The following is a 72089-nucleotide window of genomic DNA, read 5'->3' as shown; positions in this document are numbered from 1 at the left end:
TAGATGCTTTTGACCTAGAATAAAAAATAAATGAAGCATGAAACCCACACTTATAAATAATTTCTTTTTTCAATACATTTTATTTTCTTTCCTTTTGAAAAATACAATACGTCATGACTAAAATACAATTCCGAATACTGATACTAGTTACATTTCTCAAGACCCCCCATTCAAATCTGCTCCTGAAGTGTGCTTTGAGCGGGATAAAATTGGAAGCGACCCAGTAGCGCATTCCCGAAATTCACTCCTGCGAAAAAAATTCGCTCCTTGGCTTTTTCACAAAAAAAATTCACAAATATTTTCCGAATGATATGCAATTCATAGTAATATTAATTTATTAAAGTAAAAATGACATTCTCCTTTACATCCTTTTACTTAAATTTTTAACATTACCATGAAATGACTCAGGATATTAGAGAGTGGTTCTGACCTCATTGGATTTCATATGGAGAAAGTAGAATTATAGATCTCACTCAAAATCCAGCAGACTTATCAACGTTATAACACACTTCCCATGCAAATTAATTTATAGAGAATAAGTGGAATTGACAAGTTATGGTCATTATTATTATTATGGTTGGTGTTTTTATATAAATAGATAATGGACAACAAAATTATGTAAGATGCTTATTTAGAGTGAACGCCATTTTTATGCATAAAGAAAGTGTAATTCATAATCCTTTAAGAGAACATGAAGGTAGATCACGAATGGTGTAATGTTACATAAGAAAAAGGACATTGGAAGGACTAGATGATAGAGGAAATATCTCAAGTGAAGAGGGCATGTGCCTCATGCATCAAATGGGTAAACCATCATATGTATACAATTTGAGTATGCTTAAAAGAGATAGAGAATATGAACCAACAACTTATGTGTAAATAATGTGAAATGAATAATGAAATTAAATCCATGTGGAGTTGTTATCAAGGGAATGAAGCACTTTATTGTGCAAAATTGTGACATTCCTTTCACTACCCCGAATTTTGTAATGTAATTAAGAACATATAATGTTGGGGTACCAGAATTGATGTTATGATATCAAGATCTATTATATGATGTTATTTTTTTATTTATTAATAAAAATGCTAGAAATGGAGAAAGGGGACAACTAATAGATTATAATGACTTGGGGAGGGCGAAAACTTGACTTAAGAGGAAAATACATACCTTGAATTAATAGTTCCCTTAATGTGATGGTTGGGAAGATGAAGGTTCAAGGTGTATTTATAAAGATGAAAGAGAAAACCCATTTAGGGTGTTTTTTATTTTTTCCTTTTTGTTTTGAGCATTACTCCATTATTATTTTCATACAATGATTTTTTTCTCTCTCACTTAGAAAATTTGAATTGGAAAAAGGAATGGTGATAGAACCCAAAGATGTTTAGAACTTATGATTGGTTAAGAGTTGTGAGTGATGTAACCTATGTGATAAGAAATACATATGTTCAAGTGATTTTTCTTTGGAATAGATGACTCTGAAGACTCAATATGGCCTTGGTTATGTGTGGCATGTCGTAAAGAACTAAAGAGGGGAGGGTCAAGAGATTACATAGATTAGAGAAGGGCTCCTTTTTGTTGTGCAGATATGCATGGTATGTTTGTTAATGTGAGCCTAGTCAATGATGGAATGTTTGATAACTTATTTTTACTATGTGTGCGTGAAGGAGAATTGCCTTCACTTCTAGTGTTAAAATCTGGTTTGAATATGAGTGTCTGAAATTCCCCTAAGTTAGTTTCTCCTCAAGGCACCAATATCTGGCATAAGGGTGGCCAGCTGTGACAAAAATCGCAGCATTGTTGAGCCTATGGTGGGGTGGAACATGGCTCACCCTACTTTAATTTCCAGTATTTTTCTGGCTGCAATAGATAAATATTTTTTTTTGTGTTAATGACATTTCTAGCATAGGTGTTTTGGTGATATGCATGATTATTTAAATGATCTTTTCAACAAGTTTATATGTACATTCATTTACCCTCTAATAAATTTATCATGGTGATAGATATTATACTATTTGGCTATAGCTTTTTATATGTATTAAATTTTGTAACAACACTAGTTGAGGAAGATAATGTCTCCCTAAATTATTCTTTAAACATATCATGTTGGAATTTATACTATAAATTTTATTTTAGAAGGTTCTAGAAGCTAAAACTTAGGACTCTTGATCCTTTGATTGAATTTTTAGATCTTGGGTTGCAATATTTTAGGAAATATTAGCAAAGGAAATTGGGTTTCCTAAATGAATATTTCAATAGGTCATTTAGAATATATGCTTTAAATTTTCTGTTGGCAGGTTCCAAAAGTTTGAAATTGGACCATAGTGAGAGAAAATCCCACTAATCATTTAGTCTCACTTTTATATCTTGGGTCACAACATTTTAAGAGATATGATCATAGGAAGTTAAAATTCCTAGATTCTCCTAAATTCATGCATCAAGCAAGTAATTTTGGCATTTATCCTATAACTTTTCTTGTATGCAGTTCTAGAGGCTCAAACTTGAACCATGATGGGGGAAATTCGACTAATAATCTGGTTCAGTTTTAAGAACTTAGATTGTTATAATATAGGAGATTTTCCCTGAGAAAATTGCTATATTAGTTTGCATGCAAATTTTTTGAATAAATTCCTAAATTTTTTAATGATTCATTGCATACAAACTATTTGAAGAAATTCCCCATTGAAAATGTTATTTTGTGGATGGGTATAGTATTTTTGTATGTTAACATTGTTTATGACAGTACTGCTATAGATTATCTATGCCTATTTGCGTGCAAATATTTTCTATAACTGTGTTAAAGGAGTTTTATTACAATTTTTATACAAACTATTTGATAGAATACCTCAAAGACAGAAATCAAAAGTTGCATGATTGAGTGGTATGTTATAGTTAATATGTTAAAAGTGGATTCAGAGCAATGTTTCTTATTTGATTTCATACAAAATGTTTGAAAAATATGTTTACAAGAAAAACACTACTTAATTGGTTGTATACAAATTATTTGAAGAAAGGTTACATGTAAAGTGTTTGATAAAATGCGTGAGAGATTAAAATCAAGTTTTTACAAGTGCGGTTAGGATAAATTTAGTGGGGTATATGACAAAGTCGTATCAGATCTTATTTTCAAGCATGTATAAGGAAAAGGAAAATTTAGGGTACCCCGTAACCTCTATAAGTCATTGAGGGAACTCAGTATGTTACAAGAATTGTCTTGTGGGATATAGAATGAGACAAAGTGAAGCTTCACTAGGATTTTTCCAAGGAATGTAGAAAAAATTCTATAGATAAATAAGGCTTAAAGGCTTCTCTATTTGAGGAAATTTCATGTTAGTCTTATCCAGGACTAGTAAAGGATAATTGAGTAGTGGAAAGAATACATATATAGCCCAAAACATCGAAATAAGTTGCAAATATATCATGAATTAATTGTAATAGTGAGTGATGAATGTGGAAAACAAGGAAAATATGGAGATGATAAAGGCCATGGATTAGATCAATAATGTTCTGGGAATCCATGCTATGCAAGAGGAAATTAGAGGGGAGAATTCCATTATTCTCTCTTGTGACATTATTTATACTTCTCTACATTGAGAAAGTTTTTGTATGCAAATAATTACAAAATTAGAATTTCGAAAATTGCAAGAGAATAAAATCATTCAATTTGATTTGCACTAGCAAACATACTGAGGGATAGTATTTGGCAAAGTACATATAGATATGTTTGACCATATACAACGTTCCATATTAATAAGACTAGTACATTTTTTAATATGTAGTGAACATGACACGATGATTAAATGTGGTTGTTAAATTGCTATATATCTAGGACATGGTCAAAGGTGTTGATGATATTGTTGCTTGTGACAACTTAATCCCACAAGGAAAGAAATAAAATTTTTATTGATAGGTTTGTAGAGGAAGGAAATAGCTAATTATGTAACATCAAATTTTTTTAGGGAATCCATATAGGTATGAATTGGTCATGTACATGGTGTGTGAGTATTAAATAGAATTTTGGTAAGAATTTCTTTTGTTGGTTTTTGATATCTTAACCAATATGTTTATGATGACATTTAAATGAATTTATGATGCAGGAGCATCCAACTAAAAGGTGACAGCTGAAATTGACTTCTTCTGCTGGATAGAAGAAGAAGTTTCTGAATTTTATTTTATTTTGTTTTAAGTTAAATTTGGGCTAACATAGCCATTGTAACTTGCAACTAAAAGAACAATTATATTAGAATTAGTTAAAGTGTTAGGGATTAGTTTCAATAAACTATTCTGAAACTAAAAGATAGTTTTTCAACCATATGGGAATGCTAGAAAGGTACAAAACAAAACCAGATCCACCTAGGTGAGGGTATGCCATCTTACAGAAGAGAGAATAATCAGAAATAACTGATTTGAAAAACTGTGTGTGTGAAGCATTTTATTATCATAAATTCTCTGTAATTATGTCTGACATTCTCAAAATCTTAAGTCTAAATAGAATGTTAACCACATATTGAGTTATGATTGATAAACAAACTAACACCATAGGAACCAGGACCATGAACCAAGATGCATTCAAATTAAACAAGGAGGAACAGTAAATTATTTACAATCGAATTGAACTGGGAAGGAACAACATATTTCAAATCAAGATTACAGTCGAAAAAAACTAAGCAAGTGCAACATTGCAAAGAAGATACGACAAGTAAATTTTACAAAATATTTTGGTAAATAGAGTCTAAATTATTTTAATTTCAAGGAGTTTAACATATACATTGAATTGGCCATAACATTGGACGAGATCCAGACAGTATTGAACAACAAACTCAGCAATAGTTTATAACAATATATGTATTATCAAACAACTAGGTTCTACCCTCATCACAAAACTGATAACGTATTCAAAAATACCCGAGACAAGCATAGTACTACTCAAGAATATGCTATGACAAAAACCCTATTGGGGTTTTAAGCTTTTTAGTGCAACTAAACTACCGGTCGCAAAGGAAAGGCCTACCCTTTTCACACAGGGGAGCTTTGACCTCGAAGTTAGCAAGGAGATATCCAAGTTTGATACCTGCAACCACAACAAAATACCTAAATCAAAAAGATAGAGAAATATGATTGATAGATAACACTGCAAAGAGAGGAAGTGAAGAATTTCATTGATAACTTACCTGGAGAGACAAGTCATTGAACCAGAAGACAAGAAGACTAGAATAAGCATGAGCAGGACTCCGTCATAGTGTGGTTACAAAGGGTTTTTACTTTCTCAGAAAGGAGCCCAAAGATCATTAAAATGAAGACAAATGTTGATGGAAAGAGTCATAAAAAAAGACTTACTTGTGCATGACGAAGCCGAGGTTCTCAAGAGAGAAGTCAAAACCTGTTGAACACATAGAATACAGTTATAGAAGTCACATACAAAACTATGGAAATCTGAGAAAAAGTTGAAGGGTAATAGTAAGAAGTCTAGTGAAGACAGAGACCCCGCAATGAAGAAGCCGAAGTCATTTCACAGGGTCAAAACCCTTTCCCTCTCATTTCTCTGAAGCCTTGCGACGAATAAGAAAAAGTGACAAACAAACCTTAAGGACAAAAAACAAGGGTCTTTTAACTAGATAAATAAGCCCACAGATTCAGCCTAAGATTGCATGAGGGTGATCGCTTAAGGGTAGGGTGTAGGTAGGTAGAATTAATTTTTAAATTAATTATAAGGTCCTTGAAGTACCAACACTGGTAGTATTAAATTTATTGAAATTAAAGTTTGCATCCTCGAGTTCCCCACCTATTGTGGTATTAGAGCCAGGTTTCTCTTCTTTCAGTGAAGATGGAGGTAGGAAGAAGAGGTCGAGGCAGAGCCATCAGAGGATTAGTAGATGAAGGGCTACGAGAAGAGATCAGAACTTTGTCTACATGTTTGGCAGTAGTGGAAGTGGGAAGGTGCAGAGATCTTGAAGGTGGAGATGATAGTGAGGATGAAAACGTGGCAACAGCAGATGGGTCGAAAGAGGAGGGACTAGAGATCAAACTGTTGAAATCAGTTTTGATGGCTAGCAGCAAGCCAAGACTAGAACTTTCTAACTATGATGGCAGCTTGTCCACATAGGCATTATTGGACTAGATAAGTGAGTTAGATAAATATTTTGAATATGAAGAAATCAGTGAAGATAGGAAGATTAGGTTTGTTGCTACCAAGTTGAAGGACACGCAACACTATGGTGGGAAAATGTGCAGGTAGAAAGGAGGAGATTGAACAAGCCACTGATAAAAAAATTGGATAGAATAATTGCGAAGATGAAAAGTAAATTTCTGGCTAAATATTACCAAATTAACCTTTACTGATAGGTGAAAAACATGAGACAAAGAATGATGACTGTAAAGGAATATACTTAAGAGTTTTATAAAGTAAACTTGAGAGTTGGGTATGTTGAATATACCCATGAGAAGACAACGAGATTTGTAAATGGTCTACCAATGGAGATCCTATAAGAGACTAGTATCAAAGTGGTTTGAAGGTAGAAGAGAAGATTGCTAGAAAGCATAATGTAAAAAGAGGACGTGGCTCTAGCAGAGGAAGAGGATAGTCCTTTAGCAGAGGTAGAACTGCCAATAGCAATGAAGAGGGCAGCAATTCGAAGACATCGAGATAGTTCGAGAGGGAAGGTAACACTAGAGGAGGAAGGCCATACCAATGTGGAATAGGTAATGGCAGAGGCAGAGGAAATGTTTATCAGCGTTACAAGTGTCACAAATGGGGACACAGGTCATTTGAATGTCCTGAAAATGAACAAGATGGACAGAGGGGAGCGTATGCTTCTCAACCTAATGTAGTAGAGGCACTACCATAGGAGGTGGAAAATGTGCCTGAAACAGGAGAAGCCTTGGTGTTGAGCAAGGTTCTACTAAAACTAGCTAAGGAGGTAGCTGACCTGACATAGAGGAAGGCATTGTTCCGGACTATGTGCAAGTCGCATGGAAAATGCTGCAAATTAATTATAGATAGGGGAAGCACTGATAACCTGGTAGCTACTGAAATGGTGGAAAAATTGGGTTTGAATAAGTTGAAGCACTTGACTCCATATAAGGTGTCTTGGTTGCAAAAAGGACACCAATTGCTAATTCATGAGTAGTGTGAAGTGGAGTTCCACATTAGAAAGTACAAGGATAAGGTAACTTGCGATATTATGGCTATGGACGTGTGCCATATTTTGTTGAGCAGACCATGGAAATATGACAGAAAGGTTGTCCATGATGGGGAGAAGAATTGTTATAGATTTGTGAAATATGGGATAAATCATACACTAGTTATCATGAAATAAGAAAGTGTTGCAGAAACTAGTGGGACAAAAGCATTGATGATAGGCAGAAAGGAGTTTCTTCGACGGATTGAAGACAATGAGGTAAACTATGAAGTTATGTTGAGACCAAAAGAAGTATTTATACATACCGAAATTACTGATTTTCTTGTGGAGATACAGGACATGCTGTAAGAGTTTAGTGATATTGTGGTAGATGATATACCAAATAAATTACCATCAAAGAGGAGCGTTAGTCACCATGTTGATTTTATTCAATGAGCCAGTCTGCCAAACTAGGTTGCTTACTGAATGAGTTTAAAAGACAATGAGGAGATTAGGAAGAAAGTACAGGAGTTGTTGGATAAAGGGTTGATTCGGGAGAGTTTGAGTCCTTGTGTTGTTCCGACCATTTTAGCTCCCAAGAAAGGAGGTGAATGGCAGATGTGCACTGATTCCTGGCCAATAAACAATATTACTATTAGGTGTAGGTTTCCTTGACTATAGATGGATGATATGATGGATTGTCTGAGTGGAGCATCGTGCTTTTCAAAGATAGATCTAAAAAGTAGTTATCACCATAGCAGGATTCAAGAAGGTGACGAATGGAAGACAACTTTCAATACTGATGAAGGCTTGTATGAATGATTGGTCATGCCATACTAAGCAATGCTCCCAATACATTCATGCATTTGAAGAATGAGATACTAAAAGAATTTATTGACAAGTTTGTGATTGTATATATGGACGATATACTTATATTCAGCAAGATGAAGGAATAACATTTTCGACATGTCAGGTACGCGTTGGAAAAATTGCAGCAAAATAAATTGCTCATAAATTTTAAAAAATGTTCTATTTTCAAGAAAGAGTTGATTTATTTGGGATTTGTGATTTCTGAGAATGAGTTGAAGATGGATCCAAAGAAGGTTGCAGCCATAGTTAGCTGGCCATCTCCTAAGAGTTTGTTTGAAGTAAAAAGTTTTCATGGACTGGCGAGTTTCTATAAGAAGTTTTTTTAAAAAATTCAGTGGAATTTGTGCACCTATGATAGATACTATTAAAAAGGAAAAGCAGCCTTTTCGTTGGACAGGGTTGGCTGAGAGGAGTTTTTAGCTGCTGAAAAAGAAAATCACTGAAAAGCTAGTTCTAAGATTATCAGACTTTAACAAATTTTTTCAAGTTCATTGTGATGCCAGTGGGACAACCATTGGTGTAGTACTCAGCCAAGAAGATAAGCCAGTAGCCTATTCCAACGAGAAGTTAGATGAAAGTAGGCAGAAGTACATGTCTTCTGACAAAGAATTTTATGCATTCGTCCAAGCACTAAAGCATTAGAGACACTATTTACTATTTAATGAAATTATCTTTTTTTTAGACAATTTTGCATTACAGTACATCATGCAGCAGCACAAGCTGAATCATAAAAATTCAAAGTGGGTGGAGTACTTGCAGGGTTTTACATTCATTTTGAAACACATCAGCGGTCAAGCCAACAAAGTGGCAGATGCATTAAGCAGGAGAAGTTTGATATTTCAAGAAAGCGCAGTACAAGTATTAGGATTCAAACATCTTAAGGACTTGTATGAAATGGATGCAGATTTTAAGGAAGCTTATGAAGCTTGCCAAAATCCACTATTGAGAGACAATAGTCCATGGTTGGACTATAACATGCAGGAGGGATTATTGTTCAAAGGAGGACAATTGTGTATTCCATAATGTTCTATGAGGGAGAACTTGATCCAGGAAAAGCATAGTGGGGGTTTGGCAGGACATTTTGGCATAGACAAGACTTTGGATCAGTTGAGCCACTTTTACTATTGGCCAAGGATGTGAAGAGATGTGCAGAGATTCGTGATCAGATGCAAAGTGTGTCAGCATGCAAAGGGACGTAGCCAAAATGCAGGGCTGTATACACCCTTACCCATTCCAAACATACCTTGGGACTCAGTCATTTTAGACTTTGTCTTAGGTCTGCTGAAGACACAACGAGGATTCGACTCCATCATGGTGGTGGTGGATCGTTTCACCAACATGGCACATTTCATTCCATGCAGAAAGACAAGTGATGCCACACATGTAACGCACTTGTTCTTTTCAGAGATAGTCAAATTAGATGGCTTACCGAAATCCATCATCTTGGATAGGGATGTAAAGTTCACAGGCCATTTTTGGCAAACCTTGTGGAAGAAGTTAGACACCAAACTAAACTTCAGCTCAACTTATCACCCACAGACAGATGGGAAAACTAAAGTTGTGAACAGGAGTCTGGGAAATCTTCTAAGGAGTCTGGTTGGTGAAAATTCCAGATAGTGGGATTGTGTGCTTGCACAAGCACAATTTTCTTATAATGACTCACCTAATAGAAGCATGGGCAGAAGTCCATTCCAAATCCTATATGGAATGCACCCACATGGAATATATGAGTTGTGGGATTTGGGTCAGTTGGAGCGCAAGAGTGCTTATGGAGAAGATTTTGCGAAGGCAATCAACGATCTACATGAACAGGTAAAATTGAAGCTACAGGAGAGTAGCCAAAAATACAAATAGAGAGAAAATTTGAAAAGGAGGGAGGTATAGTTCAAAGTAGGAGACCTGGTATTGGCACACTTACACAAGAAGAGGTTTCCTAAAGATGAATACAACAAATTAAAAATGAAAAATACTATGCCTTGCAGAATCCTTCAGAAGTTTTCTGCAAATGCTTATGAGTTGTTTTGACCGCTGGGTATAGGAATCTCACCCATTTTTAATGTGGCAGATCTATACCCTTACATTGTTTTTGATGAGGAAGAAAGTGCAGAGAGAAAAACATGGGACACCCATAATGAGGAAGAATCATGGATTAGACAAATTCCTCTAGCAAAGCCTTTGGAAATTGAACAAATATTAAACACACAAGTGGCTAGGAAGACATGAAGGAAGGAATATTTACATTATCTGGTTAAATGGAAGGACTGTCCTATTGAGGGTTGTTCTTGGTTGGATGCTGCTCAAATTCAAAGCGTCAAGTACTCTATTGAAGAACTCATGGATATGAGCCATGAGATTAATTTACTCCAGGAGCCTGATGTAGCAGCATCCAACTAAAAGGCAACAACTGGAATTGACTTATTCTACCGGACATAAGAAGAATTTTTTGAATTTTATTTTATTTTGTTTTAAGTTAAATTTGGGTTAACATAGACATTGTAATTTGCAATTAAAATAATAGTTAGATTATGATTAGTTGAAGTGTTAGGGATTAGTTTCAATAAATTATTCTGAAACTAAAAGACAGTTTCTCAACCATATGGGAATGTTGGAAAGGTACAAAACAAAACCAGATTCACCTAAGTGAGGGTCTGCCATCTTATGGAAGAATAATAATAAGAAATAATTGATTTGACAAACTGTGTGTGTGAACCATTTTATTATCATAAATTCTCTGTAATTATATGTGACATTATCGACGTCTTAAGGCTAAATAGATTGTTAACCACTTACTGAGTTCTATGTGATAAACAAACTATCAGCACAGGAACCGAGACCATGAACCAAGATGCATTCAAATTAAAAAAGGAGGAGCAATAAATTATCTATAATCAAATTGAACCAGGAAGGAACAACGTATCTCAAATCAAGATTACAGTTGAAACAAACTAAGCAAGTACAACATCACAAAGAAGATACCATAGGTACATTTTAAAAAATATTTTGATAGACATAATCTAAATTATTTTCATTTCAAAGAGTCTAAAATATACATCAAACTGGCCGTAACATTGGACGAGCTCCAAAAGGTATTGAACAACAAACCCAGCAAGGGTTTACAAAAATATATATATTATCAAATGGCTGGGTTCTACCATGCTCACAAAACTAATAACGTATTCAAACAAACCCGAGACAAGCACAGTACTGCTCAAGAATATGATATGACAAAAATCCTATTAGGGTTTTAAGCTTTTTAACGCAACTAAACTACTAGTCACAAAGGAAAGGCCCTATCCTTTTCGCATAGGAGAGCTTTGTCCTCGAAGCTAGCAACGAGATGTCCAAGTTCGATACCTGCAGCCACAAAAAAATACACAAATCAAAAAGACAGAGAAATACAATTGACAGACAAGACTGTAAAGACAGAAAGCGAAGAATTCCATTGATAACTTACCTGGAGAGACAATTCATCGAACCAGAAGACAAAAAATACCAAAATAAGCACGAGCAAGACTCTATCACAGTGAGGTTACAAAGGGTTTTTACCTGCTCACAAAGGATCCCAAATATCAATAAAACGAAGACAAACGTTGATGGAAAGAATCAGGAAAAAAGACTTACCTGTCTATGACGAAGTTGAGGTGCTCAGGAGCGAAGTCGAAACCTATTGAACATGCAAAAGACGGTCATAGAAGTCACATACAAAACTATGGAAATCCAGATAGAAGTTGAAGGATAGTAGTAACAAAACAAATAGTGTTACCAAGCATGTGTGTCTCGTGAAGATAGAGACCCCACAAAGAAGAAGCCAAAGCCATTTCACACAGACAGAGAACCTTCAAAAACCATCGACAGTCATAGGGTTGAAATATTTATCCTCTCATTTCTCTCAAGCCTTGCGATGAACAAGCAGAAGTGAAAAAAAAAACCATAAGGATGAAAAACAAGGGTCTTTTAACTGGAGAAATAAGCCCTTCAGCCTGAGATCACATGAGGGTGATCGCTTAAGGGAAGGTTGTAGGTAGGTAGAATTAATTTCTAAATTAATTACAAGATCCTTGAAGTACCAATTCCGGTAGTATTAAATTTATTGAAATTAAAGTTTGCATCCTCGAGTTCCCCACCAATTTTGGTACTAGAGCTAGGTTTCTCTTCTTTCAATGAAGATGGAGCTAGGAAGAAGAGGTCGAGGAAAAGCCATCAAAGGAGCCGAAGATGAAGGGCTATGAGAAGAGATCAGAACTTTGTCTGCACATTTGGAAGTAGTGGAAGAGGGAAGGCTTAGAGATCCTGAAGGTGGAGATGACAGTCAGGATGAAAACACGACAAAAATAGATGGTTTGGAAGAGGAGGGACCAGAGATCAAACTGTTGAAATTAGTTTTGATGGTTAGCATCAAGCTAAGACCAGAACCTTATAACTACGATGACAACTTGTCCACAGAGGCATTTTTGGACTGAATAAGTGAGTTAGATAAATATTTTGAATATGAAGAAATCATCGAGGATAGGAAGATCAGGTTTGTTGTTACCAAGTTGAAAGGACATGCAACACTGTGGTGGGACAGTGTGTAGGTAGAAAGGAGGAGATTGAACAAACCACTAATCAAAAAATGGGACATAATGATTGCGAAGATGAAAAGTAAATTTCTGCCTAAATATTACCAAATTACCCTTTATAGACAGGTGCAGAACCTGAGACAAAGAATTATGACTGTAAAGGAATATACTGAAGAGTTTTATAAAGTAAACCTGAGAGTTGGGTATGTTGAAGATACCCCCAAGAAGACAATGAGATTTTTAAATGGTCTATGAATGGAGATCCTAGAGAAGATTAGTATTATTTCCCCTAAGACTATAGAGGAGGCATATCAAAGTGCTTTGAAGGCAGAAGAGAAGATTACTAGAAAGTAGAATGCAAAAAGAGGACGTGGTTCTAGTAGAGGAAGAGGAGAGTCCTTTAGCAGAGGTAGAACTGCCAATAGCAATGAAGAGGACAACAATTCGAAGACTTCAAGACAGACTGAGAGGGAATGTAACAATGCCTTCCTCTATGTCAGGTCAGCTACCTCCTTAGCTGGTTTTAGTAGAACCTTGTTCAACAGAAAAATGGGTTTAAATAAGTTTAAACACAGTCTGGAACAATGCCTTCCTCTATGTCAGGTCAGCTACCTCCTTAGCTGGTTTTAGTAGAACCTTGTTCAACACCAAGGCTTCTCTTGTTTCAGGCACATTTTCCACCTCCTGTGGCGGTGCCTCTGCTACATCAGGTTGAGCAACATATGCTCCCCTCTGTCCAGCTTGCTCATTTTCAGGACATTCAAAAGACCTGTGCCCCCATTTGTGACACTTGTAACACTGATAGGAATTTCATCATCAGAAAAATGGGTTTAAATAAGTTGAAGCACCTGACTCCATATAAGGTGTCCTGGTTGCAGAAAGGACATCAATTGTTGAATGATGAGCAGCGAAGTGGAGTTTCACATTGGCAAGTAGAAGGATAAGGTAACTTGCGATATTATGCCTATGGATGTGTGCCATACTCTGCTGGTAAGACCATGTAAATATGAAAAAAAAAAATTCCATGATGGGGAGAAGAATTTCTACAGATTTGTGAAAGAGGGGATAAAGCATACACTAGTTCCCATGAAAGAAGAAAGTGTTGCAGAAACTAGTGGGACAAAAGCATTGTTGATAGGCAGAAAGGAGCTTTTGCGACAGATTGAAGATAAGGAGGTAAACTATGAGGTTGTGCAGAGACCAAGAGCAGTATTGATACATACTAAAATTACTGATTTTCCTATGGAGATATACGACATGCTGCAAGAGTTTAGTGATATTGTGGTAGATGATCTACCAGATAAATTACCACTAAAGAGGAGCATTAGTCACCATATTGATTTTTTTCTAGGAGCCAGTTTGCCAAACAAAGCTGCTTACCAGATGATTCTAAAAGACAATGAGGAGATCAAGAAGCAAGTATAGGAGTCGTTGGATAAAGGGTTGATTCAGGGGAGTTTGAGTCCCTTTATTGTTCCGACTGGTTTAGCTCCCAAGAAAGGAGGTGAATGGCGGATGTGCACTGATTCCCAAGTGATAAACAAGATTACTATTAGGTATAGGTTTCCTTTACCACAGATGGATGATATGATGGATTGTCTTAGTGGAGCATTGTAGTTTTCAAACATAGATCTGAAAAGTGGCTATCACTAGATCAAGATTTGAGAAGGTGAGGAATGGAAGACAACTTTCAAGACCAATGAAGGCTTTTATGAATGGTTGGTCATGCCATTTGGATTGAGCAATGATTCAGGTACATTCATGTGTTTTTTGAAGGAGATGATGAAAGAATTTATTGGCAAGTTTGTGATTGTATATCTAGACGATATAATTATATTCAGCAAGATGAAGGAAAAACATTTTTGTTATGTCATGTATGTATTAGAAAAATCGCACCAAAATAAATTGCTAATAAATTTTAAAAAATGTTATTTTTTCAAGAAAGAGTTGATTTATTTGGGATTTGTGATTTACGAGAATGAGTTGAAGATGGATTTAGAGAAGGTTGCAGCCATAGTTAGCTAGCTATCTCCTAAGAGTTTGTTTGAAGTAAGAAGTTTTCATGGACTGGTGAGTTTCTATCGGAAGTTTATTAAAAATTTCAGTGGAATTTGTGCACCTATGATAGATATTGTTAAAAAGGAAAATCAGCCTTTTCATTGGACAGAGTCAGAAGAGAGGATTTTTTAGCTGCTGAAAAAGAAAATCACTAAAAAACTACTTCTAAGATTATCAGACTTTAAAAAACAAAAATGAAGTTCGTTGTGATGCTAGTGGGATAGCCATTGGTGCAGTATTCAGCCAAGAAGATAAGAAAGTAGCCTATTTTAGCAAGAAGTTAAATGAGATTAGGAAGAAGTATACGACTTATGACGAATAATTTTATGCAGTCGTCCAAGAATTGAAGCATTGGAGACATTATTTACTAGCTAATGAATTTATCGTGTTTTCAGGCAATTCTGCATTACAGTACATCATGCAATAGCACAAGCTGAATCATAAACATGCGAAGTGGGTGGAGTATTTATAGAATTTTATAGTCATTTTGAAACACATCAGTGGTCAAGAAAACAAAGTGGCAGATTCATTAAGCAGGAGAAGTTTGATATTTCAAGAAAGCACAATACAGATATTAGGATTCGAACATCTTATGGACTTGTGTGAAATGGATGCAAATTTTAAGGAAGCTTATGAAGCTTGATAAAATCTACTGTTGAGAGACAATAGTCCATGGTTGGACTATAACATGCAGTAGAGATTGTTGTTCAAAGGAGGAGAGTTGTGTATTCTAGAATTTTCTATGAGGGAGAACTTGATCCAGGAAAATCACAGTGGGGGTTTGGTAGGACATTTTGGGGTAGACAAGACTTTGCATCATTTGAGCCACTTTTACTATTGGATAAGGATGGAAAGAGATGTGCAAAGATTAGTGATCAGATGCAAAGTGTGTCAGCATGCAAAGGGACACAGCCAGAATGGAGGGTTGTATACACCCTTACCCATTCCAAACAGACCATGGGACTCAGTTAGTTTAGAATTTGTCTTAGGTCTGCCAAAGACACAATGGGGATTCGACTCCATCATGGTGGTGGTGGATCGTTTCACCAAGATGGTACATTTCATTCCATGCAGAAATATAAGTGATGCCACACATGTAGCACACTTGTTCTTTTGGGAGATAGTCAAATTACATGGCTTGCCAAAATCCATCATCTTAAACAGAGATGTAAAGTTCACGGGCCATTTCTAGTGAACCTTGTGGAAGAAGTTAGACACCAAACTGAACTTCAACTCAGCTTATCACCCATAGATAGATGGGACAACTGAAGTTGTGAATAGGAGTCTAGGAAATCTACTAAGGAGTCTAGTTGGTGAAAATTCTAGACAGTGGGATCATGTGCTTGCACAAGTGTAGTTTGCTTATAATGACTCGCCCAATAGAAGCATGGGTAGAATTCCATTCCAAATCCTATATGGAATGTACCCACGTGGAATATATGAGTTTTGGGATTTGGGTTTGTTGGAGCGTAGGAATGTTGATGGTGAATATTTCACAAAGGCAATCAACGATCTACATGAATAGGTAAAATTGAAGCTACAGGACAACATCCAAAAATACAAATAGAGAGCATAATTGAAAAGGCAAAGGTACAGTTTGAAGTAGGAGACCTGGTACTGGCACGTTATGCAAGGAATGGTTTCCTAAAGGAAAATACAACACATTGAAAATGAAAAAGACTCAACGTTGCATAATCCTTCAGAAGTTTTCTACAAATGCTTATGAGCTGCAGTTACCTCCAGGTATAGGAATCTTGCCCATTTTAATGTGGCAGATCCATACCCTTACATTGTTGTTGATGAGGAAGACAGTTCAGAGAGACAAACATGGGAAACCTAGAATGAGGAAGAATCATGGATTAGACAAATGGCTCCAGCAAAGCCTTTGGAAATTGAACGGATATTAGACACACAAGTGGCTAGGAAGACACGAAGGAATGAATATTTACAATATCTGGTTAAATGGAAGGACCATCCTATTGAGGATTGTTCTTAGTTGGACACTACCCAAATTCAAAGCGTCGGGTACTCTATTGAAGAGCTCATGGATAGGAGTGTTATAGACATTTTTGTGCCTAACAGCATGAAGCATGAAATGTCAATAATCTAAGGGATCCAAAGTCCCTAAACATGTTGTTCCTACCCCTAGAGGAACAAGGTCAGCAAACCACAGCACTGAAAATCAGTTCTCCACCTGAAAACACTCAAAAACAAGCTATTTCTGGATCATGTCAGCTGCTCCACTGAGCATCTACGCTGAATGTCAACTGCTCCACTTTGTACCTATGCTGAATGTCAAAAGCAATGAAGGCTACCTGCGCTGGGCGAGATTGGCCAAGTGGCACAGTCATTCTGCAAAGGTGTCAAATGCCCAGGAAGCTTCCAAAATGACACTTGGATCAAGGAATTCGCCTTGTGATGAGTAAGAGGATCTAGATCTCCAAGTGGAAGCAAGAAACTCCAAGTGGACTCAAGAACTGAAGTATAACTGAAGTGGGAGAGGACACTAGTCAGCTTCATGCCAAGCTCAAGCTGACTCATCCTTTCTCCAAATCTCCTATATATAGAGCTCTCTCATGAGGTCTATGGAGGCTGGAATTTTGTGAATGTAAGGAAGTGTTGTTGGTTTGTGCATAGAACTATTGGGTGATTGCTTTGAAGGAGGTGAAGAGGAGATTTCTTTCTGCTGGGAGGTGTTGCTGGATTGGGCCTCTTATGGTTGTAACACTCTCAGAACTTTACTTCTTCCATTAATAAAGCATTTGAGGTTCTTCTATATGCATGTGTCTTTGTGGCGTATTGATGCTTGTATATTTGATTTATTCTAATCCTTGAATCAACTATGGATGTATGCTTCTTGTAGTTTCCTTTTCTTGTGCTTTTGCAGGATCTTGGTGTAGCTGGGCCAGTGAAAGAGCAAGGAGCCGGGAGCAAGCAGCAAAGAGGGAAGATTGGATCAACCATTAGCGGAAGAAAACGGTTAGTGGATCCCTTTCTCCTCTCTCTTACATCTCATAAAGAAGTAATCTTGAATAGATTTGTATTCAGTTGTTGCTGAGGTACTATCACCCTTAGAGTGGGATAGGGTCATTCCGTATTGGATACTTTTCCCAACAACAAGGAGCCATGAGTTTAATTTACCCCGGGACCCTGATGCAGGAGCATCCAACTAAAAGGCGACAACCAAAATTGACTTATTCTGCTGGACAGAAGAAGAAGTTTTTGAATTTTATTTTATTTTGTTTGAAGTTAAATTTGGGCCAACATAGCCATTGTAATTTGCAATTAGAAGAACAATTAGATTATGATTAGTTAAAGTGTTAGGTATTAGTTTTAATAAATTATCCTAAAACTAAAAGACAATTTCTCAACCATATGGGAATGTTGGAAAGGTACAAAACAAAACCAGATCCACCTAGTCTGCCATCTTACGGAAGAAGAATAATAAGAAATAATTGATTTGATGATGCAGGAGCATTCAACTCAAAAATATCATTGTATTTTAGTAGACATAGGGGGTCTTGTGTTTTCGAGGAAGTTGGTTTCATGAGTATTAAATTAATGTAATTATTAAGGCTATGAGTGATTCTAATGAGAGAAAGTAGAATAGGGATTAATTAAGTATTGTGAGGCATATTTGTAAATGTTCTCGAATGTATGAGAACAAAGTATTGTGAGGCATATTTGTAAATGTTCTCAAATGTACGAGAACATGAGTGATGATGAGTGATTTTTGAGGATTGAGAGATTTTGAAATATTATAAATCTTAGATTAGGAATTGGTTTCATGATTTTGGGGATTAAATAGAATCCTTAGGATTTAGTCAAGTTTTTGAGATCCTCAAGGGATCATTGAGATATTTTAGGACTTGATGAACAGATTAAGGATCTAAAATAGGAAATGAGTTATAGAGCCTTTTGTATAAATGTAAGCCTAAAAGGCATAGAAGAGGGTTAGATGGCTACGAGTTAGTTCGAGAGTTAGTAGTTAGAGAGTTAGATAGGGTTTGATTGTAAGCCTACAGGCAAGAAAGGAAAAGGCCATTGATTAGAATATCATGCCAAAGAAAGACTCATTATATAATCATTTGTTTTTATATATACAGAAAATTTAATTTTGAATTGTGCAAGTGTGGATTGAGTAATTGAATGGTAAATTGTGTGTGAATCAGAGTATTTTCATAACATAAGTGTGCAGGGAATTCAAAAAGAATCCAAGAGAGAAGAAGTGTAGAGAGGAGTGTCACGGGGTTGCACACAAACGGTATTGGAGAAAAACCTTAATGGTTACAGGAAAGGTAGAGCTGTAAGGTTTCCTAAAACCTAAGAATTATGAAGGAAGTGTAAAGGCATGAAGAAGTGAAGTAACGAAGCTGAAGATCAGGATCATAACAAGTGAATACCGTAAGGTGATAATAATTACACAGATAGAGAATTGAGAAGATTATTACATGGTGAGACATAGAAAGAATTAAACAACAAAGAACGAGAATCGTTGGATCAATCAGATCAACGAACGAGAGTGAGGAAGATAGACGGCTAGGATTAAGTTACAAAAAATAAAGTTAAGAAATGTATAGATTAGGTGAAGCCATGTGTTAATGGACATAGGGTGGTATTCACAAGGGTTAAGCAGTTTCTCACGTGCCCTAAAGGTGGTAAGTGGTCTTTCTATATTCTACACGATTACCTTTAGTGGCTGACACATAGCACACGGTGGAAAGAGAAAACCAGTTTTCGCGCTCGCTCTCGACTCGTTATCGTTCATGCAAGTATTTGCATGATATTGTGCGATAGTCGTTGGATCTGATGGGGCAGATCAATGGTGGACATTAGCCAAGCTAGTTGGCGATCAAGTGACGTGATAACCGTCAGATTAAGGAGTGAGATCGACGGCGGAGATCTAATGCGCTAAAGAGAGCATCGATATATGTGAAAAGGTTTGTGGAATGGCAGAAAGGTAAGGTTAAGTGTGGTTTATGAAATATTTCTATTATATGAGAATTATAATAGAAATAAGTGGATTAATGATTATGGGTTAAGTTGAGTTTTAACCAAAGTCTAAAGACCATGGTATGGTTGATAAGCGCGGGTGATTAAAATCAGAGTCGAAGCTTATATGATATTTTGTTACCGCGGGTAATAAAATCAACTGAAGGGTTGAGTTATAAGGACTAAGAGAGAACCAAATATATTTCCGCTTAAAGAATTAACCTTTGATAAAGTAAGTTTCCATCAGATGTTATGTTTCCGCTTAAGCATTTATTTAAGGAGCCTTAAACCTTGATTTGTGAAGGTTTTACTAAGTATGGAATTTTGGAATTCCTGGGACACATAGTGTGACATGAAATTTTATTTGCATACTGTGGTTATATGCATCTTAGGCTGCATTATTATGGTATTTGCAACTTAGGCTGGCATCATTTGACAAACTGTGTGTGTGAAGCATTTTATTATCATAAATTCTATGTAATTATATGTGACATTCTCGACATCCTAAGGCTAAAAAAATTTTAACGACATATTGAGTTCTATTTGATAAAAAAACTAACACCACAGGAACCAGGACCATGAGCCAAGATGCATTCAAATTAAACAAGGATGAACAACAAATTATCTACAATCGAATTGAACCAGGAAGGAACAATGTATTTCAAAAGAAGTTTACAGTCAAAACAAAATGAGCGAGTATAGCTTTGCAAAGAAGATACCATAGGTACATTTTACAAAATATTTTGATAAATAGAATCTAAATTATTTTCATTTCAAAGAGTCCAAAATATACATTGAAATGGTAGTAAAATTGGATGAGCTCCAAATGGTATTGAACAACAAACCTAGCAAGGGTTTATAAAAATATATGTATTATCAAATGGATAGGTTCTACCCTACTCAAAAAACTGATAATGTATTTAAACAAACCCAAGACAAGCATAATACTGCTCAAGAATATGATATGATAAAAACCCTCTTGGGGTTTTAAGTTTTTTAATGCAACTAAACTACTAGTCACAAAGGAAAGGACCTACCCTTTTTTCACAGGGGAGCTTTAACCTCGAAGTTAGCAAGGAGCTATAAAAAATATAGAGAAATACGATTGACAGACAAGACTGCAAAGAGAGGAAGCGAACAATTTCGTTGATAACTTACCTAGAGAGAAAATTCATCAAACTAGAATATGAGAATACCAGAATAAGCATGAGAAATACTCAGTCACAATGAGGTTACAAATGGTTTTTATTTGCTCACAAAGGAGCCCAAAGATCATTAAAACAAAGACAAATGTTGATGGAGAGAATCAGAAAAGAAGACTTACCTATGCGTGACAAAGTTGAGGTGCTCAGGAGCGAAGCCAAAACTTGTTGAACACGCAGAAGACGGTTGTAGAAGTCACATACAGAACTGTGGAAAGCTGATCAGAAGTTGAAGGATAATAGTAAAAAAAATAATAGTGTTACTAAGCATGTGTGTCTCATGAAGAGAGAGACCCCACAAAGAAGAATCCGAAGCCATTTCGCATAGACAGAGAACCTTCACAAACCACCGGCGGTCACAGGGTTGAAACCCTTGTCCTCTAATTTCTCTCAGGTCTTGCAACAAAGAAGCAGAAGTGACAAACAAACCCTAAGGAAGAAAATCAAGGGTATTTTAATTGGAGAAATAAGCTCACAGATTCAGCTTGAGATCGCATGAGGGTGATCACTTAAGGGAAGGGTGTAGGTAGGTAGAATTAATTTCTAAATTAATTATAAGGTCCTTGAAATACCAACGCCAACAGCATTAAATTTATTGAAATTAAAGTTTGCATCCTTGAGTTCCCCACCAATTTATAGGATTTATACCTAGATGAGGTAAATGAAAAAAGCCTTGGATATGCAAAAATTACTGAAATATTTTTATTTGTTCATATGACTTAATAAGTCATGATTGAGCTAGGTAAGAGTTAATAACTAGAGTGAATGAGTATGTGTAATCATATGAAAATAATTCCATGAGAGATAACCATGTGTGAGGCCATGCATTATTGATTCTGGTAAGGTTATAACACTAAATAAGTATATGAAAATATTTGTATTTATGTTAGCAAATGTTATGAAACCAGCTCACAAAAAGATATAGAAAAGATAGATGAACGCCTTATAAATAAGCCTCTTCGAGGGGGAAACCTCCTTTACATTACATAAATGAACAATTCTTTAATGATACAAATGAAAGGACCTCCTTTCTATATATACGAGTCTAAGGGGTCATAATATAATCAAAGCCGACATAACAATAATAATGTAAGGGCACAATAATAACAACAGTGGGCTTCTATGAGGCACAATAATAACAATAGTGGGCTTCTATGAGGCACAATAGTAACAATATGGGGACTACATGGGTACAACAATATAATAAGGGGGTTGTACTAATAACAATAAGGGGTTACACTAGTAGTATAGGGGCCTAACATGCCCCTCTCCTTCAAAAAGTGTTGTCCTCAACGCTTGAGTAGTTCTTGATGCTTATGTATAAAATTCTTGCCATCCCACGTGGAATCTTCCACGGGTAAATTCCTCCACTTGATGAGATACTCTGAAATTGATCGATTTCGTAGTTGTTGGTGTTTCTGTGACTTCTCTAGGTTGCAATATGATTTTTCCTTCCTCTTCAAGTTCTAGCAATATTGTTTGAATTTGGATCTTCTACAACTTTTGAATGAGTGGCCATACATCTTCCTCCTTCTTCCATTCATCCCTTTCTTCATTTAACCAATCTGGTTGGATAATAGAAATAGCACAAAACAATGCTTCCACATCCTGATCCTTTCTTGAGAGTGCATCTGCAACAAAATTTTGCTTCCCTTTTCTATAGATAATGTCAAAGTCATAACCCAACATATTTGTGACCCATTTTTTCTATTCTTCTAAAGACAATAGTTGTTCTAAAAAGCATTTAAGACGATCATGATCCATTTTTACCTTGAAGTGTCTTCCCATTCGGTGAGGTTTCCATTTCTTAAGTGCATGTAGTATTGCCAACGTTTCATTCTCATAAATAGCTTGCTTGAGATGTAGTAGTAAAAATACCCAATCACCTACATCAAAACATTTTTCACTACGATGTTGATATACCTGTTCTTTCATTTGATTTTGCACCAAAGTGGCATTATCCCTTAAAAATTGGAGAACTTGTTGTTGATTCTCGATGTGATATTTCACTACTTGAACCTTTTTCTTCTTGATATGTCCTTCTATCTTGAGAGTTTGAGGAGTGGTAATTTCTTCCAATTCTTTACAAGATATGGTCGGATTCATTTCTTGATGCTCGATGTGATCTTTCACTTCCTGAACATTTTTTCTTGATATGTCCTTCTATCTGGATAGTTTGAGGAGTGGTAATTCTGGCCAATGCATTACAAGATATCGTTGGATTCATTTCTTCTTTCTTGATGTGATATTTCACTTCTTGAACCTTTTTCTTCTTGATATGTCCTTCTATCTTGAGATTTTGAGTAGTGGTAATTCTTGCCAATGATTTACAAGATATGGTCGGATTCATTTCTTCTTTCTCTGGGGCTGGGTCTTGGCATATATCCTCTTATTTTGATGTTTCTTGATCTTTTTCTTTCTCCTCTTCATACTCTATGTAAAATAATTTCTTCTTAGCACACTTATGACCTTTAATGCATTTGCTATCACAATTGTAAAAAAGCCCTTTTTCTCTTTCTTCTTCCAATTGTTGTGGTGTAACCCTTGTAGGTTGTGGAAGGCTAGGAGAAAAAACACTTCCATATTTATAGTTGTGAGGGGTATAATTCCTTGTTGCCATAATTTTTCTTTCCATTTTGTAACAAATCCCCTTTTCTCCTTTTTGTTCTAATTGTTGTGGTGTTGTTCTAAAGAAGGTGTTGCTCTTTGTATTCTCATAATGTGTTATAATTTCCTCCATGAAAACTGACCACATAACAAGTTCTTTACAACAACAAAGCCCTTTATACCATAAAAATTGATCTTGTTCTAAATATGATGATGCAATACATACCTTTTGTAATAGTGGTACACCATGTAGATCAAAATATTTCTCCATCTATAGTATCCAATTTACTAGATCCTTGCCATCAAACTTCCTCATCTCACTTTTTCTTGATTTAGGAGCTTGAGCTTGAAATGACTATAACTCTGTACTTTCAGATCTTTAAGTTCTGAAATTGCGACCTGCAGTAGCCCTCTGCGTGCTCTTTCCAATGCCACCAGTTTGATCAAATTTATATTCTCCAAGAAAGAGTTATGCACAATCTCCCAAGATGACCTTATTATAGTCTGGATTACAAAAGGAATCATCTCACAAGTTATCATGCTCTCTCTACAATCCCTTTTCTGCTCATAGATAGTCAAGGGCTTCTCACGAACCTTCTCCTCTGCCCTCCAAGCCTCCTATTTCCTTGTGCAATTTTTCCTAGGGTCCAATGCTTCCATAAGTGTGAATTTCCACCTCACACTGCTTACTTTGCTCAGAAATCACTGTACAAACCTGAAGGAGATAATTCCTTCTGCATGGGTGAGTTTCATTTATAAGAAAAATCCTCCAATTGATAGTAAATTTCCCTTCCTTTGATCTCAATTGGGTCTCTGACTGAACTGACATGCATGAGTTATTTATGAGAGAATATTCAGTTATCTGGAGAGCAGAAATTACATGCATGCAAGAATTAACTAACTGAACTCACAATTAATTCAACAAACTGTTTGAATTTATCTAGCTAGAGTTGACTTAGTTAATTGAGCCAACTAATTACAACTCAATTTTACAACTCATCCTTATCTCTTTAACTGATGGATAAATTCCTCAATCAATGGAGAAACTGTTGCATGTCCTCACATAGACTTCATGTTTGATTTTCTACAACTGATTAACTCATGGTGAATTAATAAATTATTTTACAAACAACTGTTAAGATCAAATTCAAATTTTACTTCTCAATTTTAGTCCAGGGACTGACTAAAATTGGAATCCATCCCGAAATGCTATTTATAGAAATTCTATTTTTAGCACTTCCATTTTTCATTCCTTATTGCTATGTCCAACATTGGTACCCAAACTGCTATTTATAGTAGTGTTATTTTTAGCATTTCTTGTTGCTATTTTCAACAAATCTTTCTAGTATTTTTAAGGGACTATGTAGTAGAGAAAGGGCATATTCGTGGTGTTGTGGGGATGAAGAGAAAAGTGTCTAGATGACTAAACAAGTGTTAGGGAGGTAGATGGGTGAACGTTTAAGGTGTTTGTTTAACCCTGGGACTTCTCATGATAAATCACATGAGTTGGAATAATGGTACTCTTGAATCAATATAAGGGTGCATTTAGTAAATGTACCGAGGTACATTATGTAAATGTGCAAGTTATGATTGTGCATCGATGAATATTGACGCATATGTTTGATTGAATTGTATGAAAGATTATCATGTCGATAGTGCATAGAAACAGGGGCTTCACTAGGGGAGAAATACAATACCATATGCATTCATATTGAGGGATATATATTGAGGAAAAAATGACATAATATATTGAACATATAATATGGGGTAAAGGGTTTTTATATGTTGTGTATAATAAATGGAGCTCAAATTTAGTGGAAAATATAAAGGGGTATAAAAACTGTTAATGAAAAAATGGATATCTACAAAATCTAATGAAATGAGGGTTTTTTTAAATTGGGAAGGCGTATTGCATTCATATTAGTATAGGCTTAAATAAATTTATTTTTAGAGGTATTTTCTAATATGTAGTTTGGTTAGGCATATTGTTTAGTATGCCATGAATGCATGTGCTATGTCATAGGTTCATTGAATCCCCCATGTGAATATATAGGGAATCATATTTCATTACATTTAATATGTTAGCATATACGAATGATAGAATTATTGGTATGTTATAATTTAGAGATTATTTCATGGGTTGTTGTAAAATTTTCAATGAAAATATTATATGCATGAATACTCATAATTTGTTTGATTGACTAGAAGTTTTGTCTGAGATATGGCAATCACTGCAAGTTCATAGTAAAGACTAGTTTCTACACACGTAAGGGATATACATCATAAGAAGGATCATATAGTTGTGAAATATGATTTTCATATCAATCAAATTTAATATTTATGGATGACATATTTATGATGACATTCCTTGGGAATTGTCTCTATATGATATAGATGAAATAATGGAGTTTCCTGATAAGGATATATGATGCACATTAGAGCTATAAAGAAATAGGGAGGATGCCATTATGATGGAACTAGAACCCTATGATATGTCTTGAATGCATTAAACCATTGTTATGTAGATGTTGCTAGTGTGATTCCTTAGTAGCAAGACTCTTTGGCTCTACATTCTTCCTGTATATGAAATCCTTAGCAAGATGGAACTCCTAAGGGGATATTTAATAGAGAATGGGATGCTTATACCTCAAATGATGCGTGTAGAAATGAAGGTGTGAATTGAATGAATATACTATGACGTGCTCATGGTATGCGTTGTTTGGGATCAATAATGAGTTATATATCTCGAGGCATGTTAAAGAAGATAATAATTTGAATCTCACCCATGGTACCCATGAGGAATAGAGATATATGCATATGGATAAATATTGTGTTGAATTGCATAGTTATCTTGTGTTGTGTTGTGTGAGTGTGTGTGTGTGTGTGTGTGTTCTTCAATTATGAATTTGCAATTCATATGGAAGGAATAATATATTCATGTAAATGGCTATGACATGCATGTTTACCTTGATGATTGTTGTAGAAATTTGCTAAAAAAATAAGGCCTTGGAAGCATCTTAAGGCTATGGAACAAATTGTCGAATATTATAGCCCAAATATAGCCATTAAAGGCCAACTATAATGAAGAGGAACTTATTGCAAATTCCACTGAAGAACAAAGATATGGAGACATGGTCTTATGGCTGGAAGGAAAAAGAGCACTAGGGATGGTGTTATGTCGATAGGCAAGGGAATATAATATCATAGTTTTTTACTATTAAAGAATCATATGTAATAATAATATATTCTTATATGATATGGTTTATATGATAGAATCAATCCATTGAAGGTTAATACATAATGATTTTGTTATGTTAAATGCATTATAGTTATTCCTAATGCAATGCTCAAGGCCAAGATCCAATTGGTGAATGCATATGATTCCAAATGGTTGGATAGGTTTGTAATGTGGTGAGTATTTTTTTCATAATCATGTAAAATTGAATGCTTGAGGAAGCAACAAGGGAACCATGACACTATAAGAGGAGAAGAGAAAAGAGGTTGTTGGGTGATTTGACTTTGAGATTGACATTTCAAGTATTGTAATTTCTTTCCCATGTTTCCTTACAAAATTCACATCAATATTTCACTTGTGGGTATGAGCTATGTAAAATTGTCATAGCCTTCGGAGGAGAGTATATCTTACACAAGAAAATGTTCTCTCATTTTCCATGCATTATTCCATTATCATTGAATAACCATGTGAGGGCATGGAGTGGAGACAAGATCTTATGTCATGGGGATTATTTCTCCTTAGTTTTCATGGTTTTCATGAATATAATAGCAACATTTTTCATGTGTTTATTGTAGATATAACCCCATATAAGTTGAGAAGCATGTTGCTGAAAATTATGAAAAAATGGAATGATTGAGAGAAATGCAATGCCCAGAATATCCATAGTAGTTGAGGCAATAGTTTCAAACCTATAAACCTATTATTATTATTCATTAATTATCAAAAGGTAGACAATAGATTAGGATTCTTTTGTGCACACTAAAGAGTGTTGGAGGAGAAGAATATTCTAGGGAACTATTGAGATGAGGAGTGAGTCTCATTGTGTTTTGGGAAATGAAAGATGGTGCTATGGTTGGAATAGGGCCTAGAGAGGTTTGTAGTGGATAGGTGGCTTGTCATGGGAGTAATGAATTGGGTTGAGTGGATTCAAAGTCTCGTAAGAAATTCCTTCACCCAAGTGGTATTATGGTTTGGCTTACAGGGGGGATCTACTTGATTCCTATGGTTGAGTGGAAAATTACTCCTTAGCAATTATATTGGTGAACGTGGCTTGCTTACTTATATACATGATCAAAATAAAAAATAAAAAATAAAACATAAATTAAGTTTAATGGAACTTGTGTAATTCTTTATTAGCTCATCTTCTATTTGATTATTATATTTCAATATCATGCACACATGTGAACATACTATGTATAAGGGCTACTTAGTACTCTTGCATAATTGTTATAGTTCATACTGTAACTAAAAGTGAACTACAATGTACAACAATTATAGGATCCACCACAAATGCTTAATATTGTTAGCTTGTAAATAATAAATACATAAAAATAATAATCACAATAACACAAAGAATATGATGTAAGTTTTATACAAAACTCATTTTTCCAACTACATTATAAAGTATCTCTCGAAAATGTTATAACAATATTGGACACATGACCATCTATCTCTAGATGAAAATCATCCCAGACAGATACATATTTTAATACAAATATAATTCTCATTTAAAAAAAAAACTATAATAAAGCTAAAAAAAAACAATGAACTCAAATTGGAAAACAATGTTTCCACAATCAATAACTCAAGGTTACAAATACAATAGAAAACATTTATTACAACAATTATATTACTATGCGTAAAACTGAAAATCCCCAATGGAAAATTATATATCTCATATTCCAATTAAACTTACAAATGAATACATTTTTTTAATTCATACAATTCCCAAAATATACAATGGTTAAAGTAAATTATTTAAATAATTTATGATAATTTTCAAAAACAAACCAATACAATATTGTTATAAAATAATTTTATAAATTATAATTTTTCCTCAAAAGTTATTTATAAAATAGATAAATCTCTCTATATAATTAAATCTCTCTATAAAAAAATAAGTTATATGTGTTGAGTGGATTTTAGCTCAAATGATTTGGTGAATGAGTTCAAGTCTTTTAAGACATGTAATAAACTCATTATTGCCATTTATGAATAGTTTTTTGATATTCATATTAAGATTATATAAAGATAAAGTAAGTAAAAGTTGGAAAGAAATTATATTTTCATTTTTGAAATACAAGACTTAAACAAAATATTTGAATATCCATCTTAAATTATATATATATATATATATATATATATTAAAAATTTCAATTATTTTAATAGAGGGATGTGTTACTCATTTCATTTTTATATATTTTAATATAAAGTTGATATATATCAATTAAAAAATATTAAAGACAATTTTTTTCTAATATAAACCATAAATAAAATGTATACAAGATTAAATAAATTATTTTAATATAGAAATATTTTACCATAGGTGAGAAATATGTTATAAAGTGTTTAAAAATATATTAATGACATAAAGACATTTAAATGTGTACAATGTGGACTATAACTAAAATTTAGTTATATTTGAATACTAGAGTAAAATATGTCAATGTCCACTATGTATATATTATATAAAATAATTGAAAATGAAATACTTCAATATGGATATTGATTAAAATATTTGAATGCCAACTATGTATACATTATATAAAATAATTAACAATTAAAAAAAATATGGTTGTCATAGGATTTTAGATTGTGTGGTTTTGTGAACAATTTTTTTCCTTCATTGGGTGGGTTCAAATCTTCAAAAACACCTTCTAAGTCTCATGTTTGTAGCACTCATGAAATAATTGTTCCTTGTATAATAGTGGTGGCTGATATTAGTTATACTTGATGTAATAGTGATGATAGATATTAGTTGTGCTAGGTGTAATAGTGGTAACTAAGAAGATTTTCTAAAGATGTTAATTCTATTTCATATTGGTCAAAATTCCATATACATTTTTAAGTATAAAATCCAATAAAAATAAGATTTTTAAAGCCATATATCCCAATACAATTTAAATAATAAAAAATTACAATTTCACAATTTTCTTTTATATCTAAAACATCTTCTTGGAATAAAGTAATTAACATGCAATTTTTTTCACAATTAATATAAATTCATTTTAATAAAAAAATTATTAAACATTAAATCCACTTATATTAATTCATTTTATTAAAAAAAAATTTATTAAACATGAAATCAACTTTTTTAAAGTACCCATATTTTTCCAAATTTCACTTTAAGGTCTATGCACTTTGTCAAGGTTTTCAATCACAATAAATTAAACTAAGTAATAAAATTCCAGATAAAAAGATATTTAAGACCAAAGAAATTTCCTAGTTGATTCTAGTGACCCATTTTTAAATTACTATGAATTACACTGAGTCATAAAATTCCAAGTAAAAAGATATTTAATTCAAATGAAATTTCCTCGTTGATATTGGCAACCTTTTCAATTACAACTCATCCAACTAAGTCATAAAATTCCCAACTTTTCAATTACAACTCATCCAACTAAGTCATAAAATTCCAAATAAAAATATATTTAATTCAAATGAAATTTCCTAGCTGATTATAGTTTGACAAACTGAAGATGTGAGCTGACTAAACCTAAAAAACATAAAATCAAATCCTTTGCCTTTTTCCAAATGTTACCCGAGTTGCTAACGCATCCATTTTTACGTTAATCGGATATTTCCTGGCGAAGAGCTCGACTTGACTTGCGAAAGCGATAACGCAACTACATTTGATTTTTGAGGATATAAAACGCCCACGTATCAACTTTCCGTCAAAGTCAATTCAACCGTATCTTCCGCGTTGCTCGATTAAAAAGACGAGAGCCAAATCCAAAATACACTGCCTTTAAAGCTAAAGAAGGGATTAGCGCAGATTGAGAGTGACTGACTTCAATTACAGAATGGCCCCTTCTAGCGTCTGTAATTGGAATATCATACTATTCGCTGCAACATTCAAATTATTAACGTTAGCATTAGCCACAGACGATGGATTGATCACCGCCGGCAAATGCACTGGCAAAGAATTCATCAATGGTAGTGCTTGGCAAAGAAACTTGAACGTGGTCCAGAGCTCATTGATTAAAAATGTTAATAAGACGGGCTACAGTATTTCATCTCATGGAGAGAATGGAGATAAGGTGTACGGACTTGCTCAGTGCAGGGGAGACCTCAATGCCTCTGCTTGCTGGGCATGTGTTGAGAATGCTAAAGAAGATATTGTAAGTACGTGTGGCAATCATTCCTCCAGGAGCGTTTATGAGATGGAAGGATGCTTTTTGAGATATGAAACTTACAACTTCTATTCAAAATTATCGGCTACATCACTCGACCTTTGGAACTGCGCTGGGACGAGCACAAGCAGCACAGATCCATTTCTGTGGCTGGTTGCCAATCTTTTGACGACGGCCGTGGATAAAGCTGTGGCCAGTAATGTTGGATACGGTACGGCAATCGATGGTGGGAATTATACTCTAGCTCAGTGTTGGAGAGATTTGAGTATGGATGACTGTAGAAAGTGCCTCAAAACGGCGTACGATAATTTCCAAATTTGCCTACAAGGATCTACCCAAAGAGTGGCCTTGCTTCAGAACTGCGTGATCCGTTACGAGACATACAAGTTCTTCGGCGATGCTGTACTCTTACCCTCTCCCCCCGGTGGTGGAAGTGGTCCTTCTCTACCGCCTTCACCCTCCAATGGAAGAGCTCCTTCTCTACCCTCTTCACCCTCTAATGGAAGCGGCCCATCTACACCGCCATCAAGAGACACAATTAAAGGTATTGGCATTTAAGTTATGAGGGAAATCTCAAGGGAATTTGCAATGCAATTCAGTAATGCAGCAGATTGTTGTTTGGTGCAGGGAAAAGGCAATTGGGATCGGTCATGGCTGGTGTCGTTGTTGCGATGGTGCTAGTGTTAGTGTTCGTTGTAGCTTGGAAACGAAAGGTTATTCGGCGTTGGTACAAGAAACAACCTCCAGGTGAGTTGAGCTTCTCTCTTGCTCGCTTCCATAAGCTCGCACTTTTGGCTAATTGACTTTCTTAAAAAACAGTTTTCGGAGAATTAATCTAGATTTGCAGTAATTTTGTTATTAATTATTAAGGATACAGCGTATCAAAATATTTTTAAATTGTATAACCTAAGTAAAAGTTTGCATTTTTAACTCAGATATTGTGATTTTGAGGGAAAAAAACTAAGTTACTGCGATCTGAAATTATGAGAAGTTTGCATTTTTAACTAAGATATTGTTCTTATGAGTAAAAAATCTAGTGATTTGAAATATTATATATATATAAAGAGAGAGAATGGGTTAATTTAATTTATAGTGATAAGTAATTTTGGTTATTTCTATGATATGTTTTTAGTTTAAAACTATTTAAGAATGGGTATATATAAACAAAGTTTAGGAAATTAGTTTAAATGGTTGTTTTCAGTTTTATTAAAGTATTGATTAGTTTTGTGTTAATAAATGTTTGGTTTAAATCTTTTTCAATGAAGTACAATAGTCTACAAATTTACTAGGGATGTCATCCATGAATATGAGGAAATATCTTTTAGATTTATCATCAAGATTTGGTTTGGAAAAAAAGAAGAACGAGGGAGATTCTCACTCATGTTTCTAGGCATTTCCATAGTATTATGTTAATATATGTTTAGGGAGTTGTCTTTAGTGAGACTTTTTAGAAACTTTTCCGATGGGTTTTTCTGGTCTAATTTCTCTAATGGATAACCCCTGCACAATTGAAGTGCCCTAGGGGTTTTTCAAGGTGTTGAATCCATATATAGAGTCAAAAAACTAAGTTAAATAACACAAATCAAGATTTCACCTCAACATTTTCCATCAGATTCCTACATGGAAAAGTTCAAAAAATCACATTAAAGACAACTTCTATATTTAGTTCAAATGTCATGAAAAAATACAATAATTTACACTAACAAATTTAGTGCAAGTATCATATATTCCCACATTCATAAATATATAAAGAAACCCAATAGATAATTTCTCATATTCATAAATGCTATCTTTAATAAATATATTGACATATATAAAAAAAAATTGAACAAAACATTTATCAATATAAAACTAATTAAATATGCAATAACATTCACAAAAATTAATTAACTTTTTGAAATTATATATAACAATAAAATTAACTTAAAAAGAGTTCCAAACAAATGCACTTTCTAGTTCCTCCTCGTAATTCAACCAAGTAAGATAATAGTTCCAAACAAATGGAAAGTCAAGTAAGATAATAGTTTCAAACAAATGTACTTTCCAGTTCCTCCTCATAATTCAACAAATTAAGATACTGATGATGATGATGGTTAACGTCCACTGAGACCAAACTTTGGTCTATGGAACATAAAGAAACAAATTATTTAGTTTAATTTAAGATTTTATTCTTATGCTCAAAAAGCTTGGAGAGAAGCTTCTGAAGCTCACTGTGATTTTGACAACCTAAAAGGCTAGGAAGGTCAATATTGCAACAAAGATTTTGAAATTGAAATCTATTGTGGTTGTACACTGGGCACTCTAAGAGGAAGTGATTTTCATCCCCGATGTTCATATTCTCACAGAGATGGCAAAACCTTTCCATACATGGTATTTTAGGAACTGCCCAACGACCTATTTCACTATGGAGCTCATGAAAGTTCGTTCTAATCTTGGCTCTATTAATTTTCTTCTTTGAGCTAGTTAAAATAGAGAAATACTTTTGACCTTCTAGGGTGGGGTTGATGACCTCCTTATAATATCTTAATTTTCTTTTAGTTGCTAAATCTTTCTCACACCACATTTTTTCTTTGAACTTAGAAGTAACAATATTTTTAATGTTATTAATTTTTTGCAATACAACATTCTCGTCGATCTCCCAATGGTTTAACCAGGCCCTGGTGTCTTTATACCAACCTCGTTTGAGCCTTAGGTGGTTTTGGCTGGAATTTAAAGCTAGCTTAGGCAGTCTACGGTCTCTTATGTTATTGAGTTTGTGCTTGTACAACAGAAGCCTAGTCATAGCTAGGCTCTCGATAGGGGAAAGACCCACTTCTATAAGGAGAATAGGATAGGGTGTGTTGCTTTTAATTTTGAGGTTATATGTTATAAAACACTTCTGGATTTGCTCAATCTTTCTCCAGGATTCTCTAGAGATGCTACAACCCCAAACCTCACATCCATATAAGATAACCAAAGTGACTAAAGTTTCAAAGAAGAACTTCTTTCTATCCCATATTATGAGGTTTTCTGTTTTACAATTATTTTCAAGACCAAAATAAGCTTTCCATCCCCCATTAATCCTTTTCTCAATGCTAGAGTTCCAGTTGAGCTTGTGATGAACATCAATTCCTAGGTACTTGTAGGAAGATACTTCCTCCAGGTTACTATTGTCATACATAAAATTAGCATAAGTGTCCTTCTTGGATTTGATAGTTATAACTTTTGTTTTGTCAGTGTTAACAATCATACCCATGGTAGAGCAGAAATCCTTAAGAAGTATAAGTTGCTTATCAAGATCAGATGGGCACCTTGCGAGAAGAACAATATTGTCAGTGTAGAGAAGAAAGATGATGACTATCCTAGCTAAGATTGTGCCAACACATCTTGCTTCTTGTAAACAACCTTCTAGCTTGTCGATGTAAATACCAAATAGGGTAGGGGAGAGGGGGCAACCTTGTTTAACTCCGATATTACACTCAATATCTTATGACCATCCCTCATTGCTCTTTAACTTGGCAATTGCATTCTCATATGACCTTATAGCAACAGCTCTCAACTCAAAAGGAACCTTTAGCTCTTCTAATCTATTCCAAAGGTTGTTTCTAGGAACCATATCGAAAGCCTTTCTAAAGTGCACAAAGCAACAAAAGAGATTGGATTTATCATTGTGGCATTCCTCCACAATGATCCTAAGCATAACGAGGTGGTCTGTTATTGAGTGTTGCTTTCTAAAACCCGCTTGGCCTTTAGCCCGCTTACCTTCACTTTCAAGCCATATGCTCAACTTCCTTTCCAAAATAATACCATATAATTTGGCTAGGAGAAGACTGATCATAATTGTCCGATAATTAGAGGGGTTATTTATATCCCCACTTTTAAAACTAAGGATAATAAGGCTTTGAGTCCATGATCTAAAAAACCTTTACTTAACTACTTGATTAATGTGAATTGTTACTATATTCTATGTAACAATTTTGGTAAAACATTTTTTTAATTTGGAGACTTTTAACTTTTTAATATCATAATAAAATCTCCTTTAATTTGAAAATAATTAAATTCATCCATACTACATGAAGTTTTATATTTCTCAAAACGGTGCAATTTTGCGCAACGGCGCATTTCTTTTGAATATGACTTTAAATCATAATTAGGTTCGCGCATTGATTTTGAATATGACTTTAAATTATAATTAGGTTCTAGTATCTAAATTTTATATACGAGGTTTAAGTTTAAGTGTTTTTGGACATCACATTTTTTATATAGGATGTTTAGCGGATATTAATTAGTGATGAAAATTGTCTTTTGGTTATGGAAGATAATTTTAAATTATTTTTTATTATTTAAAAGTTTGTTTTTTTAAATACAAAGAAATTAATTAATAATTTAAGATTTAAGATTTATAGATATCTTAAAAAAATGGAATTTATTTTTTTAAATTATTGGAAATTTCATTTTTTACAAATTAATAATAATTATTTTAAACAATTAAATTTTTTGTTGAGTTTAACGAGAAATATTTTTGTCAACGCGTTTCGAATCAACAAGTGTGGTTCATCGTCAGGACAAGTTGAAGAAGCAGATCATGGCTACAGGTTAAATAGGGAGAGCAGGTCTTTTAACAACTATATTTGACTGGCTACAGGTTAAATAGGGAGAGCAGGTTAAATAGGGAGAGCAGGTCTTTTAACAGCTATATTTCACTGGCTACAGGTTAAATAGGGAGAGGAGGTCTTTTAACAGCTATATTTGACTAGAAAACAACTATATTGGACTGGGCAATTTGACAAAGAAACGACTAAGATTGGACCAAGAGAGAGGAGAAGTTATTAAAGTTATTGTTATATTCATTACCAACATTTGAATAAAAGTAAAGTTTGTATTAAAAATTAAGAAAATTAATAAAATAGTTGTGACCATTATAGTTAAATAAATAAAAGGTTAGTAAAATAACATGGAAGTTGGTTATATATATATATATATATATATATATATATATATATATATATATATATATATATATAGTTTACCACGAAAAATGTAATTACTTAAAAAAACATTAATCATTAATAATCTTAAAAATAGCTAATATGGAATATTAATTAAATGAATATGTATCTTATGAAATCAAAAACATGTCATCGAATTTAATATAAATATATAAATAAATAGTTAATAAATTATTATGCAAGATAGTTTCTTTTATTATTAATATCAAAAAGAGAAATTGAAAGAAAAACTCACAAGACCCTAACCTATTAATAGACCTATAAAAACAAAATTTTATATATATATATATATACAAACCTAAAATCATAATATGGAATGATATATAAATATATACTTTCCAAATTACATATATATATATATATATATATAACTTTTTAAAATTTATTTTTGTTATTTTGTAATATAATTTTTTTTGGAGGTCTGGAGTATGCCTTAAAATTGTTTTTTCTTGGGTAACAGCTAGTCTTCTTTGAATTTAATGTGATAAGTTAATAGCACAAGACCTATAGGTATCTGTCGGGAGTGGAAGCCTACTTGTGACTTGGTATCTGGCGGGAGTGGAAGCCTACCAGTGACAGACCACCAGCTAGTAATTCTAGGTGGCCTGGTTTTCCTTGAATAACATTGATGAGTCAACTTGCATTCCAAGATTATAGCCAGCGATGATTATGTCCATTACTAATTTGACAACTAAATTTTCGTAGATTTTCTCACTATAAAAAATTATTATTTTTCTCTCTTTAACTATTGTGAAGTCTCACACTCACTATTATCTTTTATAATGCCCCTTAATTGAATAGGGTTAATTTTATTAAGATATTTTATATAAACAAAGTTTAAGAAATTAGTTTAAATGGTTGTTGTTAGTTTTACTAAGCATTTGATTAGTTTTGTGTTACTAAATGTTTGGTTTTAATCTTTTCAATGAAGTACAATAGTGTACAAGTTTACTAGTGATGTCATCCATGAATATGAGGAAACATCCCTTAGATTTCTCATCAATGTTTGGTTTGGAAAAAAAGTAAAAAATGTCCAAGAGAAATCTAAGGAATACTTCTTCATATTCATGGATGTGTTCCCCAGTAAATCTATTGACGTAAACTAATGCACATAACCCAAGAGGATTCCTAACAATATAAAACTAGCCAAATATCCTATAACATTAGTGACCACTAGTTGAGTTGACCCTTTGCACTCTATATATATAGAGAGAGAAAGAGAAAGAAAACAGGGGGAGATTATCATTAATGTTTCTAGGCATTTCCCTAGTATTATGTTAATATATGTTTAGTGAATTTTCTTTAGTGAAACTTTTTGGAAGATTTTTCGATGAGTTTTTACCCCAAAAAATCTAAAAAATCACACAAAAACAATTCTTATATTTAATTAAATATCGTACACAAGTATAATAATCTATACTAAAAAATTTAAAACAAGTATCCTATATTCCCACGTTCATAAATACATTGAAAACCCCAATAAATAATTTTTCATATTCATAAATGCTATACTCAATAAACATATCGACATATATTAAAAATTTGAATAAAAAATTTATCAATATAAAACTAATTAAGTATACACTAACATTCACTCACAATAAAATTAGCTTAACAATAATTCCAAACAAATGTACTTTCCAGTCCCTCCACATAATTCAACAAATTAGAATACTATATTCTATATAACAGTTTTGGTAAAACATTTCCTTAATTTAAGCAAGTTATAACTTTTAACTTTGCAATATCATAATAAAATCTTCTTAATTTGAAAATAATAAAATTCATCCATACTCCTTGAAGTTTTATATTTATCAAAACGGTGCAATTTTATATAACAGTTTTGGTAAAACATTTCCTTAATTTAAGCAAGTTATAACTTTTAACTTTGCAATATCATAATAAAATCTTCTTAATTTGAAAATAATAAAATTCATCCATACTCCTTGAAGTTTTATATTTATCAAAACGGTGCAATTTTGCGCAACGGAGCATTTATTTTAAATATGAGTTTAAATTATAATTTGGTTCTAGAATCTAAATTTTATATATGAGGTTTAAGTTTAGGTGTTTTTGGATATTACAATATTTTTTTATATGAGATGTTTAGTGTATATTAATAAGTGATTAAAATTGTCTCTCGGTTATGGAACATAATCTTAAATTATTTTTGATTATTTAAAAGTTTGTTTTTTTTAAATACAAAGAAATCAATTAATAATTGAAGATTTATAGATGTCTTAAAAGAGTGAAACTTTATCTTTTACTAATTAATAATAAATTATTTCAAACAATTAAGTTTTTATTTAAATGTTCTAATGCCATAAGATATTTAGATGTTAAAATTATATTAATAAAAATAAAGTTTAATAAATTTATTTTTGTTATTTTGTAATATTCGTTTTTGGGATCGAGCATATCTTTAAGTTGTTTTTGCTTGTTTTAGAGCTAGTCTTTTCGAAAAGACATAGAGGCATCTCCCATGAGTGGAAACTTACTTATGACAGATTATCAGTTAGTAAATTCTAAATAGAGTGGTTTTCCTTGAATAATATTGATAAGTCAACTTGCATTCTAAAATTATAACCAATAATAATTATTTCTATTACTAATTTGAAAATTAAACTTTTATAAATTTTCCCACTCTATAAAAAAAATTATTATTATTTCTCTCTTTAACTATCGTGAAATCTCACCCTCAGTGTTATCTTTCATAAATTAAATAGAAAGATTTATAACACCCCTTAATTGAATAGCGTTAATTTTTTAAAGATATTTTATAGGGTGAAGTTTTGTTCTTCACCGTGTTGTTGCAAGGTTTGGAAATTCAAATATTTTTATATACTAACATTTAGGTTTGGATATCCCATTTTTTTCTATTATACTAACTTTTTTTTTCATAATTTTATTTAATTCTGGTTTCTCATTTAATATGGTTTTTTTTAATCGAAGAAATTTTTGGTTATTTATCTTAATCATACACAACATTAGAAAATAGAGAATTCATTGAATTTTTTTTTGGTTATTTATCTTAATCATAAACAACATTAGAAAATAGAGAATTCATTGAAAAAAACATTTGCATGGAAGAATGAATATTATATGAGTAACCAGGGAAGCCTCATGGGAAACTACTATGCTTAAAATAAGACTTTTTTAATATTTTCATCTTAGAACGTTAGAAAATAGAGAGTTCATTGAAAAAAAAACATTTGCATAGAAGAATGAATATTTCGTGAGTAACATTATTCGATTGAATTTGTTTTAGAATGGGATATATTGATATCACTGCAACTGGTAAAGGTACATAGAAGAAAAGAATTTTATTTATGAAGAAAAAATCTTAAAGTCCTTATGTCCAAGCTTATTAATGGACACGGATGCTTAGCTTAGTAGCTTCTCAGGAGGTTTGATGGGGTGGGGTTAGAATCAATAAGTATTGTTTTCAAAGGAATTTATAATTATAAATAAGTTAGAAATATATTTTATTTAAAATGTTATCGATATAATTTTTTTAAAATGTTATTAGGATTTCAAAACTTTTTCAATCGGATAGTTTGAGGAAAGTAAAATATAAATTACTCATAATTAAAATAAATCTTTATTATAAGTAGAATGACATTTTTGTTCTAAGTTTTTGATGATTTTTCTATTTAATTTTTTATTCTATTTTGATGGTAGATACTTTATTTATAAAATAAAACAATGTCTTGTCATTAAATTATTCTATGTTTAAACCAGTAAAATTAAGAACAAAGTTGTTACTACTTTTTTATTAATCTAATAAGTATATGTAATCTAAAGCTATAATATTTTTTCAGTTTCAAAGAAAATACACCAGATTTAATAAACATCCACATTTTCACAAACAATTTCTTTGAAAAAAAATTATATAGTCATGGCAAATGTAGAAAAAGTAGATTTCTGTATGATATGATTCTGAGAATTAAACCCACTCAAATTTGTTAAATCCAATTCTAGCTTTGTACATCATCTTTATATATTTAATTGTTTTTTTAGTTTCAATGGAATGTTATTCAAATTATGTAATATTCTTCAATAATCGATATTGCTGAGGTAGTTTCTTTCCGCATATGATTTATATCCTTAATCTTTCCAATGAAATTTAAACTTGAAATCCAACGAAGAGTAAACTCTACTAAAACCAACCTTCAACTCATAAATAAAATACGTTTAATATATTATATAAAAAACATTTTAAAAAATAACAATCTCATAAATTATGTACATTTAATATTATATATAAAAGGTTAAAAAAATATATAGTACTTAATCTTCCCTAAATTATAATTATAATTATATATATATATACGTTTAATATATTATATAAAAAACATTTTAAAAAATAACAATCTCATAAATTATGTACATTTAATATTATATATAAAAGGTTAAAAAAATATATAGTACTTAATCTTCCCTAAATTATAATTATAATTATAATTATATATATATATATATATATAATTTTTTAAAAGAAAACTTAAAAATATATAAATGTATATTATTTCTCTTGGTTTAGTTTTAATATTTAATTATCAATTTATTAATTTATATATAATATTTATTAATAAATTTTTATATTAATGAAATAATATATTTAATTAAATTAATAAAAAATTATTAAAAGAAGCTTTAAATAAATATTTTTTTAAATATTAAAATTTTAGTGATTTTATATATATATATTAAATATGTTTTTTTGCTATAAGCTCATATTTCTCTAATATAAGGAAGTAGATTAATAGCCCAAAAGTTAAGAGGCATTTCGTAATATTGAAAGTCTACCACTTAAAGACCACCACTAGTGGGGTAATTCTAGGTGGCATGGTTTACCTTTGAATAACAATGATGACATTTAAGGATAATAGCTATCCATCACTATCCCCACTGAAGGTTTGACAATGGACCCCCATTATGATAAGTTTTCCACTATGCTATATATATATATAAATAACAAATACTTAATTATAAAATAGATACTAATATATAAAGTAAAAGAAAAGGCACAATACATACTCCTCTTTAGTGCATGTTCCATAGACAGACTCTCCTAATTATTGGTTGTTCCAGGTCCTGGATATCCTGCTTAAATTTTATATTTTGTTGAGATGACTGAAGCTACTTTTAAGTTTCAGCTTAAGTACGATGTCGGCTCGACTCGCTTTTCCATGTTGGTATGTACCTTGGCCAAGAGTTAGTTCCTCTCAAAAATTTTATTTATTGTTGGTACCTGACAAAACTTTAATTTCAAGACCGAAATAATATCAATCTCGAATAATCGAAACCTGATCATATAGCGTCTTCCTAGCCTCTAGTGGCATCGTTGATTGTATGGTTATATTGGAACTCGGGACAGAAGATGGGAGTGTGAGGTGTAAATCTCCCTTGAATGATAATCCAACTGTTAGGTAATAGGTAGGTCTGTGCCTCAGAGAAATATCCAAAGCTCTTAGAAGGTAGTCACATGGGAAACTTTTTCAACTCCCATAATTGAGATGTGACTTCTTTTCCTTCCTACTTGTAGTTATTGATGTCATTGGAAGATGGGCCCTCCATAAAGCCTTTTCTTTTTCCATCCCAATTTCCATGTCCAATAATTCAAAGGAAAGGAGACCAAAGGTTGTTTAATTGACACTATATTGTTTTTTGGGTGTAAGACTCTACAATTCTAATCAGTTTCTTTTCTTTCAAAGTTTGAGTCCAAACAAACCCTAAAATTTTCTACATCGTCTTATAACTATCAAATGCCTTTTCAATCTCAATATAGCGATGCATTGTCACCACTATGATAAGTGGTCAAATTTGAAGGGTTGGTTTTAATTTCAATTAGAAGGGCATATATTCCTATAACCCTTCCATAACGAAAAGCTTTAAAAATACATAAATTTCAATTGACAATATATTATCTCCACAATTCATTTTCAATCAAATTTATTTCTATTAAATAACTAAAATTCCTAAAACTCGATGGCAAGTAGAAAATACCACATTATGACAACAAATAGTTAATAGTCAAATCTAAACATGCACATTTATATAATATCAAGCTTTATAAATTGTATTAATTATTTTCAAAATGAAATAGTACATTTTGTCCACAAAACAAAGGTGTACTTGAGTGTTTTTTCCTATCATGTTCCATGTATCTCAAATTATACATATTTAATAACTCAAACTATACAAAAATCTATGTATTTAATATCCAAATAGCAGAAACTGAATACTTCCATCATCAAACTTTTCCATTTTTCAATTTTTTATTTTTTCATTAATATTTTATCTCTAACCAGTGGAAATAGAAGGCTCCCATTTATCATAATCTCGCATTTCTCTATTAATAAAATGACAATTTGTAGTAGCCATGTGGATCTATAATTCAGAGTAACATGAAAAGATCTATAGAAAACATAGGAATATAAGAGAACCTAGTGAGATTGTAAATGGAATTGAACCAATATTTGTTAGGTAGATGGAAAGTGAAATAAAAACCAATGCTAATAGGGTACTTCTTTGTAATTATGGTTATGGAGTGTTAGGTCGTCCAACAAGGTTTCAATATGTATGTTGTAGGCCCCACCTGGATGACATGAGTCTTAAAGAGAAATTAGAGTGTTCCGATTTTGATTTTCTTTTGAGATGGATAATGATCCATCACTAAGGCTGAGGTCTATTATGTCAATCCATCTATAATGGTTCCATATTACATGTGGTCTACCCCAACGTATGGAATAGGTTTCAATGGAAAGATATTTGTTGCAAGTAATTCATTGATTATGATTTCACTGGTGAAGTCGACAGAGTGAAAGCAGAGTGAATTGTTGACCAAAGTTCCATTAGCAGCATTGTCTATCGTACTAGGATGACATGAGTTTTGAAGGGATGAGACTGAGTGCCAGTCCCAAGATGTAGTTTCTTAAGGTTTATTTTAACCAAATAAAATGAAATATATATAAATGAATAAATGAGGTGAGAGCTTAGAGTCAAAGAACCAACCGTGATCTAAAATTCTCATTGCAACTAAACTTGTAGCTGAAATTGGTTGATATTGCCCTAAATCTGTAATTTCTACATAATGTACTCGGGCTCACCGTCAAATTCGAAAATGAACCTCAATTCAAGCTCCGCTTGGACATTCAAGTGAAGTTGAGGACCCACTTTCAGTATCTAGCTAAGTTTTTCCCAATAGACACCTACCCGTTGTGGAACATGATCAGCCTCCCATGGGCTCCCTCCAAATCCTTAGAAACCGAGAATTTACCCAACACCTTTCCCAAGTTCATACCATAGTTTGACCCTTGGTGCCCCGTGTAAATAGTAATCTCTAGTTGCGGATTCGAAACTCCAAGGTAAGAATTCTTAGAAAGCTTCACTAGCTTGAAATTCTCTAGATGAAAGCTTGCCATCAAGTTCTGAACATAAAGGGCAGGAGCACTAAAAAATGAGAGGAATTGTCACTATCTGAACTAAGAATTCACTGAATTCAATCTCACAAAAATGGAAATCTTGAAGAATGAATGCCTATTCTATTCGGTTTGGAGGCCACAGGGATTCTTAGAACCAATTTCCTGCTAAAACCTTCATGAATGAGCATGGATCCATTTGTACCAAAAAATAATAATCTCACAGTGTCATCAAATTGAATCATGTTGAAAAATCATGGTCTCGAGGCTTTGCAAATTTGGCTCTTGTAGAGATCTATGATTATTTTTCCCCACATATATACACACTGAAACAACTTTCTAGGTTGACGTTTCTGAGTGACTAGATATTTTGTTGTCACATAAGTTGGAGGAAAATGATTATCTCATCAGTAAATCTATACGCCAACATTGCCAAATGTAAATGCAAACTATACAAATTGTGCACATCGGGCCATCACCTCATCACCTCACACATTAATATATTGCCATCCTCCCTCCCCCTCCCATTAAATATCATCTATCACACACTGACTGTTCGAGCCATATTTTGTCCCTCATCTCTCTACCAAAGCATGTCCTATTGCCATTGGTTCATTCAATTAAATCCCTTCGCCAATCACCATAACATTATGTCACATGTTGCATAAAGAATATGGTGAAACTTTGGTATTTACGTAAAGAAGTACTCTAGATTTTGTACGTCTCTAAAATGATTTTAGAAATGAGAACAAGGAAACCAGGGGATATCCAACAATTTATCTGACATCCCTTCACCGAGCATTTATATATATATATATATATATCTATATATATATATATATATATATATATATATGAAACAAGAATAGACAAAAATTAACAATTTTTTACACCTAATTTTTGCTTCAAACTTCTATGACGCGCTTGACCCCTCTTGAAGGGTTGTGATGTGAAATTTTGAACCTTGACTGTGATGTCTAGATGGAGTTTCAAAGGTGTGTTAGACCATAACATTTTTGTATCTATCAGTAGTGTTGGTTATCATCACATTTGTTTAATAAATGCATTAATGTGAGATTGTTGTTGAAAATAACAACAAGAAATGTTAAAAATAACACCTAGAAATTCTAATTTAATTTTCCCTTCAATTAAATTGGGAATTAAATTGTAATTATATTCTCATAGAAACTTGTAATAGTTAACTAAGTTAATTTGAATTAGTTGGCTTAGTAAACTCGAGTTGGAATTCTATCTAGATTCATGTAGAGTGATCCCTGAATTTAGGGGCCCAAGTTAAGTTCTTTTGAGTTGTAATTAGATAACTCAGTCTAACCGAGTTATAGTCAGTTAAACTAGTTCTAACTATTGGAGGAACTAGTAGAGGTCTAGTAGTGGAGCAGTGCATCAGTGCATCCCCTATACCACACCAGGTAACTAAAGATTCACTCATAAATAACTCATGCATGTCAGTTTAGAGGAAGACCTAGTTGAGATTAGAGTTAAGGGACAATGTACTATCAATTGTATGATTTCTCGAGTTGTACAGATGGTGCATGCAATCATTTGAGGACCTTTGGTTGGATTGCGCTGTTATGGATGAGGAATTTCCACATTAAATAGAGGTTAATTCCTCTAGTAATTGCACAAGGAAGTAGGGGCTCCACAAGTTGTAGATTTGGCTAAGTGTTGGCTTGATCTGGTTTGTGAAGCAGAGAGTTAGATTATACTTGTGCAAGAATTATTCAGGAGGAACAAGCATTGTATTTTCTTCTTAGGTCTTCTGGTTATGCAATTCAGATAGTCGGGGTTTTGACGCAGTTTCTTTCCCCAAAAAAATATTGTGTTATGTGCCATTGATATTCTTCCTTTTTCTTCTTATTGTTTTCATCGATCAATTTTGGCTTTTGCTTAAGAGTAGAGTAGATTATTTTCTTGTGTTTTAGTATATCACATGAGCTTTTGAACCTACAAGTAAAATATACATGGTATCAGAGATGAAGACAGTATAAAAGAAGAGAATTTGAGTTTGTTGTGTAGGTGAAAATCGAATTTGCAAGTTCATACTTCAAAGAAACAATAGGTCATTCTACAATTTGCGACTTGATTATGCGCCGGAGGGAAGCTCAAATTACATAGCTTGGAAGGACATGAGGGAGGTAGTGTTGGAAGACAATCGCCTCAAGGAATTCATAGATCATGACATTCCTAAGCCTCCATCATCGGATGCTAAAGATCTGGATGAATGGAGAAAGTGTGTGCAAAAACGAGAAGGATTATCCTGGAAGGAGTTCGAGACCACATTGTCTCAAGTCTACATGGAAAGGATACTCCATACTCAATGTGGAAGGCATTGAAGGATAAAGTCAGAAAGATCAATATGGAGAAGGGAGACTCATTTCTAAATTACTTGACCAAGTTCACCCATTGTTGGGATGACCTTAGAAGTGTCGGGATTGCTGTTGCCAAAGATAATATGGTGAGCCTAGCTCTTCTAGGACTTCCCAAAAGTTGGAACAGTTATCAAGACTTTGTCAATGGGAGGGAGAAGCTACCAAATTGGGAATGGTTGTGGTCGGATTTGGTACAAGAAGAGTTTCAACGAAACACCAGAGATGGGACCTATTCTAAATAAGTGGAAGAGGAATTTTCATTAGTTAGCAAAGGAAAGAAAGACAAGGGAAATAAGTCCCATGGCAAGGAGGGCGACAAGAAGAAGGAATTGGTGAAATTCAAGTGTTTTCACTGTCATAAGTATGGGCAAAATGCCATGAGTTTCACACAGAAGAAAGCAAGCAAGAAGGAGCCTGCAGTTGCAGCAGCAGGTGAAGCTCTAGCTTCACAAATCGAACTTGATTTCATTCTCATTACATGCATGTCCAACACTCTAATGGGAAGCATGTGGTATCTCGACAATGTTGCCTCGTTCCATATGACAGGGAATAGAGATCTCTTCAATGACTTCGAGGAGAAAGACCTCAAGCATAACATAGAGTTTGGAGATGGCATGAGGTATAACGCTACTAGTATTGGTACAGTTACCTTTCAGAGGGAGTTTGGCTCCCCTATCAGAATAAAAAATGTGATGTATGTTCTAGGACTAAAGAAGAATCTTGTTTCTGTCATGGTATTGGAAGATTGTGGTTATGATGTGATTTTTAGTAAGGAAAAGGTTTTCTTTAGACACATTGCCATAGAACAGGTGAAACAAAATGGTGCACAAGTCAAGAACCTATATGCTCTTGAGGTATAAGATGCATGCAAAGCCTTGAGGAGCAAGACAAAGGTTAGAGACTTGGTGGTTGAGAGGGAGAGTGGATTACCTCTCAACATTCAGCCCTAGGAGAAGCCTAGAAGCCTCAAAAGTAGCTTCAGGAAGTTGTGGAGTAGTCACAATTGGAGAAGCAGAGAGAAGACCGAGTGGAGACATCCACTCAAGCAGAGACCTTCAGTAGGGGGGAATTTCAAACCAAGTGGGCTGAGGGGAGGGAGCACATACAACCATACCTCCAAGTGAGAGGTGGGGCGATGTGAAGTGATAGTCCCAAGAGGGAAGAAATTTGGGCAGGGTCCATTGAGATGTTTTGTTTCATGGATCATTACCTTGCTACAGAAGCCCATAATATATAGTAGCAGGATGGATTAGTGGCGGTTGATGTAGTCAAATATCAAAGTGATAGAGGCAAAGGCTAGCAGCGGTGAGATACTAGAGAGTGCAAAGCAGAGTTGACAATAGTGCAGATGGCACAGAGGCAGAGTCAGCAGAAGCACAAAGTTTTTAGTCGACAAAGGCAGAGCTAGTAGCAGTCACAAAATTTGGTGATAGATGCATCATATTGATTCAGGTTGGATGCTTTTTGGTTGCAGATGTTGTAGTAGCAATAACAATAGTGACAAGTGTTGCATGCAGAACATTCCAAAGGTACCAGATTGAGATGGAGTTGAATTTCATTCTTGTTGAGAGGGAGTGTTGAAAATAGCAACAAGAAATGTTAAAAATAACATCTAGAAATTCTAATTTAATTTTTTCTTCAATTAATTTGGGAATTAAATTGTAATCCTATTCTCATAGCAACTTGTAATAATTAATTAAGTTACTTTAACTTAGTTGGCTTAATAAATTTGAGTTGGAAGTCTATCTAGAGTCATGAAGGGTGATCCCTAAATTTTAGGGGCCCAGGTTGAGTTCTTTTGAGTTTTAATTAGATAACTCAATCTAACTGATTTATAGTCAGTTAAACTAGTTCTAACTGTTGGAGGATCTAGTAGAGGTCTAGTAGTGGAGAAGTACATCAATGCATCCCCAATACCACACAAACTAACTGAAGACTCACTCATAAATAAATCATGCATGCCAATTCAGAGGAAAACACAATTGATATTAGAGTTTAGGGATGGTGTACTATCAGTTGTATGATTTTCTAAGTTGTACAGATGGTGCATGCAATCAGTTGAGAACCTATGGTTGGATTATGAAATTATGGATGAGGAATTTCCACATTAAATAGAGGCTAATTCCTCTAGGAATTGCACAAGGAAGTAGGGGCTCCACAAGCAACATATTTGGCTAAGTGTTGGCTTGAGTTGCCTTATGAAGCAGAGAATTATATTATACTTGTGCATGAATTGTTTAGGAGGAACAAGCATTGTATTTTCTTCTCATATTTTCTAGTTAATGCAATATAGATAGTCAAGGTTTTGAGAAGTTGATTCCCTAGATAAATATGGTGTTATGTGCCATTTATATTATTCTTCCTTCTACTTATTGTTTTCATCGATCAATTTGGGTTTCTGCTAAAGAGTAGACTAGATTCTTGTCTTGTGTTTTAGTATATCACTTGAGTTGTTGAATCTACAAATAAAAATATACAATTGTTTTATATCTTCACATTTAATATTTCCAACACCAATTAGAATTAAAGTTTTTGCATGACCAGTTTCCCTTCCACCCATCTAAACTAGGCTAAGTTTGCAGGTCCTTCCCTTGCACACAATAGTCTAAGATTGTTTTAAATCATCACATTTAATAGTGCTAGAAACAACCTAGAATTAAAGCTATCTAATGTCTAGATGCTCTTCTGCCCCTATATAGGCTGAGTTTATAGATCCCCTATGGGACCTATATACATTTGAATATCAAATTTTCAACCTTCAAAAATAAAAATAAAAAACAATATAAGATATAAATTAAAAAATGTTGGTGAACTAACTAGCACAACCACATTGGTAGATGTGGATAAATTGCAACAATTTGTGTGAATGTTGCTAAAAATCAATAGCACTAAGGTGGGTAAGGCCTGAATATGAGATCCTTGTACATATACACAAACTCTATTCTCTACAAAATGCAATTATATATATATATATATATATATATATATATATATATATATAATGTTAATCCCAAATTCAATAAATGATATGATGTATGTCGTTAATCTTGAATTATTTTCGATGAGAGTCTTCCGAAGCCGTGCAATCTCTTCCCAATTCTCAAGCATGGATGAAGTGCAAGGAACCATCATTTTAAACATTGTTTATCATTAGAATATTAGAAAACCAAACATAATGTACTTTAACTTAAAACTCATAGGACCTCCTATGTGTATTTGTATTGGAGATATCCTTGCCCAAAGAGAATGTAGTAGCCATCTCGTTTTAATATGTACCTTTGCAAGAGTTGTGGTCATGCTCAGTTCTCTTTTGGAAGGGGGGTTCAGGACAATCTATAAGTGAATGCTTCTCTATGGGAAATATGTGGTTGTAAAGAGAATAATAAATTTCTCTACTGAGTGAAAGATTGATGAAATGGTGAATTTAAACGCTTGGACTAGGAGAGTGGAGTTTTTTTAATATTTTTAATGATATTTTGGAATTCCACATCCATCAATACTATGGATAGATATTGAAACTCCTTAAGTTTCATCCATTGGATTGTGTATATTACTAAGAGGATTCTTACACTATTAAATAAACCATCATAATTTTTTATTTTATAAAAAATTAAAATTGTGGAAGGCCACTTATTGGTGTAATTAGAGTGTCGTATAAACTAAATAGATAATTTAAAATATAAGTACAAATTACAATTGCATGTGTTATTAGTGGTTACAATATAATTTTTAGATTTTCTGTTTTTTCTTTTGAAAAATACATTTTAAAAGTGATAAAATTAGTCATTTATGCATTAAATAAATGATTAGTTTTTCGAATTATCAAATATTTATATGTGTCAAAGCTATTGTAATTCCATAATAAAATTGTTATATTTAAAATAAAACTAAGTGATTTTAACTCCAAAGTAATTATAATAGCCTTCACCATAAACAAGTATAATAAAATCAGTGTAGATCCATCTTAACTCTGGATCTATCTGTAACGTCAACCAACCCCTCAAGTTACCATAAGAGGAATGGGGCGATTAAATGTTTTTTTGTTATAATTCAGCATTAGTAGTTCCATACTTATATATATAAATACACACACACACACATTTTTTATGCTCTTTGAAAACCCAAGGGCCTCCACTCTCTACATTAGCTAGCACCTTTCGAGTGGGTCCCACTAGACATGTGACCCCTCTCATCCACTCCCGACAACTCCCAAGATATGCGCTTGGATACCCGTTGGATTCTCTGCACTAGTCTTACATGGAAAACGAGCCCCTCTTTACCACCTCCTTATTGGCCCAAGGTCTTCCGCAAATGGTCATTGCTGCTAGCTTGGCTCATCCCAACACTTTCCTTTAGGATGCCTCTTTATCCTACTGAATTCATGACGTCAGGATGACCTGGTAATGGGCCTTTCCTCCGCTAATGATAGCTTTGTCGGGCTTGGGTGTATGGCTATGTAGCTGACCTATGTCACCCTGTTATCTTACTTCCTCACACTTACAATTGACTCATGCTTTAACCTTCCAGGGTGGTCTTGTCAGGTTGACTCTACAAGTGGGCTAGTCCCTGACCTATAGCTCTATGGAAAGGCATGGGCCTGGCCACTTTCCATCTTACATCATCCCACTAGGCTTTTCCCAACGTCTTCCTTTATGCCTTCTTTTCATGCTTCCAGTTTATGCGTCTGGGCCTATGTGGCTATGGGCCAACCTTCCAACCAATGGAAACACTTTCGGATGATCATCATTGTGGCGCATCATCTCATTTCCTTTCACCTCACTCTCCTCTGTTTGAGCCCTTGGAAACATTCTAGGGTAACACTTTTGGTCCACATTAACCCTTTTGTGACCAACCGCGAAAAGGGGGAATCAGTCGTGCTAATGGAAAGTCTCCATGGGTAGGGCCTAATCTATGAGAGGATAAGATCACCTAATATTTTCTTATAAGTTTGAGGCTTGACCCCTCTGCACCGCATTTTTTTTCATCCTCATTCTCTTGCATGACTAGAATAAGGGATCTTGACCCTACCTCATGTGACATCTTAGATGGGGATCTTTGAAATCGCCCCAAGAATAATATCTCTTATTGCACTAACTTCCTCGAGCCAACCATGAATTCAAATCAGAGGTTTAGCGGACCTCCTGATCACTATCAAGGCTTCATGTCGATGCCAATGGTTTATTAAGGTGTTCCATGGTGCCACCCCTTTTGAGCTTAGACAAATCCAACTCCAAGGAGTTCCTAGTCCACCTACATATCTCATTCTTGGGCATGGAATCCTATGCATGTCGGTGTAGGTGATCCTGCAGCCCTTACCTACCATGGGCTTATTGTGAGCTCCTATGAGATCTTCACCTCACCTGCCACACGTTGCCAGTACTAGAATCCATGTCATACCTGTAAGAAGCTCCATGGAACTACATAGAACCTTTTGGTGCCTAGTTGGCGATACTAGGACACCAACGAAAGATATCCATTGTATTGAGAATGCAAGGCCAAAGGCCATTGAGGTAAAGTTGATGGGATCAACTAGCCCCAAGGGAAGCAACCCTCAACAAAAATGTAATTCATGATGCTCTAAAAAATAACTTTCAACACAAGAAAGTAAATGGATGTAAGTGAACACTGACCCTATTGAGCAGACGATCTTCAATGTAACTGTTCATATAAATAAAAGGGTCTTCAAGCCCATTGTTTCAAGTTTTAATTCAAGATCTTATGGATTTTGTTTTGGCATGCAACATGGCGTTATGTTCCTCTATTATTCACTTATGTGATGTTTTAGTATATTTTACACATTTTATGCGAAACCAAGTTTAGATCAGCGTTATAACATAACCCTTATTATCATGTGGCTTATGCAACATGATATCTGAGTGTATATATGTGGCACGATATTTTTTATCACGTTGTTTCATTTACATTCTATTGAATCTTGTAGGTTATAACAATAATAACAAATTCTTCACACAAAACCTCTTTCATTCCAAAGGATGTTTGAGAAATTCATATAATAGTAGAAATGGCTCAAAATGCAACACATACATATATTCATACATATTATCATAACCATAAAATCCATCTCCACATAGATAAGTAACACATGCTTATTATATCAACAACACAATTATAGTTCTGAAATCCCAAAACCATTTTAAACAAAAAGGAATCATGATTTATCAATATATAAACAAGTATAATTAGATACTTATCTTTGAGCTTGAACGACACATATTCTAGGACAAGGACTCTCCACCCAACCATAAATAGTTGGAGCCACACTTACTTGTAGTTGTAGCCCCCGGGCTAGATTCCCGAGTCTAAGGGGGATGCTTGCTTAAGGAACAAAAACACCAGTTGCCAACTAAAATAAGGATTCTAGAGGACCTCCTTACTCAATCCCACCAATTGGCTCCCACTTCATTTGTCAACACCATGAGTGTAGAGGTACTCTACCTCACCCTCAAGTGCACACACAGTGATTCACCCCCCTCTTGGGAGTCCATAATCAATTGTAACTATAGTTAAATATCACAAGTCTTCAATCAAGTCTTCCTTTGATGTTGCTTCAGTATGGTCTCTTCCCAAGTTGTTATAGGGCTCCAAAGCCTGTTATCTCAACCCACAGCATCCAGGGGACCGCAGCTATTACAAGGCTCTAGAGATTTCATCGCAACCCATAACCTACAGGGAACCAATCTATTATAGGGTCCTAGAGACCTTTGCCTCAACCCATTGCCTCTGAGGACCCAAGCTATTACAGGGCTCTAGGGGTCCTATCTCAACCCACAACCTCCAAGGACCCCAAGTTTTTATAATTCTCCAAATAATAGCAACTTAACCCACAGTCTCTAGGAAACAAGAGAACCAATCCCCTTATCTTATCTTCTCTTCATCATTGCCTATTGATTTCTCTTGTTGGATGTTCTGATCCCTTGCCTTCTCTATCTATCTCCTCCTTCCCTTGAACAAATGTTTGTTCCTCTATTTTTTCCTTGTTTTACAGGGACTATTCCGTCCTTTCTTACCTTCAATGCACAATCCCTCTGCTGGACTTCTTGTCCTCTTTTCTTGTTGGCATCTCTCAAACGATATGGGCCTACGTACTTTCTCTTGCAACCCATTAAATTTCAAGAACCATTTCATTAAATTCATTCACCAGCCAGTTTTAATGGTTGTCCTACAATTCAGGTTTCCTTCTCTGCATAAGAAACCACAACATCTCAAGAAAGCAATCCTCCTCCCTAGCTCTGGAATCCGTATCCCTTTTACTCTACCTCCTTTTTTTCAAAATTGACATATAGAAAAATATTTACAATGTATTTTGTGAGAGGGCCATGGGTGGAGTTGTCACACTACCAAGAATCGAGAGGGATCAAATCTCTTTTAACTTTAAAATAAGTTTTCATCTCAATATATTTGATCCCTCTCTGTGGTTGGTAGATCTACAGTTAAGATGGATTTAGGATGGTTTAATTTCCCCCTTTAAATAGGCTATATTTCACATGAATACCATGGGGTTCCCATAAACCTAGAGTTCAAAAAACAATAGTAAGTCAAGTGAACCTTAAATACCCAACAAAATTTTTATAATAATAATAACAACATGGAATTATTATTTATATTATTTTAGTTTGAAGTTATTTTTATTTTAACATAGGTTTATTTTTATTTTATTTTAATCGATTCAATTCTTTTACAGGACATTAGATCACAACATCTCTACCATATTGGGTTGGAGAGTTCCTCTTAGTGCAAAAAAAATGATGATCACAATTCTCATGGATGTTATCATGCAATAATAGCAAAATTTTATTATTGTGTTCTAATAAAACATTAATTGTTTACATTTCACTCCTTTACATTTACTTCAAAATAGAACGTCCAAAAATATAATAAACCACAAAAATCAATACTTCAAAATAAAGCATCCAAAATTATAATAAACCACAAAAGAAGTGCAAATATTAAAGGATTTTTTGGGGTTAAAATCATATTTCCTCAATAACATAGTTATGCTATATTTCTAAATCATTAAACCCTTTATGTTTCTAAAATTATTGCCTTCTTTTAAGTTGCAGGTTACTATGAACCATCAATATAATATTTCTAAATGATTAACCCCCTATTTTTTATTTTGCAGGACCATCAAGTGAATTTTCAACAGCTATATCCAAATCAAAACTAAATTATAAATTTCTAATTTTAAAATTTGCCACTAAAAATTTTGATCTCTCAAACAAAATTGGACAAGGAGGATTTGGTACAGTCTATAAGGTAATGCCCACATTCATCTTGTACTATTGCTTTTATTTTTTTAAATATTATGGATAAATTTACATGATCATTGAACAATATAAGTTGGAAATGTTGGCAGGGAGTTCTACCAGATCATACAGAGATCGCTGTGAAGAGACTATCTGTTAATAGAGAACAAAGTGTGAGTGAATTTTTTAATGAAGTGAATCTGATAAGTCATGTTCAACATAAAAATCTTGTCAAACTACTTGGGTGTAGTGTGGATGGCCCAGATAGACTCTTGGTCTATGAATATCTTCTAAATAAGAGCCTTGATAACTTCCTATTTGGTAATCTTTCTTAACTCTATAAATTTATTTTCATTACAATAAATGCACATGTCTAAAACTATTTTACCAAATTATATTTAATTTATTTATGAAAGAACTTTATTTTTTAACAGATCAAAACATGGGAAAGTTGTTGTATTGGCAGAGGAGGTTTGAGATTATATTAGGGATTGCCAGTGGGTTGGCTTATCTTCACCAAGAATCAGATATACGCATCATCCATAGAGACATAAAAGCCAGCAATATTCTACTAGACCAACATTTCAAGCCTAAAATTGCAGATTTTGGGTTGGTTAGATATTTTGCTGAAGATCAAACTCATATTAGCACAACAATTGTTGGAACTAGGTGAGAATAAACTAAATTAATAACCCAAAAGGAAATATTTTATTAAAAAGTGTGGCTAATTCTTATTGTTGTTTTGGTAGAGGTTACATGGCTCCAGAATATCTTGTACATGGCCATTTGACAGAAAAGGTTGACATCTATGCTTTTGGGGTGCTAGTTCTTGAGATTATTAGTGGCAAAAAGAATTCAACCCCTACGAACACCAATGGCATGCCATCTCTCTTAACTGTGGTAATGACCTAAACTCATCATGCATGATCTTGGTTTATTCTCAATAAAATGTTGTGATAATATTCAAATTTATAATATATTTATGATGCAGGTGTGGAACAATTATGTATATGGCACCATTTCAAACATAATAGATCCCAACATCGAAGAAAACTTGATGGAGGAGGTAGTACGTGTTGTTCATATAGCTCTCCTTTGCACACAGGCTTCTGCAACACTACGCCCTTCTATGTCTAAAGTTATCATGTTCCTCACTAGCAAAGACATTAATATTCCAGCAGCTACTCAACCCCCCTTTATAGATGCCATCCATTCAGAGTCAAACACTTTTGCTTCATCAAACGGTCCACGTTCAAATAATTATGGTTCCCTATCAAACATTGGTTCTCCCCCTACCACTATAATGTCATTGAACACAATTTCAACAAGCTCTTTTGGGCCAAGATGATGGGAAAAGGTATTCAAAGTTAGGAAATTAGCTAAATCCACATAGATGTGGGTAGTGATTAACCTTCTTTAATAGGAGGTGTACATTTGATTTTCTTTTTTAAACATCTACTAATATTTTATTAAAATGGAATCAACAAATCTCTTTTGTGAATGCATTGGAATATAATATTTTTGACATGCAATCTATGGATCTAATGTGGCCACAATATTTAACAAATCTTGTATTATTGTCATGAAATTTCCAATTCTCTTATAAGAATGGATGTGAAGAACCATGGACTTTATGTGTAATAAATGGATCTAATGTGATGATTCAAATCACAAGATAGAGAAGACTATTTTTCTTGTGTCATAGTGAATTTGTTATTGTTTTATGAAATGGGTTGGAAAAGACACAAGTTTACATCCAATATGTGCACATAATGTGATTAGTTTAAACTACAACAATTATAACATTGCTATAATAGAATTCATTCAATAGGATATTATCTCCTCCATGTTTTGTATGAGAATGTTGTTGAATAATAATAATTGCATTTATTTGTAGTCTACTATAAAAAAAATTCTCTAACATGATTTAATGTGAATCAAATTCAAAATATGATTAAATAGGATAATATTGAAATCATTAACATTTTCATAAAGTCATTCATAAATCAAACAAGAAATACCATATGAAATGAGAGAAATATAAAAGTGAAGCAAATTATTTGGTAGATAAATGAAATTAGAAATATCAGAACGCTTTTTCGCTACATTGATTAGATCAAAGAGAAGTATAACTAATAAGGACCAACCCAAGAAAAGTAATAGTCTAATTGATTTGAAAATTTACAAGTGAACATTCATAAGTATTATATCCATGCACTTTCCATTTAAACCCAATCTAATCAAAGCTACAAATATTTGTGCTAGCTACAATTATAATGGAGATTGATACTATCCCTTATTATGCCAACTAATTTTCTTATTCATGTTCTTTCCATCCATCCAACAGGATGTGCCTATGATTTGTGTTTATACATGCATCAACTTAGTCATATTCTTGATTGGCCACGTATTCAAACATAATAGAAAGGATAAATCCAAATAAATCCTACATTCATCCACAAAATGAAGATCACAAACTCTTTATAATTAAGCCATTTCCCAAGAAATGAATATTTAAGGGGTTAAATTTTTTCCATGGGGCTAATTTTCTATTTTTTCAAAAACGATATGCCAATTTACCATTTTTCACAATAAAAAATTGCCCATATTTTGTAGGATGAAATTATTTTATTAAAAAATTATAAAAAATTGTTAGAAAATATATAAAATCCTTAAAATTTTGAATACTTTTACAAAAATATAGTGAAATTTTTTATAATTTTATATTAAAAATTATTAAGATTCACCAAGGTTTAGGGAAGGTAGGAGGGGGAGGGGTCTTTTATGGCCCTAAAGAAATCAATATTTTAGAGTATTCACGGGGCTGAGGGAAGATGACAAATAATCAAGAAGAAGCCTATGGTTTACTCAAAGGAAATTTTTTTATCAAAGAATTTTAGGTCTCTTCTCTCAATGTGTTGAGTGAATATCTTTTAATAATTTAGTATTTGGTCAAATGATCTTCCCCTAGAGACATAGTTCTAGATAATCTTCTGAATCAAATTAAGAAGGTATCTAAAGATATCTCAAAGATGAGTTTCAAGCACATTCTAAGGGATAATAACTAGGAAGTGTATCAATGACCACTTTCGAATCCCCTATGATAGAGAAACTCTTCCAAAGGACAACACTCTCTTGTTATTCCATCTTTATCCCACTAGCTAGAGAAAATCTCAACCTTGAAGGCAGGTTTGCAATCTATATATTTTTTTCACATATTTCAGGAGCATAATTCTCTAGTGGATGAAATCTCCAAGCGTGGGATTTCATTTTTTCCTGGGTAGTTCCAGTATGAGTGTCTGGTCCTAGGATCAGTCATAAGTGCAAGTGCCTTTGCTTTTGCATGGTGTCCCGCATTTTTTTCTTGTTCCTTTTTTTTGATCTGAAGATTTTTTTCAGCAGAATAATAATGCTTTTTTATTTTCATCTTGGTTATGGTTTGTTGTTTTCCCCACATTTTGTATTCCCGAACATTATTCTGGTAAGGGATAGATTATGATTGTCGGAGGTTAAAGCAGGAAGATTTTCATATCAATAAGTGATTTGTGTTAGTTTTTGCAATTGTCTAAGATAATATGTTGTTTCATTTTTTTTCCTGTAGGTCATGGATCAATGATAAATCTTCAGTGGATACATCCATGTTATTAGGAATCTAGAACTATGCATATGTAAACTTCTTTTGCTTTTATTAATGAAAGCAATTTATTTTTTCTCTTGAAAAGAAAACTAGGAAGGAGATCAACATGCCAACCAAGCTTGCAATTTGAAGTTTGGATAGTTGATGCTTAATGAAAAATAAAGACCACCCTCCATTCCTTATGGACTAAGCCTACATCCTATGTTCAAATATCAAAAATTTTGAGGGGACCTACTAGCCAATGTGGATTTGGAGAAATATGTTGCAATCAAGGATTATATTTTGAAGTAAGCTATATCTACTACAAGTTTTGTTTAATTTTGTGGCTCTATTGGGAGGTATTCACCTCTGAAGACCTGTATAATCTTAGTATCGATTATATTCCTCTTCGAAGGATAGTATTGGTTCAAGAGTCTATAGATGATACTGAATATGGAAGAGGATCATATTTCAACTCTCGATGTACATTTGTGATGGAGGCATAAATTTTGCAATTAATATAAATATTCTCATTACTATAAGAAAAAGATTCACTAAGGCTTTTACAATTTAATATGAGTATGTATTTAAAAAAATTCCTACTCCCACATAAAGGTATAGTGGAAGCATTATAGACCTAACGAGTTTGTTGTGCTTTCAAAAACCAAGGGTATCTCCACTAGTGTTATAACCCTATTTGCCACTTCATTATAGTGAGAGAAACCCAATATCAACTTACCTCAGTTGTTTGGCTTAAATGCATCCATTTTCATATTTTCTTTTACTTACGTGAGATTTATCCCATGATAAATGGGTGAAATTACATAATTGAGGAATTTCTCATAATTATTTTTCCTAAATATTATAATTATGAGATAATAATTATTTCATAATTGAGATAATTGAGAATTAACTCATAATTGTGAAAAACGTTTCTAGAGTTTGTCATTCCCAAGGATTTCAACTTGACCCACTTGTGTATGAGTTGGCTAGGGGTCCATTATTGTAGATCTTTTCTAACTTATCAAGCCCCTAGGTGTCTAGAAACATTCTCCTAGAGGATAGAATGAGCCTACATAATCTCACCAAGAGGAAAGGGGGCAAGGGGAGAGTATCCAAACTATATTGCGAGATCTCTACCGTGTTGGGAAATGAGGCCATACTAGAAACTAGAGGAGAGGATCTCCTTTGCTATAATGTATAAATTTGATGTACTTTCATTTATATGGTTAATACAAATCTATGTTCCTTCCCATTATATCAGTTTTGGAGTAATTTATATGTGTGATTTCTAGATGTTTTGAGCTAACGATCTTCTACGGAAGATTACTTGTCCTCTCTGTTTGGTTGTGTTTGTGTGTAGAATTTGGATCAGGAGTGGATGAAAGATATCGCTTGATTGGAGCGCAAGGATTCTACATCAGGCACAAAACATTTCACCAACCTACGAGGAGGCAAGGTACTTGCTCATACTTTATAGCATTATAAATTGCATCGAAACTGCATACATGGCCATCTAGATTAGGGATCATTATTAGATTGTTTTATCCATTCTATTTTTCTATCTGGTGATCTCAATTGGGCATGAGATCACGAAGAAAAATCTCCTTGCATAATTAAATGCTACATAATTGGTGCTTTCAATGAGTGCATTTTTATTTTTCCCTCTTTGTTTGAGATCTCCTCTTCTTCTTTATGTTTTTTGGTTTTTTCTTGTTCCCATTGAGTTATCTGTAATTTTTTGGATTCATTTTTATCTCCATTAATTTTACTTGCTTCAGATATGAGTTGATCTTAGATCTAGAGTTTTATTTTTGTTTTTTGTATGAGAGAAGAACATATATGGGAATTAAAATTGAATTCTAGAATTTTCTATACATAATTTGATTGAATTGACCATAGAGTTAGATTCCTCTCATACTTTCATCCAAAAACATAAAACAAATCACTGAACACTGATGTTGTATGAGGATTTTATGGGTGATTGAAGTTTTCTAGTCAATTTTTTTTTCCGTGGTCGCTCTCACAGAGAACCATCCTTGAAGCCAAAACCCAACCTTCACAATTGGAAGTTAAAGTTTAAGGTCAAAGTGTAGAAATACAAATGAAATGGTTCATAGTCCTAAATATTTTTAACAAAGGAATGATGTGCAAAACAAATAAATCCAAGGCTGTTGGGACCCACAAGGTCATGTTACTATATCGCATCGCAAATCGCAAACTCCAAAAGGATAAACCATCTACACCATTGTTCTGGGAAGTTTTAGTGTCTACAAATAAACTCTTAAACCCTAGACTAGTAGCTAAGTCTAGAACAACAGTGCAAAACATTCTCTACCTTTTCTATAACCAATAGATTAAATAAGACAGTAAGGAAGCCTACCTATAGATTTCGCTTACTCCTTATCTCCCTTGACCAATTTTGTTGCTCATTTCCATACTTAATCCGCTTGAAAAGTACCTACACACAGACAAAAGACAAAAACGATCAAAGCATATGATAATGATCTATTGATTAAACATAGAATGGAATCAAGTTCATAATACACATATGAAAGCATCAATGAACAATACAAACATATGGAAAAAGATTTGAACACTTTATTAGTAAAAGGAAGAGTTACAACCTAATTTGCTTGATTTAGTATCACTCCTCCAGTTCAATCCCATCCTCTCCTCATAACAAGCAAGACATTTTGACATCATTACAATACTTGAAACCAACTCAAGTCTCATACTAACAGCATCTCCCTATAATTCAATGATTTCCAGCCCCTGATCACTTAGATGAGTGGTATTTTTATAGGTGAATGAAGGAATTTATGCCATAAATGGTGATAATGAATGCCCTCCCAAACTTAGGATTTAGTTCCATGGAGGAAGGGATAAAGGGATTGATGTTCCTTAACTCCTCCCTCATCCAATTTCAAGCCCAAAGGAGTAGATAAACTTGGGAAGCTTCTAGATGCATCCAATGGATAAGAATATTCCGAAACCCTAATGAAATTTTGCTCAAATTTTCCCAGCATAGGCCAAAGAGGGCTCAAGTGTGCTGCAATGCACCCTAGCAATGTACCGGACTGCACTGCAGTGCACCCTGGCAGTGTATTGGACTGTAATGCAGTGCACCCTAATAAAGGCCTTCCTGCACTGATCTTCTTAGAGGCAGTTTTTGGATGATTTCAGTCATGGAATCTCTTGGGAAGGAGGCATTCTGATGGTTGACTTCATTTAGGGCATGTAACAACTGAATTAGGGTTTGATGGGCCCTAATAATACTGATCTGTAAGTTGGGGTTGATGTGCCCAAATGGATCTGTAGCACTTGCCCCCTAAAGCATGACGTCATAAATATGTATGTCGAGTCAAATTATTTATCATGTGGAGAGGAGGTTTCGAAGCGGAAGGTGACTTGCATCAATTACAATAAATATATCATGATAATTTGATTTTTTCTCATGAACTTGCTAAGGGAAGGCATACCCATTCTCAGCTTATAAAATTTGATTATATGTACAAATATAGTCGTCTACAGATATAGACCCATGAATGGATGATCATGAATGTAAGGCCATTGTACATTAGATTTAGTACTCCTGAAAATATCGCAGCCCGGATGGATGAAACTAGATCTGGGGTCTTCAATATTGTTCAATCTTTTGCTCAAGTACAAGTCTAACCATGTGAATAGATGATCTGAAGTCAAACATGGGAAGACATCGTCTGATTACCAACCAATGATGTAAGCTGTTAATAGACGTGAGAGGAGTCACTGATAATGATAATGACCCTCAAGGTACTACAATAAATTTCACATGGTGTAAATAAATGATTTGATGTCGAACACCATACAAAGTCTTTCGGTCGAAGGCCAGTGATGTCAACCTATCACTGGAAGTGAGAAACCTGACATTGATGTATGCAAGCCTCAAGGTACTGAAGGGGTGTTTCTAAGTCAACTTCTTGGATAATGTGCTGATGTTGACAAGAAGTGATTCGTCGCAGGAGGGCCTTGATGTATCCCACATCAACAACACGAAATGAGGTAAATGATTTTGGAGATAAAAAATCGATTGATGAGAGAAGGTTTAGGAATGGTATTCATGAAAATGAAGGTTTATGGTATTGCAACGAATGAAGTTTGAACTAAATGACTTCTCTTGAACATGTCGACGACACTAAGATGAATTGGTAGCATTGACCCAAAACAAAGTAATGGATGGTATGATATACCAATGGTGTGATAACCATCAAGCTGAATGACCCAACCCACATAGTCACAGTGATGAGGTGAAAGTGTCATGTTCAAGAGTGACTTGCTACCATAAAGTGTTTCCCCTTTTTCAAATTTTCCCAGTCATTGCTGACCAGTACCTCTTTATTTTTATCAAGCTTGAGGAGGATAACATATGCTTCTTGTATAATTCCACAATTCGGGTGAATCCATTGCTATTTGATACTTTAACGAGTCTAGCGAAGGTGAAACTCAGTCTTGTCTAGATGGACATGTTTGTCACTATTTGATGTTTTTAACGAGTTTAACGACAAAGATAACTAGGTCCTTTTCATGTTTAGAGAGTTTGAAAAGGGACAAAAGGGAAACTCCAAAATTTCCTTTTTGTAGATTAATCTCCCAAGTCTGAAAAAGCGTAAAATAATACAAGAGAGATATCATTTCCAATCCTTTAACGATCTGGAAAGGATAAGTGCTCGGCAATCTTTCCATGTTTAGAGAGTCTGAAAAGAGCTTAAAGAAGACTCCAAGGGGGTTCCTTTTTCATTTTTAACAAATCTCAAAAAAGAGATAAAAGTTTGCTTTGTGGTCAAAGATGTTCAATTTACATTTGAGCACATCAAATTCTACATGTCAATTGTTAAACCTGCTCAAAACACCATCAAAATAGATTAAAAATACCTATTTCATGGATAAAATGAATAAAAACTAATGTTTACTCAATTAATGTGCAAGAAATAAACATAAAAACAAGTTTTACCATTTCACATTTACCCTTTGATTTTGGTGCTTTGGAGCAGTTTTTACCTCGAAGTTCACCAGTTGATTGTGGAGGATTCAATGAACCATTCCTCATGCCGTCCGAACCAGGTAGGAGCTATCTTTGTTCTCTTTCATTTCATATCATTCATTTTCAGTTTCAGGAAAAAAATTTGAGTTTTTGGGACCCCTAGGGTTTCAATTTTTCAATCTGGGATCAGCGCACCCTTTCATCATCGAAATGTGCGCTACAGTGCACTTACTTAGAAGGTTGCCTATGTTACAATGCATTGTCCCTAAGGCTAGGTTGTGCTGAGCACAAAACCCAATTTCATTAAGCTATTTTCACCCAAAAATTCTTCTGTTTTTTGCAAGAAATGGATCCTAATTTGTCTTATAGTTGTATTTTTAGGTATTCATCGGATCAGAATGACGATTACATGGACAAAACAAGAGCATGAAGAACATGATATGATTTCCCTAAATAACCAGGGCACAATTGAGGCTCTAAGGAATTACGGGTTACTCAAATATTTCTGATTGCCTGGTATGAGGCAGCAAATTGAGCTTTTGCAATTCCTTGTTCATTCATGGGATCCTACTGATCAGACATTTCACGTTAGAGACAAAGTGGTCTCAATTACCATCGATGACTTATACTTTCTTACCAGACTGTCGAGGCGAGGTGACCCCATCTCACTTTCTAGATTTGCCAAAGGGGGTGAATCAGTGAGAGATTACATATGACTGTTCTGTCAGCCAGGTGCACAGCCTAGCAGGGATGAAAAGGTTAACATTAGGGATGTTAGTGACTTACCATTGACGAAGATCCTCTTTACAATTTCCAAATTGGCTGGTAGCAGAACACTACATTTGGCAAATAGATCATACATGTAGTATGCATTAGAGTGTTTAGAGCCAAAAGTGTTTAACTGGTGTGAGGCAGTACTTTCATCCTTGAAAGAACAACTGACCAAGGTGAAAAGCAGAAGGACAAAGAACTTTGGCTATGGGTCGATCTTGATTTCTTTCTCCTTGGAGAGAATTCCACTTATGCAGCCATAACATGTTTCACTGGGTGTATCTGGACCTAGGGATCCACAGATGCAGAGATGGGTAGATCTTATGGCTAGGCATGCTGGTCAGTCATTGATCTCATTTACCCCTGCATTCTTTGAGTGGCTTGATCGACAGGATATGGCCATCGCAGAGTATCCATATTCAGGGATGGATTTCCGCGAAGATCCAGACTTGATGTTACCAGTTGGAGCATAATGGGGTGCTATAGGTAAATTGTTTGACCAAAGTGTTTTTTGATTTTAAAGTTTCTACATTTTTTTGTGTTTTTTGATTATCTCCAAGACTAAACAAAATCATTTTTTATGTATGCAGATGTTGGACCTGTTCGACCTGTGGGGCACCAACGAGTGGCAAGTGGGCCAGCATAGAGACCTGTTGGGAGAGCAGTTCTCTAAGACTTAGATTTAGCAAAGACACTGGCTGAACTACAAGACCACATAGAGGGTTTGACCCTAGGCATTCTGGATGTTCGGATCGAGGAGTTGCCTATGCAACTGCAGTGCCACACCATTGGTGTGCCAAGTTGTTGGATGAGACTTTTATGCATGATAGCATAGGCTGTGACCTGTTATCATGAGCACCACTAGTTTACTTAGATGTTTTCTACATACATTTTAGTTTTTGGGTCAGATGACCAATTTTTGTCTTGGACACAAATTGTTTGTAAAATTTTTTAAAACAACTATCTATTTTACTATTAGAGTTTTATTATGGTTATGTGATGCAATCATATTCAACTGATGATGTGAATTGAAAATATTTACTTTACACATGTCGCAAATGTCTATTTAACATATAATTCGCTAGAGAATCAGTTAACATGTTTAGATTTCTGGAAATATGCTGATATTGAATAAACTCAAAATATCTTTCCAAAATACGAACGCTAAGGAACATGCGATGAATTGATAGATTTCAGATGGTATAAACACCAGTAAGTTGTAGTAAAACAAGTTGTGAGTCTAGCCTAATGATGATTCGGCGTATGCCAAGTGAAATGGCATCAAAGAGAAGTTCAATCAATGCGCTATACTCAGCGATATTGTTCGTTGATCGACCAATACAAATCCCTCTAAAACTCACTAACTCGCTGCTTGGAGCGAAAATGGCCCATGCTGCAGAGGATAGGTTCTGTGTACTACGACTAGCCCCATCGGCGTAACCAACAAATGGTTCCGAAAAGTTCGACATCTGCAACAAATGCAAAGTGGATTACTTAACCAAATAAGAACTCTAAAAGAAACACACACACACACATGCAATCAAAGCATATATACAGTGAGTTTTACTACGCATAACTAAGAATAGTAACATTTAAGGTACAACCCATTTTGGGGCTACAACAATGGAATCCCATCATAGTCTACTATCTCGTAGGCACATTTCGTCAAAACACGCTTAACAATATAAGGGCCCATCCATAGCGGTTCAAATTTTCTGCTCCAAGTTCATCAAACTCCTGATCGTAAAGCAAGACTAGGTCACCTTCTGAGAAGACACGAGGCTTGACATTTTTATCATATTGCACCTTAAAACGTTTCTTATGCGCTTCGTTATCCAATGCAGCATCATGACGGGTTTCATCCAGATGGACTAACTTCAAGAAACACGCTTCTTCTTTAGAAGTGTTGGGTAGTAGGTCAATCGCAAGTTTGAGAGACGATATTTCACATTGAATTGGTAAGACTGCTTCCAAACCATACACCAACTAAAAGGGTGTGAATCCAGTCACATTTCTCACTGATTAAATGCCAATTTCTTTTATGAACTCCAATCATTCTTTGCAATATGCACTTAAGAACTTTGTTGATAGCCTCAACTTGTCCATTAGTTTGCGGGTAGTATGGAGTAGAACTATCATGTGACAGTCCTAACTTAGCAGTCAACTCAACCATCATGTGATTGCGAAAATGCGATCCATGATTTGTAACTATGACTTGTGGTACACCAACCTGGCAACCACATGGTTGAGGAAAAATAAAGAAGCCATTTCGCCACTGTTGTTAAATGTTGGCATCGCCTCGGCCCATTTGGTAAAATAGTCAACGACGACTATAATATACCCATGCCCCCTAGCTAAGGTGGGGTTACATGTCATAAAGTCAATGCCCCATTTGGCGAATGGGCCAATAGCAACAAATGGATGCAAAGGTGCAGGTAGTAATCTATTTTTTCGGTCATATATCTGGCATGAATGACAGCTTCTGACAACAATAATGCAATCTTTGAATATGGTTGGCTAGAAGTAGCCAGCACGAAGGATTCTCTACGGTAGCATATCCAGATAAGTGTCCACCACAAGCACTTGAATGACATTCATTCAAAGCTTTCTCGGCTTCCTCATGAGTGAGTCACCTACGCAAATCATATCGAGACCACAATGATAAAGTGTATCACCAATGATCAAATAATATTTGGCTTAGTATCGAGTACGTCGTTGTTCAGAGCGAGAGGTATTAGGCTGGAAATCTTGGGTTTGGAGATAGACTAGTATATCCCCATACCACGGATCACTTGATGAGATAAGAAATAAAGGCTCATCCAAGATTGATGCTTCTGATGTTGAATCATTGGAGGATGAGGGAAGGTCACAAAGTAACTCGGCAAAAACAAGAGATTTCTTTGATTTAGATTTGATGAACTCCAAATGAAACTCCTACAGAATAACTATCCATTTGGAATATTTGCCCCCCATCAATTGAAGTGACAAAATGTATGTCATAGGGTTGCAATCCGATATAATAGTAGTGTGTTGTAGGAGGATGTAATGACGAAATCTCTGTACAGTTTGAATGGATGTAAAAGCTAACTTTTCGACATAGGAATACTTACTTTTTGTATCGTTGAGATTACGACTCAAGTAATAAATAGGATGTTCAATTTCACTTTCTTCTTGGACTAAAACCATGCCAATGGTTGTATTCGTAGCGGTGAGATATATGTTATAGTTTAGGGCATACATTAATGATGCTCTAATGAGGGAATATTTAAGAGCATCAAGGAATCTTGCGCAACCTGATCCTAATGGAAGGCTACCCCTTTCTTCAATAGACATGTAAAACCTTTAGCCAACTCAACATAGTTTGGAATGAACCTCCTCAGAAAGTTTGCCTTCCCTTGAAGTCTCTGTAACTGTAACAAGTTTAAAGGTGGAGGCAAGTCAAGGATTGCTTGAACCTTAATTGGATTGAGTCAAATTACATATTTTGAGACCACGAATCTAAGAAATCAACCAGAGCCAACACAAAACACACACTTGTGCAGATTAAGTTGTATCTTGTAGTGTCAGAACCATAAAAATATTGCTCTCAAATGTTGCGGGTGATCAGTCCGCTTTCATGAATGAGCAGGAAAATCATCAAGATAGGGTTGAACAATGTGCTTGATGTCATGGAAGGCATAATTTATTGCCCTCTAAAATGTAGCCCCTACATTATTCAAACCAAAAGGTAACTTTCGTTAGGCGAATGTGCCCCATGGACAAATAAACGTTGTTTTAAATTGGTCTTGTGGGTGGATATTGATTTGATTGTATTCAAAAAAATCCATCCATGAATGAGAAGGTTTCACATCTAGCACATTCGTCAATAATCTGGTCAATAAAGGGTGTAGGATAATTGACTTTTGGACATGCTTGATTTACGTCCCTATAATCGACACACATTTGAATTGTCCCTTGTTTTTCATAACTGGAACAATGTTAGATACCCAGTCAGTAAGAGGTACAAGGAAAATGAAGCCAACACGCAAAAGCTTTTCAACCTCTTCTTTAATGGAAAAAACTTTCTTTGGATGAACAGGTCGAAGCCGCTGTCATACTAGCTTGACATCAGGGTACATTTTAATCTCATGTTCAACAATGCTTGAGTCAATTCCTGACATCTCCTCGTAAGACCAATAAAAAATATCTCTAAATTCACGAAAGAGAGCATGGTAATTATCAAGTTCCAATGAAGAACAAGATTTTCTGACATGAATGTTTTCTACAATGTTAGGCTTGGTCAAAATGTTTATAGAAATCGTTTCTTCTATGTTTGACAAATTACGCTCAGAATCTACAATATCTACTCTAACAGAATTCGACAGGAAATCAACAATTGATGGGTGGTTTAGTTCATTTGAATAATATTTGATGTCATGTGGAAGATGGGAACGATGATGATAATCTTCCCACGGTTCCTCTCCTATCATCATTGATTGGATGATTCCTTCATCCGTAGAATGTATACGTGAAAAAGGATCCGAAGAGGTACCATATTCTAATGACCTATCTACCCATACAATTGTTGAGTGTGGATTTGGGTTTGCCGCACAAGCCCGAAAGATTGATTGCTATTATGATTCAATGGGGTGTAATAGAAACACCTCAATATTACTATCAACTTCAACTTGGTTGATAATCCTCCTTAAATTAGATGAGGTGGAGGAAATCATGTTGCAAGTCTCCACTCTTGCCACTTCCACCAAATTAGATGGTGACGGGAGGGTAAAAGTGCCCATTAGGGAAGGATCTTTAAAGATACCTACTCCAACACTTTGAAGTGACAGCGGGGGTCCGTGTACCAACGTAATGCTTCCTGTAGCCTATGAACTATTGGCAAAGAAGGCTAGTTGATTAATGAATACGATTCCACCCTTAAAAGGGAATGAAATAGTATGAAAGTATGTGGAAACCATAATAGCCATAGCATATACCCAAGACCTTCCTAGTAAATTGTTGTAATCGAGGGGTTCGTCAACTACCTTGACTTCAACAGTAACCATTTTTCCCCCAAGTTCGATTTGCAGGTTACTCAAAATCCCACATGGAGTATATGTTCTTCCATCAAAAGCTTTCACCGTAGTTGGTGATCGTGACAACGACGGTGAACCAAGCATTTTCTAGAAACTCATGGACATAATGCAAATAGATGCCCCCTCATCAATAATAGTTTGGTGAAAATTCTTATTGAGAGATTTTACTTGGATTAAGAAAGCTAATTGCGCCGGTAACTGTGGTGAATATCCCACATGGTTAAAAACCACAAGATTTGAATCCATAGGATCTATTCCGCCTATTGCTAACAACAAAGCCTGCTTTTGGGAAGGACAGTTTTGCAACACCTCGAGTGTCGACATAGTGGAAGGTGATTGAGCAAGATCTTCCACTTTGTTATAATTTTGAGCTGCTCGATCCCGAGGGTTGAATGTCGATTTGTGCACAACTCCCTTTGGTGCTTTTATTGTTAATTCAGGTACAATGGGTGGAACAACTTCAAATGAAGTTGAAGTCGAAGGATTAGGTTGATCAATGGCCTAATTATTTGACGATGACAGATTTCCATAATCTTTGTCTCTTGTTGACACCAAAACTTCATTTTGTGGCTTTGTGATGGATAACGTGAGTACTTGGGATGTGGAAGCATGGTTAGTTGCAACCAAATGTGTCTCTAGGGTTGGAAACGGATCAGTCAACATTGTCGATGTGTTTGAAGTCTTTAAAAGTTTAGAGACTTCAAAGTGATGTGGAAAATATCTTGTAAAATGCTCGTCATTCCATATCAAACATGTATAACAAGGTTTCCTTGTTGAAGTAGAGGAATCAGATGATTTCTCTGGTGGGGATTTTTCTTGTTTCTTTTTGTTTTTCCACTTTTTCTTGCCCGTTGGTTGCTTTGGATTTTTGCCTTTGTCAGATGACATGGCATTAATCTCAGAGGCAAGAGTATTTTCTAATGCATTGGTAGTTTGATTGGAAACAGCAAGAGTTTAACCAGATGGTCTTCTTGTTGATTGTATGCTTGAAGAACCGATCACACAATTACCGACATGAGAGTCCTTACTCGATTGTGGAGGAGGGGGAACAGTGAAAGCTAGTCGAGGTGCATTGGGAGTTTTATCATAAAGCTCACCGGATTGTGTGTAAATCAAATCCAAGTATTGGGCACGAGTAATGACTTGCTCTTCTATGACAACTCCACCTTTTTCCACATCCTCAGTGATTGATAGCAACAAGGATTTTATGAACCACTCAGCTAAAAGCTGATCGAGAACATATGTCTTAACCATTCGATGACAACACTGCCACTCATGAATATGATATGATATATGGGTAGCGGTAGTCCATTTAAAGTTGGTTAGGAGTTCCGTTCCAGTCTCGTATTTGATAGGTAACTAGAAGTGGGTCAGAAAAGTAGTGGCTAAAGTGGTGAAATTATCAAAAGAAGCTCTTGGCAATTCAATGTACCTTTTAGCAGCTGGACCAATAAATGTTCTTTGGAAAAGACTACTGAATCATCATTTAAGGATTTTGATGAACACCACAAATGAAAGGTCATAACATGATTTAATGGGTCTTCTCCAGGATTTCTGTTAAATTTCAGAATTTCATATGGTAACTTATGCGGAGTTATCGACCACTAAGGTGCATATGGGATTGGATCATTAGCGATCCGATTTAAATATGGTAATTCTAAAGTTGCTACAAACGACAACTCTCGATTCAAGTTAGGTTTAGCATACCCAGGATATGATGGAATTGCCTGAGCAATAGGTATTTGCATACTGACATAGGGCATCTACATTTAGTAACCTTGGTATGGTTGTTGAACAAAATTAGTATAAGGTGGTTGTTGATAACTAGGTTGAATGTGTGGTTGTCCATAACCTACAAAGCCTTGTTGACCAGGACTTTGGTAAGCTTGAGATTGACCAAAACCAGGTTGAGCTTGTGGAACAAATCCAAACTAGGGTTGGAATTGTTGGAATTGGGGTTGTTGAACTTGATGCTACCATGATTGTTCAATCAACTATTGTTGTTGTTGGTACAACTGTTGTTGATTTAACGATTGTTGTTGTCCAACAATGAAAGGTTGGCTAGGTTGTGAATAAACTAGATACCAGTGTAAGTGGGGTCAGTCCAAATAAGGGTATACTAACCTGAGGTTGTTGCCGAACTCCAAAAGCAAGTATTTGTTGTACAACAACTTGAGGAACTTGAACTTCTTGACTTGAAACTTGTAATTGCAAGGTAGAAGGATCAATTTGTACAGGTTGAGATACAACAGTTTGAACTTGTGACTATGGTACAGTAGTAACAATAGGTTTAGTAAGAATAGATGACATAGTTTGCATTGGTTGTGTTGGATACACAAGCCTTGGTTGAACTGGAATTGTTGGTTGCCACTGACAAACTCTAATTCTAGATTTACCTTAATACTGTGGGATATTACCATATGGTAGTCCCCCAGAATAAGGAGGATACGGTGAATATATTTCTCTCCATATGGTGGCAATCCAGTATTTAATGGATACATAGGTCTTTTTGACCAGATTGCCCATCTTGATACTAATATGCAGGATCAAACTGTTGAGTTCCCATTAGAGAAGAACCAGGTAAAATTCTAATTGAGGACATGGGTGATGACCATGGTGTAGAAGAAACCCCTGAGTGGGTTCCAGACAATGATTGGTAACTAACCGAGATGGATGATTCACCATACAGGTGCAGCTCAGGTGTAGTAGAAAACATCGAAGAGGTTACAATAGAATATTCCACTGCAGCTGCATCAGATGATACAGTCTGAGATGTTGACAGTTGTTTAGCCATAGTTAACTGACCCAAAAGTTTTGCTAAAGAATCGACGGGTACTTGAAAAGAAGCAGGATCAAATGAAGCAAAAAAATGAGGAGTATTAGGGTAAAGATAAAGCCGAGTTCTAAAGTGAAACGAGGTCCCAGGTGTGGAATCTTCTTCCAATTCCTCCTCTATAGCAATTAAACCTGGTGGAATAACTTCACCGTCAGGTCCGTAAAAGATTTTTGCTGTTGATGAAGTTGAAGTTTCAATATTTGTTGATGTCTGAGGGGTAACCAGTTGATCGTCTTCCAGTAAAGTAACAACTTATGAATGTTCAAATTCGAAGTCCAGATGTTCGGGTAAATGAACAATAGTTTCAGTAAGAGGTTCCTGAACAACTTCATGTTCAAATGTAACTTGTGTTTGAACTGGGATAGATTCTGGATTAACTTCTGGTTGAAGTAATTCAAATTCAGAAGTACTTTCTTGTTGAGAAATTTCAAGTTGAGGATCAACTTGTGGTTGAACAACTTTTGTTACTGTTTCACTAGGACTAGTGCTAATGTCCTCAGGTAATTATGAAACTTCCTCTTCAGGAACGGATGTACCAGAAATAGTTAGAGTAACTGGAGTCTCTGTACTTACCGAAATAGATGATTCAGGTAACTCAGATGAAGAACTAGGAGTTCTTGATGTACTAGACTCAGTTAAGCGAGACCGCTTTGCTCGAATTGGTGTTGCTTCAGGAGGCAAAGGCGGTTTGCTCGCTGTTCTCCACGAATGATGGGTTATGGGTTGATGTTCCTCCACGATTACTAATTAATTTTATTATAGAAAAAGAAATAAACAAAAAGGGGTATACTATGCAAAAGGTTTACCAAGCAACTGTGAACTGTTGAATACCTCCTGGCGAACCAAGAAGTATAGGCAGACAATCTCCCTGAATACTGTGTTCAGTGTATCACAGTTTACAAGGCGGCCAACCCAGTTACTTAAGGATGG

General features: G+C 34.4%; 2 protein-coding genes across 2 annotated transcripts; both read left to right on the top strand.

Annotated features, from left to right (window-relative positions):
• The first annotated feature begins 30442 nt into the window (after positions 1-30442).
• Positions 30443-31330, top strand: LOC149206396 (antimicrobial ginkbilobin-2-like protein). Its single transcript, XM_089397683.1, has one exon. The coding sequence runs from the start codon at positions 30443-30445 to the stop codon at positions 31328-31330; it is 888 nt and encodes a 295-aa protein (XP_089253809.1).
• Positions 31331-31402: 72 nt separating this feature from the next.
• Positions 31403-55443, top strand: LOC149206395 (cysteine-rich receptor-like protein kinase 2). The gene is made up of 6 exons (XM_089393707.1): positions 31403-31519; positions 53718-53851; positions 53952-54162; positions 54276-54510; positions 54591-54741; positions 54833-55443. Exons 1-6 carry the CDS (start codon positions 31423-31425, stop codon positions 55187-55189), a joined length of 1185 nt encoding a protein of 394 aa, XP_089249833.1. The 5' UTR covers positions 31403-31422; the 3' UTR covers positions 55190-55443.
• The last annotated feature ends 16646 nt before the right edge of the window (positions 55444-72089 follow it).

Source organism: Pinus tabuliformis, chromosome 1_2 (assembly GCF_031772625.1).
Source record: "Pinus tabuliformis cultivar Carrire ecotype Pingquan chromosome 1_2, CPIR1, whole genome shotgun sequence".
Taxonomy (NCBI): domain Eukaryota; kingdom Viridiplantae; phylum Streptophyta; class Pinopsida; order Pinales; family Pinaceae; genus Pinus; species Pinus tabuliformis.
Note: the sequence above shows the minus strand (reverse complement) of the source record. Positions and strands in the feature narration are given on the sequence as shown.

Coding starts and splice junctions, on each gene's coding strand:
- LOC149206396 (XM_089397683.1), top strand. CDS start 30,443: ATGGCCCCTTCTAGCGTCTGTAATTGGAATATCATACTATTCGCTGCA.
- LOC149206395 (XM_089393707.1), top strand. CDS start 31,423: ATGGCTGGTGTCGTTGTTGCGATGGTGCTAGTGTTAGTGTTCGTTGTA. Junction 54,163..54,275: donor CCTTGATAACTTCCTATTTG/GTAATCTTTCTT, acceptor ATTTTTTAACAG/ATCAAAACATGGGAAAGTTG. Junction 54,742..54,832: donor TGCCATCTCTCTTAACTGTG/GTAATGACCTAA, acceptor TTTATGATGCAG/GTGTGGAACAATTATGTATA.